Source organism: Limanda limanda, chromosome 12 (assembly GCF_963576545.1).
Source record: "Limanda limanda chromosome 12, fLimLim1.1, whole genome shotgun sequence".
In the NCBI taxonomy this organism is placed as follows: domain Eukaryota; kingdom Metazoa; phylum Chordata; class Actinopteri; order Pleuronectiformes; family Pleuronectidae; genus Limanda; species Limanda limanda.
The window spans coordinates 4,882,596-4,954,684 of NC_083647.1; the positions used below are offsets into that span (position 1 = coordinate 4,882,596).

The 72,089-nt window shown below is 41.3% G+C and overlaps 1 protein-coding gene and 1 long non-coding RNA gene across 3 annotated transcripts; both read left to right on the forward strand.

Annotated features, from left to right (window-relative positions):
* Positions 1 to 37,927: 37,927 nt before the first annotated feature.
* Positions 37,928 to 38,571, forward strand: LOC133016070 (uncharacterized). The gene is made up of 3 exons (XR_009681550.1): positions 37,928 to 38,007; positions 38,127 to 38,220; positions 38,312 to 38,571. It is a non-coding gene; the product is annotated as an uncharacterized LOC133016070 (long non-coding RNA).
* A 13,597-nt stretch (positions 38,572 to 52,168) lies between these two features.
* On the forward strand, positions 52,169 to 55,699 carry LOC133015962 (sterile alpha motif domain-containing protein 3-like). Of its 2 annotated transcripts, none has more exons than XM_061083264.1 (4): positions 52,169 to 53,296; positions 53,466 to 53,624; positions 53,771 to 53,866; positions 54,589 to 55,699. In XM_061083264.1, exons 1-4 carry the CDS (start codon positions 52,322 to 52,324, stop codon positions 54,904 to 54,906), a joined length of 1,548 nt encoding a protein of 515 aa, XP_060939247.1. In that variant the 5' UTR covers positions 52,169 to 52,321; the 3' UTR covers positions 54,907 to 55,699. The 2 variants fall into 2 exon arrangements, with proteins under 2 accessions (XP_060939247.1, XP_060939248.1); XM_061083265.1 differs by having other exon boundaries at positions 54,596 to 55,699.
* Positions 55,700 to 72,089: the final 16,390 nt, after the last annotated feature.

A 72,089-nucleotide genomic window follows, 5' to 3' on the forward strand; every position in this document is an offset into this window, starting at 1 on the left:
GGAGGAACTCCATAGGGACCTACATCAATATAACAGAAGGTTAAAAATTATCAGTCATTTTTATGGAAAACCGGACCACATCCAGACACCCTTCATCCACAGGTCTAATTGGGAACCCACCACGGCTCAATCACACACAGCCACAATAAACCTAGCGTTACTACCGGCCCCCAGGGGACGTTGCAGACAACCTCTCGGGGCCGGAACACAGGGCCTTAGAAGAACTTACCCAAAATCCCAATCATCATTAAACCCGCGGACAAAGGCTCCAAAATAGTCATCATGGATAGACAGCAGTATTTACTGGAGGCAAACAGACAACTCTCAAACACTACACATTATAAACCCATTCCGTCAGATTTACAAACTCAAACTCAACCACTTCTCCGTAGCATTATACAAACTTTATGTGACAATAAAACCATTGACCATAAGTAAAAACTCTACTTATTCAGCCCCGACCAACCACGCCCTCGACAATTTTACCTACTACCAAAAATCCATAAAGAACCCCCATCATGGACCATTCCCTATGAAGTTCCCACCGGCAGACCTATAGTCTCAGATTGTAATAGCACTTCATACCATATCTCAGAATACATAGAACATTTCCTTGGACCCCTTTCCAATAAACATCCCAGCTACATCAAGGACACATACCACTTCATAGACACTATCCGGCCCATGGTTGTTCCAAACCAGTCATACTTATTTACAATAGACAGACAGTTTCATACACAAATATCAATACACAAATCGGTATCAAGGCTATCAAATCCATCTTCAATAACAACCCTGACAACAATAGACCGAACAAAGAAATCATTCAACTTCTTACCATCTGTCTTAACAATAACGATTTTTCTTTCAATAACAAACAATTCCTGCAAATCCACGGAACGGCCATGGGTCAGCGATATGCACCGTCATATGCAAACATTTACATGAGCGAGTGGGAGCGAGAGGCACTAGCCAAGTGCACCCACAAACCTCTTACCTACCTCCGATTTTTAGATGACATATTTGGTATCTGGCAACATGACATCTCCTTATTTTCTGACTTCATAGACACATTGAATTGCCACCACCCGTCCATTAAAGTTAAGTTCATCATAGATCCACTGCAAATACATTTTCTAGATACAACAGTTTTTTTTGACCGGTCAAATAATTCGTCACTCACAATTACTCACCAAGGTTTACTTTAAAACAACAGACACACACGCCCTTCTCCATAAAACAAGTTATCATCCGAAACACACATTCAAAAGGTATCATTAAATCCCAAATCATTCGTTTTTACAGAATATCATCCCTAGCAATAGACCTTCATTCATCCATCTCCATCCTTTTTTGTAGTCTCAGACAAAGGGGCTACTCTAAACGCTTTCTCCGCCAAATCAAAAATAGCACTTTGGCGTCTCTCGCTCCTACTCGCTTCATTCCCCGTATTGCTCCACCCCAGGTCCCGGTCTCGGAGGGCATCCCGCCCACAGGTCCCCTACCGGTATACCCTATCAATTACCCTAAGCCGAATCCCAACCTCAACCCAAATCCTAACCCTAACCAAGATCCCCCCAGGCCTAATCCCAACCCCAACGCCCCCAAGCCTAACCCTAACACCCCCAAACCTAACCCTGATCCAAACCCATATCCTAACCCTAACCAACCCTTCCCCAAGCCTAACCCTATCATTATTTTCAGAGGCCACCATTAACACCACAATGCTCTTGGCTTTATTAGCAGGTTACAATCCAAATATTATCAATCTTGCGTTAATGAATGTTTACAATCAATAGACACAGGTCAAAGGTCGGGGTCACGATGGCCTCACGATCATATCTCATGTCTGCCTGTGTCCAGTTGCAGCTTCTCTAGTTATGTGATCTTTATTCACATTTCACTTGGTTGAATATCGATTTTGGATATCGCCACAACCCACGTTACAGGCTGATAACAGCGTTTCCTCTGATATCATATTAAGAACTTTATTCATGGTTCTAATGCTTATACGTCACTTATAATAACTGACATCAAAAGCTCATAGCCGGATATGAAAACCCCAGGTTAACTGAGCCACCTAGTTAGGTTAAGTGAAGCCAGATGTTGTGAATATTTCGAACCTGCTTCATATTACAGACCTCAGGGGGTAAAATTTGATATCAGTCCATAATTCTAACATTCATGGGTCCTTATGTTTTACCTACTTTTAGATATCTTGAATTGGCTTAAATGACAAACATTTAAAGCCCTGTGACCTAAGTCCTAATTCAATTTAGTGCAAATAAGCTCAGGTTGTGTGTAGGTGTGTGAGCAGCTTAAAATGTGCTGTGCTGCTCTACCACAACCAGGAGTTTATCCCCTGTGCGCTATGTGTCCTTGTAAACCACTGTATGCCAATGACACAGAAAGGTGATTGTGTTGAGGAAGGCAGTGTGTGGGGAGATTATTCCACATCATCCACACTCCTGTAAACGTGTGAATGTTCAGTGTAGGTGTGTCAATGGTTAAGCGAGTGTAATCTCCTGTCTTTCTGTTAAGCCAATTGGATCCAGAAGTATTTATTTATACTTCAGAGTAAAGTTTGAACTCAGGATCACATCATTATATAGAATGGTTCTTTGCAGCAGTATAAAGTCCGGCTCCTCAGCCTGACACTGAGCTGATTTTTTAATTAAACTGTCTATCCCTTTCTCTGTGGTCAGTCTGTAGCATTGAGAGTAAAAATCAGGAGAAAGATACTGAAGTGATTGAATATCATGACATCTTTGTGTAATGACACATCTCAGTCTGATTTGCTTTTGTGCCCGTTGCTCTCTTTGTGAAGTGAGTGTGTGTTTTAAACTGCTTTCTGATTTTAAATTGTTTTCATTTTGTCTCAGTATTGTTATTTAACACCTTAAATCTGCCTCTGTATATGAAAGGCCTTGCCCTGCTCATGTTCAAAAATGCATTCCTAATGATAGTAATTGTCTGCGGTAATAAAATATAAAATCTGATGTTTTTGCAAGAAGATTAATAAACAAATTGTGTTAATAGATGATTTCACTGTGAGCCCTGATAGGAGAGAAAGGAAAAGACGGAAACGACGGTACGTGACAGGATTTCAAATGAGAAGTTCAGCAGTGTCAGTTTTCACAGAGCATGTTGAGAAGCATTTACAAGTTTATTCTTGGACTTTCCACAACAAAACTTCCGGTGTCCCAATCACACCATTGTAATGCCGCATTCTGCCCACGTGGGAATATCTGTCAAAACAATCTGACAGTTAAAAGCAATCAAACTCTTTCAAGGCTGCCAAGAGACAAGGATGGATGTTTTGTGTCGACTACCAATGAGGCTATTCCCACGTCGCTCACATACAATTAATGAGATGCATTTAAAAGGTGTTTTACAGCCAAGCAAACACTGTCGTTCATCATGTTGCTGACAAAAACTGACCAGAGAGATTTTCCTGTAAAAGTCGCACTGTAAAAAAACATGAGCATCCATCCCCAAAGGCCGAGCTCCAGGATTAATTCACCCCTTACAAGCTGACTTGCACATTATCTCTAAGTGGAAAACCTGCTGCTACCGGATTTCCACACGGATTTCATGCAGAGCATTTTCAAAGCTCGTCTGAAATGGAGTCCATCTGAGAGAGGATGATTATCATCACATGGCCGATATGTGGTCCCACTAGAGATGAGTTCATTGTGGGGATCCAGAGATTGCACGAGCACAGTTTCATGTTTCTGTTGCCAGTGTTTAGTTGCCATTTCTCTCTTGTAGTATAACTCTTTTTTCCCAATGTGCTTGTTCTAAATTTGCCTTTTGGTTTAGTACAAAAGATTGACATCCTCCTGGTCCTGGTGGATTTGACCATATTCATGCACCAACTGAGAAAGCTGCGTCAGTGTGTGTCACGTCCCCCAAGCTGTCTAGGGTACGGGACAAATAATTAGAAAATAAAACCGGGCACTAAACAAGGAAGCTATACACTTAGGTTTAACAAGCACACAGTTATTTATTAAACACCGGTCAGTTAACCAACAACACCCTTCCCACACCGGAAGGGGAAAAAAGAACAACACCAACCACCACCAAATACTACAATGCAGCAAACAGCTAACAAGAGTTATATTGGGGGTGAATCAAACTTCTAGTTCAAATTCCAACAACGTCCATACAGCCCGTCCGAACACCACGTCTGCTCCCAACCTGTTGCTTGGCTCACTGGCACAGCTGCTTTCTGCTCAGGGTCTTTATGGCCACACCCTGATGACAGAGTGGCCTCAGCTGTGCCAGTGGAGGTGCCTCTGGAGCACACACCTGGAGGAGACGAGAGAGAGAGAGAGAGAAAGAAAACACGGCACGTAACAGTGTGTCTGTAATAGATGTAAAATAGCTTGGTAAACCACCTTTAGGTCCGTAAAATAAACTATATATAACCTTTTTTCTGCCCATTGGATTCCACTGATATGGTTTGAAGCACAACCTCTGGTGTGTGTAAGTTTGTAGCAATTCTTAGTAATCAAACGCTTATAGATTGGCCTGGGACAAATGTGATCAGTTTTAGATTCCAATGTACTAGAATTTTTACGAGAGGCGGGGGCGGCACGAAATTTGACGGATCGCAATTCTCTGTGCAGTAAAATCCCTGGACAGACCTGTCAATGATCTGAATATATTTAATATATTATCATCTCGGGCTGCAGGGCTCCATCTAATTGGCCAAATATATTAACATACAGAGCGTGAATGCATGGCACATAGTATGTATATTGCATGTTGCTACCGGAATGACGGTACATTTTAGATATATTGCACAGTTATATTGTGTATGTATACCAGTATTTTCTTAAAACAGTAAAGCTGCAGACTCGGAAAAAAATCCAATCGGCTGAGGGAAACCAAACCAAAGAGCTGAGAACTGCTGAGTTAGGTGATATTTTGTAGCTTTGATGATGAGTAAATTACTAGTGCAGTTTTATAGATGTCATCATTAATATTACATCCCAGGTTGATTTGCCACCACTCATTGTCGCCATAGTACCAGCAACTGCCCTTTTCATTACACTGAAAATGCTCCTCTATAGCTGCTTTATCAACGATACAAAAACATGTGTTTACTATGTAGCTACTCATTTCAATTGAATAAATTAATCTGTAAAAATAACAACCAAGATCTCATGTCTTGTTGCACAACACAAAAAATGGTTTTCCAGACATACCTGAAACTACATTATAATATTTCATGAACATGGGAATAACTGTTTGTGTGCTGCTTATTCAAGCTACTTAGGGGGGACTCACAGGTTGTTACCCTCCTTTGAATGTTCAAAGCTAATCCATTGTCAAAATGCTTACAATGATCAGCTATTACACATAATACCACCCAGAGAGAGTAACAAAAAGTTTGGTTTCCTGAAATTCTGGGGGAATCTGCTGGCTCCACATTGACCATAGAAACGATAGCTCCTGTCTTATAAATTGTCCCCCATCAGACAATAGGTACAGATAATCATTAGCTTACTTTAAGTGGTACTGTGAAGTAATAAGTGACAACATGCTAGAAGGCCATAATGGAGAAAAGTCAGAATTTTGTCCTGGCAAGATCTAGGCACATTGGAAAACAATGGTTCCAATGGGGTAAAATTAAAACCATTGATAAAGCTGCTGCTGCTGCTCTGTGAGTTCATACCTACACAGTGCACAGTTTGGTGATGTTTTCCCCAAATGATAAGACAAAAGAGGAGAGCGATATGTGACACTATGTGATCCACTGCATGGTACAGGTCTGCTAGGAATAGTGGGGGTGAGGGTTATGGGTTTGCATGGTGAGTGTTTTCGGGGGAATGTGACGATCCTGTAGTGTAGTACACTCTGTCCCTTTTAATCTCTCAATCATCCATTACATTCATTAGTGATCCCAGGCCCCGTCTGTGTAGGCGCGAGACAGTGTGGGTGGATGTGACAGAATATTCTATCAGAGCTTTGGCTTTACAGTCGGAGCCACTGAAGCCCAAATCAGCCGTGGTTGAAAAAATAAAGTGGGAGGAAAAACAAATTTGCAGTGACTTGTGCAGAAACATCAATAAACAAAACCCAGTGAAGTGCCAGCGCCTCATAATGTGCTTCCATGTTCAATATCTGTGGCAATAAAATGAAGTCATGACTGATGACTGTCAGAGTCATTGTTAAATATGCTATAGCTGAATTATTAGACTTCGGTCACCCGACTGAAGGATGCCAGAGGCTTGGTAATGTTCAGAAAATATCACTTTGGTCTTCGTTATTAAGATTAAAATGTGTATTAAATTAAAACAGTGAGTGGAACTGTACAATGGTACATCACCAGCATGCAATACCCATGTTCTTCTTTTTACTCGATCTTGACAGTTTTGTTTTCCCAGTTAAGTCATATCGATATGCCTTAAAGGGACTCTTACCTTTGTTGCATTTTTACACTTTTTGTGGATAAGGTTAAATTGGTATTAATAAGGTAATGACACTCTAAAATGCAAGACAGACCCACCAGGAGTTAAAGCAAACAATTATTTCACTCTCGTAATTTTTAGTGAAAACTTCAACCAATAGAATTCTTCGGACCGAAGGACCTTATTGGCCGACAGACCTGTCTGTTTGCTGCATGGAAACAGACAGGAAGCCCGTTTGCTTCTTGTGGCGCATTCGGGCTCGCGTCATCAAGGCGCGTCCTCAACTATAGGGTTTGTTTTGATTCCACGGCAGACAGTAGCGAGTAGCGACCGTATCGACTGTAGCGACTGACGATGGCAGACCAAAGTGGTCCACGGCGTACTGAAACAGCCGCTCCCAGGGGGAAAAACAAAAGATACACCACGGATGGGAACGAGGGGGTGGGGCATTGGAGGAAGGCGGGATGATTCGAATGTGCTGTAATTCTCAAATGCAACAAAGGTAAGAGTCCCTTTAACACAAATATATATATATAAATATAAAAAATATAAAAATATAAAAAAATATTAGCAAATCCCCTTTATTTAGGGGATTTGCACAGAGCAGGCTAACATCAAAAAAAAAAATCTTATGTAAGGATGAACTCTACACATTAGTCAGCAATACATTCCCAGCAGCTAACATCTCTGATTAGTTCAGTTAAAAGTTAAATTTATAAGCAATACAAAATATTTAAACTCAGTCAAATACAGTCAGGGCTTGTTCAGGCTGAATTAAGGAATGCTACTGATCTGGTATACAAGGATGAACCACATGTCCCCACTTCCTCCCTTGGTCCACAAACGGAGTAAAATATCCTGTATACAGGCGCTGCCATCTTGTGCCGATGACGTCATGCGGAGTCTGCGCAGTTGCTATCAGGGGGTCGAGCCGTGGTATTGAGGTCCCGCTGACAGCCTATAAATGCTTTACCAATCACGAGTCAATCTCAGCGGTGAGTCAAGAGGTTTCGCCCCACTTTTATATCATCAATTATCCTATTAAAACCCAACTTAAGAGACACGAACAAACCTCAGTGTGACAGAAACCATATTTAAGAAGATTTTATATGATATGTACTTTGTCTCATCTGCTTCCATCTTCAACATGGAGGAGGTGTATGACCGATACTGCAGCAGTCCACCAGGGGGTCATTGAGATGTTTTGGCATAACTTTTTGGGATATGTAACGTGTCCATATATATTCTATGATCTGGTCTGGTCGCTATGTCAGTGCCAGTTCAGGCCACAATTATCGGTCCAAATCAAACTGAGCCTGAACCAAGCCCGACCTGACCCATCCAGCTTTCCGTTTAGTTTTTTTGTCCAAACTGTGAAATAAAAAGTAAAGCCCAGCCCACGTGACTGAACCCAACTCAAGCATTCAAACTCTACTTTGCGAAAGACATCAATATCATTGTACTTCCTGTGTAATTCGTCTACTCTTGTGGGACTGGAACACCCCAAATTAAATAAAAAAATCTCTTCAGTATAGGAAAATTCTCTCTCCCAATATCTACAAAAATACCAGCAAATTCTAGCTTTAAAGCTCTACATCACTGATAAATGGATGGCAAACCATCCCAACCTCCTCAAGAGCGTTTCTGAGAAGTAGTGTTCTGATGCCAAATAGTTTGTTTAAAGTCTTTGGTATACAGCAGGCCCTCCAAATGGTTTTCTTTGCTTTTTACAGACCAGATTGGCACACATCGTTTGGCCTATAGCAGACAACAGTCTGAAGGCACCTCTTTTGTTGAGAAATTGTAACTGTTCCACTATTTGTCTCTTCAGAAACAGTCTCAAAACTGAAATTGCTAACTTAACTATCTCCATTAACAAATCAGAATATTTTTACATTCTTATTTTAATTTTTTTTCGGGAAAAGTTATGTTTCCTCAACCGTATAAACCTGTGTTCCCTCCTTGCTTTGTTTTGTTTGGTTAAATTGCAGTAATACCACTGTGATGGCATGACTAGATATGTTCCATCTCACTCTGTTTCGGATTGGTCTGATATTTGTCGTGCAGGTTAAAAATGGAAAGGAAAATGAAGCACAGATAAGGTTGACAGGAACCGGGCAGAGGGGGACTTTTTTTTTTTTTAAGGTAAACTCACTGAAACAATTTGTCTGATCTAATTTTACACAGATGAGTGGAGAGAACACATCGACTCAGCCTTGTTTCATGCTGCTTCCCTCGCATGTGAGTTTCTGTCATGCTAATTTGTCCCTTTCATCCTTCCGTCTGTGACGACGTCCAGCTGCAAGTCATTTACATCAGCACTGGCATGCTGGGATGTATGTGCTAATAAGTATTCCACAGGGTGCGAATTTTCAAGTAAAAGTATAATAATCAGGAGAAAAAAAATGTCACATTTATGAAAACCAGGGAGAGAGAACTACTTCGAGAAAATTGAAAAATATACTCTGAGGGGGCGATTTATGAAACAGTGTAAGAGCTGCAGGATACCCACTTCCCCACCCTGCAGCTGAAATACATTGAGGGACCAGAATAAGTAAACCATGCTGTTTCAACAAAAGCTAGAACTCTACATTCAAACCAGTCTCAATGTAACTGTCAATCCAAAGTAACACAGCCACAGCAAGAAGGAATTTAAAAAAAGAAAAATGTAAGTGCAATCAATCAATGATTTAAAAAGATGTTCCGTAGTTAGAAGTTAGAAGAGTTTAACAGTTTTTGGGGAAAGATATCTATTTCCTTTTTTTTTTTTTTAGGTAAGAAGCCCAAGATAAGTATTTAGGGGGTTAACGATAAAAGATCATCGGGCTGAAATTTATAAAACACAGCAAATGCAATGATTGCCATTTGGTTTCGTTTTATTAGGGGTGGGGTATTTGTCCGAACCAATTAGCAGCAAGTGACAGCTAACGTAATCACGTCACCATTACCAGGGAAGCTACAGGAGAGGTAGCTAATAGATCGCTAGCATTTTCTATATTGATCAAAGAAAAATGTCAATCAAAGAAGAGTTTTTACAGCTGCATCAATCTCAATTAGTTTGGACCATCACAGCCCTGAAAGTAGGAGTTTCATTTCCCTTTGTTTTTTCAGAATCTGTGAAAACTATTTACACTATAATACGAATTCAAGCTCAACCATTTAAAAATAAAAATACTGTAGTTTGCCTTGTGGCTGACCAGACGATTAAATAATTAAAAGTAGACTAGTAATGCGACTACACATAGTAAACGCTTGTAAAATAGCCTAGTGCATGGTGATAAGGTGTTAAAAGAGGTATAAACAGTGATAACAACAAAATAGTTGTAGACCTCAGTAACAGAAAGGTCAGGCTGCAGCGTCAAAAATTGCACAAAAGGGACTGAAGTCAACCTACCATATAGGTAGGGAAAATATATAGGACACAGCTTGTGACCCAAAGTGTCTATATATCTGTCTTCTGTCCATTAGTTTAACAAACAGAACTAACATGTTCCTTTTTCCACAGCCGGTTGGCTGCTTCTGCTCGGTCACATCTCTGTGATATGTTCATAACATCAAATGAAAACATGCTGCTGACAGATTGTTTTAGATAGGGTTTCTCAGTGGGGAAACAAGAAGAAAAAAGAAAACAGCACAATTCTTTATGTGCTTCTTTAAGGAAATGTGATTAGAAAGAGTTATGTAAAGCTGAATCAATAGGTGAGTCAAGTCATTGTGAAACAACTATGTAATCAGGTTTTCTTTGTATAGGTCTCATGGGTGTCATGTCAATTATGTATTACCTGTCAAGAAACATGTGACACAAAGATGTTCATGACCATGTTTATGATTAAAATAGCTGCTTTTATGTTGTTTACAGAGCTTTTGTGCTTGTTTTTATTTTGGTGTGTATTGAGTCATAAAAGGCACAGAGAGGACAGAAGACCCAGAGGAACAAATTACCCAGAGCTTCTGTCAGTCCAACTAAAACCTAATAATACTCAGAAATAGAAACCGGTAGCTCTGCTTTGGTAAGTGGGTATACGTGCGTGCGCATAGGCACACACACTTTAGTATTAACGATTAAATCTACATTTTTCCCCCAACTTTTCTCAATGTTTGATTGCAAAGAGGTTCGCCTTCTCACTTTTAATGAATGAATGAATGAATACATTTGTTACTTTGTGTTTCATTATTCGTCATAATAGTTCTAAACAGTGGAATATATCAAGACCTTACAGTGTTTACATCAGCTCATGTGGTCCCGCTAAACCTCATCCGGCCTCTATTGTCCTGCTGGTGATTTTAGAGTCAGGCCATGAGTCTCTGTTCATGCAGGCACTCTGAACAAGGCAGAGCTTTATGCCACTGAAGCAGAATTGTCTTGATGAGTTGGGGCAGGTTTAAAATGCTGAACAGCTTGGCTGTGCATGGTGGGTGGCTGATGTGACCTGGACCAAGCTATTGAATGTTAAAAGACTTCTCCACTCATTTAGCATCACACTCCTGTAACAGTGTTGAGACTCATGTTTAAAAGCAAACAAAATCTGAGATATCATGCTTTTGGGTAGCTTCAGTTGATTAAAAACTGATTACATTTTTTACATTTTCACCATAAACTGTTTGGTTGAGTACTTCCATTTAAAAATATTTTCTTCAGACCTTTTCACCTTCCTTTGTATTGCCATTACAACTTTGAAAAACAGTTAGTCACCAAAGCGCAATGAATCATGGGATATGCTGGGCTGGGGGAGGAGCCTTAAAATTGGGACAGTCTAGTCCTGCTGTGATGTAATTGGTTTATAAATGCAGCTTCCAAAGCGTAAGGACCCCAAATTGAGACACAGCTTCTGATGTGTACATTAGGTGGAGTATCTCTCTAACTACAATGTATTGGTGGTGCTCAAGTGGCTACTTTGTGGCTTGGTTGTGTGTCAAAAAAACAAAATACAACACCTAATTATGTTCAAGTTGCCCAAGACACTGGTCCATAGTGGAAAGGGACAAAAAGCTGTACAATACACATAGCAAGAGAGTCAGCATTACAAAAAACATTCAGCTGTTTGAAAAATTGATGGATCAATTTAATGATGGGAGGTAACAGGTTGTTTGTTACACTTCCTTATTTATGAAGGGTTGGAGTAAAACCCCACAACCTCATGGTTAAAGTGCATTGAAAGCATGTCCAAATCCCCTTATGCTAATTTAGCCGCGTAAAATAATGTTGATCACTGTTTTAGGTGTAACACTAACGTACGCAATAAACCAGACTCCCATTCCCTTTAAAGGCCAGGTGTGCTTGCAGCTTGATGCATAGCTATTTAGCCTACAAGTAGGTTCCTAGGTAGTAAGACCGAACACTTCTCTGCAGATGAAGTGGATCTTCTTGTTTGCGGAGTGAGCACATGAACAGAACATCTGTCTTTGTAACAAACAAACCAACTCCTTGTGCACCTGCCTGTGTAGGTGCATATTACTAACTTGATAATGTGTCCTTAAAATATCGGTAATATTATAGCCAGTGAAATACCTGGGCCCCCAATACTTAATATCACTGACTTCAGAACAGGTTTTTGTTGGTCAAAAGTACAATACTTTTCTGCTGCAATAACATCCATCCATGGTAGTGCCAGACCACACCTCATTTTAGTCTCACACACCCACGACCGCTCAGACCGGCACAAGTAAATTTGCCTTTTAAAGAAAGTAAGTGCTCGAATGGAAAATGACAAATGCGTTGGTGTTACGACCCGGCTCAAGGGAAGCAACATAGAGGAGTCAAACAACAACTAATTCATGCAAAAACGACTTTATTGTAATTTAAAGTTAACAACAAGCACATATCAGTGGTGGCTGATATGAATGCTGCTGATCCTGGCTGCACAGAGAGAGAGGGGGAGCTGGAAGCTTCTCAGGCTTTTTAAAGGCCAGTCAGCAGGTACCAGGTAAGGAGGGCAGACGAGGGAAGGTGGAGCTCCAGGTTGGCTGGAAAACATGGCACAGAACAAGTTTACGGACAGAACAGTTGGACTGAAACTAGCTGCTTGGCGCCATGTGTAAAATGGGAACTAAAGGCTAATTCTTTGCGTAAGTAGGTAAAAAGGTTAATATCTGTAGCATCGTTTACAGATGTAATTAAATATACTGGGAAGACTTAACAGTAAAGGAGTAAAAATACGATTTTGCAGTGGTCAGTAACTATCCACTTGCATTGTCCATATTAAATGACTCCCACATTAACTGAGGTTGTCTTGTCAGCTTTTCAGTGGATTTCTGCATCTAAAGATAACAATGTCAGTGGTTCCTTAGTGAAAGACATGATGACAGAGGCAGAATTATGAAGTGTAATGACCTGTGGTAGAACCCACATCTTAGGTAATGTTCATTATCTATCTACAACTAATTATCTATAATGTCTATAATAAACCAATGGAATGTGTGTATTTCAGGGATGGGTGGAGATAGGGCTGTACGCAGTGTAACAGAATACAGCTGATGTTGATAGATTCTAGTGACAGAAATGATTTGTACTGCAACTAGTGAAACATGCAACAAACTCAGATACACAACAAACTAAACTCACAACAATGCTCACACACACACACATACACGCTCATCACTGTCTTGTGATGAATACAAAATGACATTTCAATTTAGCTTTTCCTTGTTGTGATGCTGTGGCACTCGCATACCAAATCAGCTCTTTCCTTCATTTGCAACCTCGTGTCTCGCTCTTCATCTCCCACAAAATGAAGAAATGCAAATAGAGGCAAGTAATCTACCCTCCCTGTTAAAGGTAGATGATTGTAGTGTTTCTGCCACTCATCTGTCTAGTTGTGTGTGTACTGTGTGTGTGTGTTTGATGTAATATTTGAAATATCTGTGTGTATGTAGATGTTTCAAATGCTTCAATTTGTTCAAACAAGAAACTGAAAGGTCAAAATGTATTTGCATTAAAATGTGTAGGTTGACGGTACATGTCCGAACGTCTGTCTGTCCTTTTTCTTCTGTGTGTGCGTGTGTATGTGTGTGTGTGACATGTGAGTATCCATGGCCTGCTGGAAATCAGTCCATGCCCGATATTGGCTCCCTTACCAATCAGTGCCTGTTGTTCGGAGTGAAATGTCAAACCAGTCGGAGCCAACCCTTTAAAGTGAAATGACAGCCAGTCAAAGGCGTTTTGTGTAAAATGGCAGCCAGACGGCTCAGTTGGACCAGAAGCCTTTGAATGAGAAATCATATGTCTTCACAGAGGCATGATTCAATCAGTGGATCAGTCATATCAGTCATAACCAGTCCAATCTGACTCTACACCCTCATTTAAGTTTCCAAATGATCCATTTCCACACTTCATTATCTATTAACTAAGCAATTTCGAATGGCTGAATGAGTGTGAGTCAATGTGAGACATGTACAGTTCATTAGTAAATGACAGAGATAAAAATAACTCATTTCTGACCACTGTAACCAATTCAAACTTTACATGTGTTAACATCGTTTCTCGACTCCAGATGGAGAATCTTTCACAAAACTTGAGCAGTGTCTAAACCGTTCTAAGCCTTTGAAATGGAATATGTTGATGCCCTGGAGCTTATTCAGAATTATTCCTCATCAATAGTGAGTCCTCCTCAAACAGTTCTTCAATATAGTGTCACTTATTGTTGTTTGCTGCTGAGCTTTTTAGAAATAGTCAATGGTGCACGTGAGGTTAGAAATCTTTGCATTCATCCTTCTTGGTTTATGAATAGATAAACCTAATCATTTTCTTTTTTGGATGTAAATGTTTATATGACTTGATGACTTGGAAGACTGTTGGCAACACAATACAGGTATCCAATATAATACAGATGAGGCAGAAGATGCTGCCACCGGTGGCTCCCCACAACAGCCAGAGACGAACCTTACTGATTTAAACTTCTTTTTTTTCATTAAACGGGCACCAACATTTAATGAAATGGAAATAAACTGAAGGTGTCCAGCAGTTTCTTGCTGGTCGTGGCAGCTCAGCTCTGGCGTGTTTCCTCCTGTGTCTCTGTGTCTCTCTTCATGTCTTCTCTTGTGTATCTCCCATGTGATTAGATTTAAGATCACAACTAAATGTAGTGTTTTGAACATGAATCTTGATATTAACAAACAAATATCACTTGGCTAGCCTGGCAAGGACACGGCACTCATGATGATCCTTTTATACCTGTCCAACCGGCTTCTTTACTGTGGCAAAGGATAATCTGTTTTGTACTTTGCACCTTCTCTTCCCTTGGTGGTCCTGACGATGCCTGCGTGGCAACACCAACAGTGTTCCAGAGCATTTCAGCCAGTGCACAGGAAGATTCTGTTCTGTTAGTATCGGGGGCCCAGGAGATCGCTTTCTTTAATCTGCTACACACATAAATGTCTCTTGTTTTTTGTTGTCGGACAAGAACAGGAACATTTCAAATCGTGGATCCAGTACTAAAGCTCAGTTTAGTGTGGCCTTTGCCAGCTGCATGCATCTTTATTCAGTCTCAGCTTCTTTGAGTTATCAGAAGATCCCCAGGGGTTTCCTTGCTGACTGGTGGGAGCTGTGTATGTAGTGGGGCTATGACAGAGAGTGTTGGTTTACTCACATCTAACATAACCCATGTAACCACATTCACTGGCTGCAGGGCCTGGATGAACTATTTTTCTTTTTCACGTTGAGGGAAAGCCGTGCAGCTGTGAAAAGTTACTTGAGTAAACATCTTACATCTCGCTGATGCTTTTGTTAACAGTATGTGCTTGGGTAGTTTCAACAACTTTAGTTTTTGTGGCAAAGAATGTATTCTTGCGGAACTTCTAAAGAAAAACCCCAAACAGTAAATACTCCAGAATCAGAATGTGGGTTAATGCCAAGTAGGTGTACACATACAAGGAATTTGCTTTGGTGTGTTAATGCAAGTATAAAAATAAAAAATGGGAAAATAGGAAACAATATTTAATATAAAAATATAAGTACCAGTGAAATAAGTTGTAAATAAACACTAGAGAATGGATTGTGCAAATTCTGTTCTTGGCCACGGGAAGTTGATCACATTTCTGACCCAAGACAGATGCAAAACTGAAAGAATACAAAGATGAGAGGGTTTTGGTGATAAGAGCCCCTGCTGATGTCTGGTCACAGGTCAATAAAGTTGGCTACGTGGGAAGTTACAGCCATTTTAGATGCATTGTCTGTGACTTTAGCAGGGTCTGGTAAGGTTCAGTTCCATCACTATGTTATGAAGCAGCTCTTTGACATTTGTCACTGCGTGTCCCTCATGCAAGGCTATAGTCAGGAGGATGTGAGAAGATAAAGACCAGTCATCTGCAGGGTGATGGACTCTGTAGCTTGTGAGGTCCATGCTTCACTGGTAAGACCGGGACACTTCAGAGAATCGTTAACCTCTGACTTAACCTCATTGCACTTTTTAGGCACAGATATTTGAAAGAAAAAAGTCCCTGCTGTTATCGAGTATTGCGGCTTCAAGGTGTGAACCATGTTGTAACAAACCTGTAATTTCAACCAGGCCATGTGGACGAAGGTCTTAACAAACAAAATTAGCTATCTATTTTGTGATGTAGTTTGCCTTCTGTGAACGGCTGAGCAGTTTATTCAATATCCTATTCAGGGTCTCCTGGTTTTTCTATTGCTTATCTTTTCAACTGTACATTTAACCCTAGATGGTGTTGAGCAAGATTGGCACTTGTATTGGTTATTCAAATGCATGACACAGTTCTCATACCGATTTAGTCATGTGTGGGTCCACATTTCCTGGTAATTAAAAAAAATCCAATGCATTTGCATACTTAGGTTTCAAACGAATTTGACATTTCACAAGTAACTCATAGATCACAACAGAACAGCCCTCAGCTGAATAAAGATTAAGCAACTGAATTATAAAATAATTTTCAAATTGTGAAAAAAATGTGTGTTTTCCTGCTGCTGTTGAACCCCCAGCTCCTCCAGTCTACATCCCGAACTGTCCTTGAGCAAGACACAGAACCCTCGGTTGCCCCTGACGGCTGGGCTGAAATGGTATGAATGCTGTGTGATAGAATGGAAGACTTTTTGTGTGAATGGTTGTGTGAGAGAGTGAATGAAAATCCCCCATACACCCAAATCTATTTATATAGAACATTTCAAATCAACAAAGTGAAAGGAAAGTGGGGGCTAGTCTTATCTGGGGGGGCAGCTCTTTCAAGGGGCCACAAAAGCAAAGGATCTGTCTCCCCCTCGGTTTCAACCTTGCTTTAGGGACAACAAGAAGTGATTGCACACAAACACACGTCACAGATGGAAACATAACCTCCTTGGTGAAGGTAATGATGCAAATGATTGTGGAAAGCATTTTATAATGATATAGAAAGTCTATTCTGAGCAAATAATTCCCTTAAAAAGGTCTAAATGCTACAAACTGGTGTTTGTAATGACTTGATTTGATCTCTGCATCCCTGGTAACACACTATAGACGTACATTGTTTTATTTCTCATTACATTTGTGCTAATAGTGCGGTACTTAAACACATTATACCTATAACACACACACACAAATGTGTTGAATATGTGATACCAACAATGACAAGACAGGATCTTAAGACTCTGAATTTAGGAGGTTGGTCTATGAACCATAAAACGGACAGTCAGCTGTTGGCATGTGTTACTGAAATAAATAAGGCTGATAAGTACAGTAAATTAGATTCTCTCCTTTTCGTCTTACAAAACGTTCAAAATCTCACCGCCATCTAGTTGTGTCGAAATCGTTTAGCCAGCCGGTCTCTCCCACACTGAGCTACTCAATTAGACGACCAGTCAGCTGTTAAGCCAGTCACTCAGCCAAAAAGGCTCGCTTCAGATAGTCAGCCAACCACACAGCCAGTCAATTACACACTGAAGCACAGGGCCATCGTGTGTGAGCAGGTGTGTGTGGTCATAGTGATGCTTTAGATGCCCTGTTTAATTCAGCATGCACAATAAACTCCATGCTTGAGCGACTGCAAAGCCTTGCTCGTCAGATGAACACATGTGCACAATTTAAAGGCCGTTCATCATGGGCCATTCACGTTTTTTTATGTAAGAGGAAAGGGTCCAAGGTTACGTCGCAGATCTGCTTTGTCTTGTTGGAGTGACTCTGCTGGCAGCCCTGTGTTTTACATGGGGTGTGATGGAGAGCATCGGAAAAAAGGATACTGTCCATTACCTGATATTTTTCATGATAGCATTCAATATAACTACAGCCTTCATGTGGTGTCTGGTGTGACTATGGTATTTCCTCCCATAAAAATGGGGCTATGTACTCAACTAAATCACAGCACTCTAAGGCCCAATCCCATTTCATCCCTTGGCCATACCCTTTAGCCCTTCCCCTTCATTTTGCGCATTCATATGTAGGGGTAGGCTGTCCCAATAACTGTTGGGACACAGGGATAGGGCTCTATACTCCTTTTTTTTCAGACTCTCACTTCATACGGAGGGGGACCCAGAATGCCTTGCGAATCACCAGCAAGCTGGGAGAGGGACCCACAAATATAGTTTTTTCTCCATTAATAAGGTAATGATTGTTATACCTTAGTTTTTTCATTGCATTACAATATATTATGGTCACTTTTTTCACAACAACCTTAAAAAAAATTGCATGGGCACTAGCGTTAGCATGCTAGCGATTTTTTTTTTGCATGATAATCCTGCATTTTTGCATCAACCACTATGACTTGTGACTCCGTTTCAAGAGCAAGATAACCCTTGAAAAAACAAGCGGTTGGGGTACGACCAAGGGATTGGGCCTTACTCTCTTTTTTACCTCATTAAAGCAAATGAATGGTCAACAGAAATGCTAGACTGCTTTTACTTTGGAACAGGTACAGGAAGTGTTGAAAATACTTTTTAAATATTCAACTGATAAAGATTTTTTAAACTGTTGAAATAAAATGTTACTGTCTATTTTGCAGTAGTGTGGACACTCTAACCTGATAACATCGGCGCACGAAATGAAAAGCAAGAAATTCCGTGATCTAATGTGGCGCAGGCATAACAAGAAAGAACTTGTGAACTGACCAGCTGATGCTTTTAAACCACCATGCAGTCTCTTCTCTCTTATACACACAGAAACACAGTACAGGGTGTAACAAGTTGGAATAAGAAGTTGCAGCTATAAAGCTATTCAGCATGTAGAGAACGACGCATGAATTTCACTCAGGCTTAAATGCATTCACCTGACGTGCCAGGTGTTAATTTGCTGATTTTATTGCTAGAATGAAAAGCAGCAGGGCTCTGTGTCCTGGGGTACAGAATGAAACACCAGTGAGTTCTCATTAGTGCAGGCAAGGTCCAAATTGGTATTTTATTAAAAACAAGTTACGGGCCATTCAGCATCATTCCCCTGTGTTGTAATGGGGATGGTACATTTTGTGTCACTGTAGTTATTATTACACTGGCTGTCTGTGGGAAGTCTGAGATGAATTTAAAACAACAGATGCTGTTTCAGCTGCTTTTCCAATCTGAGAACATCATTGAGAGAACCACAAATACCACTGATAGCGCAGTTGAATTAAAACAAAGTGATTATCCTGGTAAAACTTTTGTTTAGATTAAAATGTCTTTCAAGAGAGCCTGGCTAATGAAAAACACAGGTACAACAATGGATAGAAACCACAGAAAAAGACTCAGAGCTGTTAGACAGGCCTTTCCTGAATAAAGACTGCCATTATAATTACAACGACAATGAATTTAACGAAAATGCTAACTTTATGTATTTCAATTACAAAGTTTAGGTAACTCTAATACATAGTTCAATGTAAAGGGTCACATTTAGAGTTCTCTATTATGCTGAGTTGATGTGTTTAAATCAAATAACTTGAATGTGATTTGATCAAATAAAGTTAAACTTATACATTTTACACAATATTGATATCAACATATGTAATAGTGCTAAGAGTTAATTACACTCTAACCCAACAACAGTGTTTTCTACTCGTGATAAAGAACTATAGCTATCAGTACCACCTGCAAAAAATGCTATAATACCTTTGAGATGTTATTTCAAACATATTTAGTACATATCCAAAATAGTAATGGCCCCATTATAGAACCCTGGGGGACAACCTTGACTATATGGAGAAAGGAAGAAGAGTTCTTACAAGAGTTTGGGCTGAATGAGCAAACTCTAGGACAAATCAAGACCTGAACAGTATGTTTTGCTGCCCACTGCTTCAGCAATGCCAATTCACTTTAGAAGCAGCAGTTACAAAGGCTTTTTGTGGAGATAAGATAACAGGTGTTTCGATCATTTTAAAATATAGGACTAGATGGTGACTATACCTTGTACATTTGAAGGTTGTTTACACAATTTAAGTTGCCAACTACCATTAGATGTGAGTTGTTAGCGGCCTCCAGCAGATGTTCGGCACATAACTTCAGTTGCACACGTTAGCATCATCAAGTGTTTTGGCCTTGTAATCAATGATACAGGCCGAACCTAAGGGTACTCTGAGTTTAAAAGTAAATCTGACCTTTAGCCTCAGCGCGTACCATTGTTTCAAAAGGCTTGTTAGGTTGTTCAATTAAAATATTTTTTGAGGAATTCAATGCAACACTAAGTTGACCATTTGCTATTGGTCTCTGATGGAGATTAAGGGTTAGGGTTGGGGTATCTTCTTTTTAGTCAGATTCCAAGCAAACATTATATCCTGAGGTCATGATTATTTTTTCTTTCACCTGACATCGTAACCTTTTTCTTCGTAGTCCCTGCCACTCTCCCCTCTGTGCCCTCCACTCAAGCAGAAACAGCATGAAGATAACAGAAAAATGAATGTTGCCCTTTATTTCAGATATCTGGACTGAGGAGGTGACCTGTGCTGCGACAGGTGTTTGAGACACAGAGAGGTGTGGTACAAAGTGGAAAAGAGCCACTTTAAAATGCGTTTGCACCAGCAATCTGTGACCTACAGGCTGACATTCAAACAGTCTGTACACAAGTGCGGCTCACAGAAAAGAGCAATGTGAAACAGAAAGGTGGGCCAGTAATTGTTTGACCTTTATGTTGGCAGTCAGGTGGAAACAGTGGACAAAGACAAGCTTACCCTGACTGGGGAAAAGTTAAGTCTGACACTATATGGTGGGGTAGTGGCTGAAACCCAAAATCCCTTGTGTGTAGCTCTGATTTTGCCTGGCTCAAAGTGTCAGAGCTTTTTTTAGAGGCTTAACTGTTTAACTGCTTACTATTTATTTCATATATAGTTCAATATGCCTATATCTAGTACAAGCAGAGTTGAGTTTCTCCACATTTTTAAGACTGGTATGAATATTAAATATCATATTATTCAAAAGTGTCAGGGATTCTCACTGTAAATGTAGCTACGATGTTTCATAGGATTTGTATTTTGATTTTCAAAATGCAGTGAATAAGACGGACAGACAAAATGAGCGAAATACATTATATGTTTCTGGTTGAAATTTGGGTTTTCTCTGGGTTTTCCAGCGTCCTCCCTCAATCCAAATACATGTTGATTGGGTTTAGGTGAGTTGGAGACCCTAAATTGACCCTAGAAGTTAATGTGACGGTGAATGGACAGTCTCTGTATGTTGGCCCTGAAATACGTTTAGCGGCCTGTCCATTGGGCAAAGGTCAGAGCACATCCCGCCCCTCGCTGCAACCCTCAAAATATAGTCTGTAATGATAATGAGCTGATATGAATGGATGGATGGATATTTTATGTTTACAAAAAATATCCCACCCAAATGTGACAACCAGAGAATGGGCTCCAAATTGATATTTGTGTGTTGGTCTACGCTTCAAACAAGCTCTTATCTTAAAATACAGTCGGCTGTTGACACTTGTTTTGGCACCTTTGTCCTCCAACCCATTTGCCATAGATTTATTTTAAATTGAATCCAATTTAATCACCTCAGTAATCATGTCACAGTGTGAATCATATCAGGACCCTGCAAATGATGCAGCTCTTGTGCTCCTGTGTCCAAATGTCCTTCATGAATATCATCAAGTGCAACAGGAGCTGAGAGAGGCTGGGCATTATGCTTGATGATTACTGTTGTCGAATACTGTCTAGTATCGGGATGTGGGTTGGTTACAAATGAAGTAGAATGGGTTCAGACTGTTGAACTTGAGTTAATTTCTCAACTCTATTAACCATGTTTATCACCATCAGCGTCATCATCAACACTGTTAAAGCCTGTTACGGTCAGAGTCCATCACTGTCACCATCACCAGAGACTAAATTCCTCTGTTAGCGAGGCAGCTTAACAGTCCACTGACAACGTGGAGGAGTGCGTGGGAGTGAACGGTGCTGATATTGATTTGTGGTCATGCAGTGCTCAGTGTCACTCAGTTCATTTAGATGGAAATGTACGCATGACAATCAGGAATGGAAGACACTGCAGCTATAAAAGTGTTGGTCACATAAAACCCAGATATATCTTTTGAGTAGCCAGCCTGTCAAACAACACTGCTGAAATGTGTGAACAGTCCGAGCTTGTCGGAAAAAAGAAATTAAACAGGCAACACAGGCAATGACGACAAACACTAAATAGTTCCCTTGACTCCAACAGAATTCACTCTTCTGGTGCTTGGTTTTAAAAAAAAAGAGCTTGGTTTTTAAGTGTTTAAATTCTAAAGGAGTTTATATTGTGGCCAAGGGACTGATGTGTTCAAAACCTTGTGGTGTCATTTAAAAAATAAAAAAAAATATCCTCAACCAGATTTAGTTGCTGCTTTCTTTGAAAGAAAGTTGTCGAATATGGAACTTTTTCTTCCATTTTCCTGTTCCACAACACATGGCAATAGATAATTTGATCAGGACTGTGTCTAACAAACAGGATATTTGACTGCAGTCAGTGCTTTGGTGTTTGACTTGAGGAAGACGGAGGGGAACATCAAACAGGGTGTGTCTGTATTTACATATTCAGCATGTTCCCCTTTTCTCACTGTCTTTCATCTGTGAAGCCGGTGCCCTCTCTCTGTTTTTCCCGTCACACCTCCTCCCCCTGTTAGTAAGAATGTAATCAAATTGTTAGCAGTGCTATTAGTGATGCTCAGTACACCAGTCACAGGCAGCCAGGCACATTAGGTATCAAACAAGGGAAAACATGACAGAGGAGAGAATAAAAACCCTCAAATATATTTCTACATTGGCACCCCATAATCATCTATATTATTAAGAAAATGCGTGCCATAACATTTGAAGTTGGTAAGATAGTGGTTTGTTGTGCTTATCACTGTCACCTCACTGCGAGAATGTTCCCGGTTCGAATTCCAGTTTGGCCTGGAGTTTTTACTGATTTATCCGTGTCTGTGTGGGTTTTCTGTGGGTCTGTAGCTTCCTCCTGTTGGGATTTTAAATTTTAGCTTGTCTGTGTGCCTGGGTCTGTGAAGATGGCATTATAACTGAAACTCTAAACAATAAAGATAGGAGGTTGGGGCAGGAGCAGTTTGGGTCAGATATTATACCTTCATACAAATGATTTATAAAAAAAACGTTGCTGCTTGGTGTTAATCATAAATCTTTTACTTGTTCTCATTTCTAACTTTTGATATTAAAGCATAAATCACACAGAGTTCAAGCAGCTGATAAGTTCTTGAGGTCAGACAGAGTGACATTGTTTTGACAAAGCAGGAACACAATAGTCTTTACTCCAATGACAACAACATCGGCCTACATGGCATCAGCTGTGTCAAGGCTGGTCAAGAAATGAACAGTTTGCTTAGCAACTATCAGAGGAGGAGTGAGATTGGGAGCTACTGCTCGTCATATCCTTACTCCAATGCCAAGAGGGGGGACTACGCCTGGGCACTATCGAGGAAGAACCAAGGAAGACTTCCCCTCGTTATTGACCAATCCTGTTCTATCTACTGTTATAAAATATTACAGAAGCCGGATGTTTGATGCGTTTTGATGCGACTCAAGACTTCCCCGGGGCTGCTAGAGTGCCGGGGTAGTGTGTTGGATGCCCATTGTTTTGCTGTAACTTTCAAACCTCATCATTGCTTGTAACTAACCAACTGTGTGTTATTGTTTATATATCACAGAAGCGTCTTTTATTTTATTTTGTAAACATGTTAGATGATTTTATTTTGAAAGGGTTCCGGCAGAGTCGCCCGGTGATGACGTCAGCGTTGCGACGGAAGACGCTATGTTTTTAGCAACCTCCAAAAAAAAGGACAATTTTCTTACGGTGTGTCTGAGTTGTTTTATTTTATTAACGTGTACATGGATAAGGACGATTTAATAAACGACCAAGAACATCAGTAAAGTCTTGACCATCCTTTGGGGGATTGCTACAGTAAGAAAATTCACCTTCACCTGCTGCAACACACTGCCTGTGGAGAGAAAAGACGGGAAAAAGACGGCACGGAGCGGCGTGACGCAGCAACGCTGGTGAAGCTTTAACAACGATGGCTGAGATGGATGACATTAAGGAACAGATGCAGAAACTACGGATCAAAATAGAGGAAAGTCGTGGCTTATTACTTCAAGCTGAGACTGAAGGTTGGTCACTCAAGGAAATAAAGGAGGACATTGAAAGTAAAGAAGAAGAGCTAGCTGAGCTTCAAGTTGAAATGGATGATGCTAATGGATTACCCCGCCGATCAGAGCGTCCTAGTGCACCCACAGAAAAAATGCTCATCTATCAGAAGGAGGAATCAAGTAAAAAGGAAAAAAGACTGCTTAGCCTCTATGAGCAATGGAAAATGCTCATGAGAAAGTCCAAACAAAGCTTGAAGAGCAACATATCGGACGCAGAGTTGGCTACACTGGCAGAAAACATTGAAAAGGGAATGAAGGACATCATCAAAGTGTACAGTGAACTGAGGGTGCATGACACACCAGCCAATGAACTGAGATGTAAGATGGACTCATGTGAAGCCGTGACTAATGACATGTTGAAAGTCATTTATGAACGTTTATCAGAACTAGACGGTGAATTTGATGCAGACTTCCAAAGGCAGCGTCTTCATCAGCTACACGCAAATAACTATGCTTACTCTGTATATGGAAGCGCTTCACTGTCAGGTGCCAGTCTCCGCTCTGAAACTGCTAGCATTGCAGCAAAGAGAGTTGATGCAGCTGCAGAACTAGCTGCAAAGGAAGCTCAATACCAAGTGATGCAAGTTGAATTAAAACAGAAGGATAAAATAAGAACAATGGAAGAGCAATTGAGCATGCAGAGGTCTGAATTGGAGCGTCTACAGGCAGAAAAGGAGATGGAGGCTGCTCGTGCCAGACTGATGATCTACGACAGAGAAATGAGAAGGGAACCAGATGTTCAGCCCTCCCAGCAAAGCAACAGAGCAAGCAGTTACATCCCCTCTGATCACCAGCAGAACCCTCACATTGTTGCACCAGCACCTCAGACTGACGTATCTCAATTGGCCCAAGCAATCCAAGAGAGCACCGCATTAAACAGACTCCCAATGCCGATGCCCACAGTGTTTGATGGAGAACCAATTCTCTATATCGAATGGAGGGCTTCATTCATGTCACTCATCGACCGCAAAGGCATCTCTTCAGCTGATAAACTTCATTTTTTAAAGAAATATGTCACGGGCTCAGCACACAAATGCCTTGAAGGCACCTTTTTCCGCAGTGATGATGAAGCATACGGAGATGCATGGAAAAAGCTAGACCAACGCTATGGCCAGCCATTTCTAGTCCAAAGAGCTTTCAGGGAGAAGCTGTCAAAATGGCCGAAAATAAATTCCAAGGACGCTGAAGGGTTAAGGTCATTCTCAGACTTCTTAAACGCCTGCCTGCAAGCCATGCCACATATAAAGGGTCTAGAAATATTAAATGACTGTGAAGAAAACCAAAAGTTGATACAGAAAGTCCCTGATTGGTTAGCAGCCCGGTGGAATCGTAAGGTCACAGTCAAGCTAATGGAAGGAAAAGATTTTCCTCCCTTTGAAGACTTTGCTAACTTTGTGAACATGGAAGCAGAGATAGCATGCAACCCAGTCACTTCTCTACATGCTCTTCACTCATCTAACACACTCCATGACAGAGAATTCAACAAGGAAATAAGAGGAAAAAAAGCCAAGGTCCTCACTATGCAAACCATCACAAGCAGCAATGAAGCAGGAGCAAACAGCGTAAGATCCAAACCCCCCTGCATGTGTTGCAAAGATGACAAGCATCAGTTGCCAAGCTGCCCAAACTTCACGAAGAAGTCTCTGAAGGAGCGACGATCATATGTGATGGAGTATAAGCTGTGCTTTGGATGTATGAAACCAGGTCACAACGCAAGGGAATGTCGTCACCGGCACACATGTGACGTATGTAAGAGAAAACACCCTACAGGGCACACACAGGTGGAGAGGGGACTGAATGCAGTTTGAACACAGCTCCAAACACGGCTAATGATACCAGAGTGGTAACAGCACTTAATGTCACTAGAGGGAGCCAGTCAGACATCACCTCCATGATCGTCCCAGTGTGGGTGTCCACAGCCAAAAACCCATCTAAGGAGCAGCTTGTGTATGCATTGTTAGACACTCAAAGTGACAGCACCTTCATCGATGAAGAATTAAGCAATGAGTTACAAGCAGATGCCTACCCTGTGAAACTGAAACTGACCACTATGCTTGGAGAAAACACCATTGTGAACAGTCAAAGAGTAATTGGACTGCGTGTAAGAGGCTACAATTCAAGCTCTCACATTGATCTTCCTCCTTCATACAGTAAAAACCACATTCCAGTGAACCGTAATCATATACCAACGCATAACAGCAAAGCAATGGTCTCATCTAGAGGGAATCGTCGATGAAATGCCACCTCTCCTTGATTGTGATATAGGACTTCTGATCGGATACAACTGTCCAAGAACATTAGCGCCCAGACAGGTGTTATCTGGAAATGATAACGAGCCCTATGCCATTCTTACAGATTTAGGTTGGAGCATTGTTGGAGGTTCAACCCCATGCCTGGATGAAACAGAATCCAGCCTGTGTCACAGAGCCAGTGTAAAGGAACTTCCTCCAGTAACACCAATGGATATTGTAAGCATCCTGGAGTCAGACTTTAAGGACACAAAAGGAGAAGACAAGACTGTGTCACAAGAGGATCTCATATTCCTTGAGAAACTGAAAGGAACCATAAGGAAAAATGACAAGGGACATTATGAGATGCCTCTGCCATTCAAGCAACGGCCACACTTACCTTATAACAAAAAGCTTGCTGAAATCCGACTGAGTCATCTAAAACGAAAATTCGACAAGGATGAGAAATACAAGAAAGACTACACAACATACATGAACGAAATCGAGAGGTGATATCGAGGAGATAAACAACGACGGAACTCAAGGTGAGCGATGGTATATTCCCCATCATGGCATTTACCAGCCAAAAAAGCCAACTAAACTGCGTGTTGTGTTTGACTGCTCAGCGAAGTACAATGGCACAAGCCTAAACGAACATCTTCTTCCGGGACCAGATTTGATCAATAATCTAACTGGCATCCTCATAAGATTCAGACAGCACCCCATCGCTCTAATGTGTGACATAGAAAAAATGTTTCATCAGTTTCATGTCCAGGAGGATGACCGCAACTACCTGCGTTTCCTGTGGTGGAGAGATGGAGATGTGAACACAAAACCCCAGGAATACAGGATGAAAGTACATCTGTTTGGTGCAGTTTCATCCCCTGGCTGTGCAAATTACGGGCTTAAATACCTGGCCAAAGAAAACAGCCACTCTCATCCAGTAGGATCCCTGTTTATCACAAAGGATTTTTATGTGGATGATGGGGTCACAAGCACAGACACTATTGAGAAAGCAATCCAGTTGGCAGATGAGGCAAGGGAGATATGCTCCAAAGGTGGTCTCCGCCTTCACAAATTTATGTCAAACAGCCATGTTGTCCTACAAAGCCTCCCTGCATCAGAATGTGCAATAGATACAAAGACCAAAGACCTGAGGTTCACTGACATGCCACAAGAACGAGCGTTAGGGATTCTCTGGAGCATAGAGAAGGATAGCTTCAGATTTAGCAACACCATGAAAGATCAACCAGCAACACGAAGAGGTGTTTTGTCTACTGTGGCCTCCATATATGATCCTCTGGGCTTTCTAGCACCATATGTCCTCACTGGAAAGAAAATCCTCCAGGAAATGTGTCGTCAAGGTACCGGCTGGGATGACCCCCTGCCTGAAGTCCTGAAGCCAAGGTGGGAGAACTGGCAACGTGACTTTGCCAACTTGGTGAACATAAACATAGCTCGATGTTACCTACCTGCTGATTTTGGAGAAGTTATTGAAACGGAGTTACACCACTTCTCAGATGCGAGCACCAGTGGATATGGTCAGTGCACTTATCTTAGGGCCAAGAACCCGAAAGGAGTGATTCACTGTTCTCTAGTTATAGCAAAAGTTCGTGTTTCTCCAACAAAGTTGACCTCCATACCAAGACTTGAGTTAACTGCAGCAGTGGTTTCAGTCACAGTCAGCAATATGCTAAAGGAAGAGTTGTGTTATGCTAATTGCAAGGAGTATTTCTGGACAGACTCAAAGGTGGTTTTGGGGTACATAACGAATGATGCACGTCGCTTTTTACACCTTTGTAGCCAACCGAATCCAGAAAATTCGCAGCACAACGAGCCCAGAGCAATGGGCTTACGTCCCCTCAGAGGAGAATCCAGCAGACATTGCATCCCGAGGAAGCACTGTAAATGAGCTGATCTCATCTAATTGGTTCACTGGCCCCATGTTCCTCTGGGAACCAGAATTACCAACACCAAAGGATATGATGCTGGATCTGTCCATAGGAGATCCAGAAGTCAGAAAGGCACAAACACTGCTGACAAAAACCACAGAAACAAAGAGTCTTGGAGATCATCTTTCCAAGTGTTCTTCATGGTCCAAATGCACCAAGGCTGTGGCCCGCCTTCAACGGCGAGCAAAGAAGGTCAGATCACATGCTCCAGCCTCAGTGAGTGAACAGGAATGTGCTGAACATTTTATACTTCAGAATGTGCAAAGCGAGGCCTATGAGAAGGAAATAAAGCTGTTGAGAAAAGGAAGTGAACTGCCACATCACAACAAGCTGCACCGGCTTGATCTATTTCTTGACACAGATGGGCTTCTCAAGGTGGGAGGAAGACTCTGCCATTCAACTTTCTCTGACTCTTTCAAGCACCCGATCGTCATTCCCAAAGAGCATCATGTGACATCACTAATAATAGCTCACTGCCACGAAAGAGTAAAGCATCAGGGAAAAGGTTTCACCATGAACGACATCAGATCCAGTGGCTATTGGATTCCTGGTATGAGTAGAGCAGTTTCATCATTCCTCCGTCAATGTGTGACTTGTCGCAGACTCAGGAGACCACCAGAGACCCAAAGAATGAGTGACCTACCTGTGGAACGTGTAGAGCCTTCAACGCCCTTCACGTATTGTGGAATGGACTGCTTTGGACCTTTTGTGACCACAGAGGGAAGGAAACATCACAAAAGATATGGTCTGCTTTTTACCTGTTTTTGTTCACGAGCCATTCACATTGAAATGTTAGAGGATCTGTCTACTGATGGCTTTATCAACGGCTTGAGATGCTTCATTGCCGTTCGAGGTGCAGTTCGTCAAATTCGCTGTGACCAAGGCACGAACTTTGTTGGGGCACAGAATGAGTTCAAAGCAGCTTTGAAGGAACTTGATACTCAGCGACTCAGAATGTTTTTGTCAGAAAAGCAGTGTGACTTTGTCATGAATGCCCCCCACTCCAGTCATGCAGGTGGCGTATGGGAACGCCAAATAAGGACAGTCAGGAGTGTTCTGAATGCCACTCTTTTAATCGCCAAAGACAGACTCAACGACGCTTCTCTACGGACCCTATTCTACGAAGCCATAGTCAACAGTCGACCCCTCACTGTGGATAATTTGAACAGTCCTAACAGCCTGGAACCATTGACCCCAAATCATCTTCTTCAAATGAAATCCAGCACAGCACTGCCTCCACCTGGCACATTCCCCAGACAGGACCTGTATGGAGCAAAAATATGGCGTCGTGTGCAGTTCCTGGCAGAGCAGTTCTGGAGTCGCTGGAGACAGGAATATCTTCACAACATCATCACTAGGCAGCGTTGGCACACTCCAAGAAGAAATCTTCAAGTTGGAGATATTGTGATGGACGTTGATGTATTGTTGCCTAGAGGTGAATGGAGACTTGCCAGGGTTTTAGAGACTGTCAGTGGAAAAGATGGGCTTGTGAGGAAGGTGAAAATCTCAGTGGGAGATAAGAATTTGAGCGTTAAGGGTGAACGCTCTGGTGGACTTTCTGTGTTGGAGCGTCCAGTGCAGAAGTTGGTTCTACTGTTGGAATCTACTTGAGCTGTGCTTGCAAGGTGCACTGATGTTGTATGTGTGAAATTGTTCGTTGTTGTTGTTATTTGATACAAAACACTCATAATTTGGTGGGAGTGTAACTAACCAACTGTGTGTTATTGTTTATATATCACAGAAGCGTCTTTTATTTTATTTTGTAAACATGTTAGATGATTTTATTTTGAAAGGGTTCCGGCAGAGTCGCCCGGTGATGACGTCAGCGTTGCGACGGAAGACGCTATGTTTTTAGCAACCTCCAAAAAAAAGGACAATTTTCTTACGGTGTGTCTGAGTTGTTTTATTTTATTAACGTGTACATGGATAAGGACGATTTAATAAACGACCAAGAACATCAGTAAAGTCTTGACCATCCTTTGGGGGATTGCTACATTGCTTCTTAATAAATACTTGAATTAGACCAGACCGGCTCTTCTCATATTTAGGATAAATGAACACGCAACGACACTCCCGGTCCAGAGACATGCAGATTGAGTTAGGTAAACTAGAGATTCTTAATTGACCAAAGGCATGAGTCAGGGAAAAATCAGGAGAATTGGTTACGGAGGTTATCCACAGTCTGCCTGTCAAACAAGCACAACACAGGCGGAGGTTCTCTGCACAGACGCTTTCACAACAGCAACAAATACTCAACATTATTCAGCAGAGGTGAAGCAGCCGGGTGCAGCAGACAGAGGCGCATTAACTCCGCTGCGTAGATCACGTGATTTTGTTTACAGTAGCCCGACACCGTCGTCAGCTCTTATCACCACAAACTCTAAACATTTGTTTTTTGACAGAAGACAGTACTTGACTGTTTTATAGATTTTTTCGACAGACTGTCACAAAATGGAGCCTCATTGGCAAGAGAAAAGGATATGACTATTTAGTGGTCAATTCTTGAAACCACTTGAGCACTTTAGTGTATACAGATACATGCTGAATTTTTATGAACTAGTGAAGTGAAGCTGCTATCTCCACATCCAATTGAACAGCAAGTTGCCAAGAAATGTGTGACAGATTTCTGTGACAGCGTTATCTGTTTTATCTGTTGCTGTCTTGCAAACGCAAAGCGGAAAACCACGGAAGATTTAGAAGAACGAATATGGACCAGATAGAAGAGCACTTGGCAGAAGAGATCCGAAACTATGTCCTCTAGTATAACCTGTCACTAACCGGCGGATTTTTCCGCCAGAAAAAGGCTCTGAGGAGCCGCCGTGGCGATGTAAATAAATCGCTCTTCTTCGTGCAACACACGAAGAAGAGCCGACTTCGACAAAAAACATTACTGCGCCTAGTGTTCTGGCGGGGAATTGCATGGCAACACGCGCAACGGTTGGAGAACCATGAATGACAACGAGTCCTGCGTTACAGCTGCGTGCCTGCGGGCCCCTGACGACGCAGAAGCATGAGCCGGCCTTAAGGCTTACCCTGGTTAAAACTGCATATTCCCCACAGACTGGGCCTCTGTTTCCATCCTTAATTGGAGTTTATTTTGCCACTCCCACTGTTTACGTTCCGCCGTTCCCTAAACTCTATCTCCTCCACAGTCTCCTCCCAAGCCAGTGGATGTTAGCTCCGTACCCTAAGTTATCACCAATTCCGGGAGGTGTTCAGTAAGGACCATGCTCCATCCCTTCCCCCTCACAGACCTTATGACTGCGGGATTGAGCTTCTCCAGAATGTTCCGTATGCTTCCAGCAAACTTTATAATTTATCCAAACCAGAACGAATCGCCATGGAGACGTACATTACTGATTCCGTGGCCTTTGGTCTCATTCGGCCATCGTCATCTCCATTGGGGGCGGGGTTTTTCTTTGTGGAGAAGAAGGACAAGTCACTGCGTCCCTGTATTGAATTTCGGGGGCTCAATGACATTACTGTTAAGAACAAGTACCCCCTCCCTCTCATTGACTCTGCTTTTGGTCCCCTTCATGAGGCCACTATTTTTACTAAGTTGGATCTCCGGAACGCTTACCACTTAGTGAGGATTAGGGAGGGGGACGAGTGGAAGACGGGGTTCAACACTCCCCTGCGTCATTTCGAATACCTGGTGATGCCCTTTGGCCTCAACAATGCCCCTGCTGTTTTTCAAAACCTGATTAATGACGTGTTAAGGGACATGCTTAACTGATTTGTGTTTGTTTATTTAGATGATATTTAGATTTTCTCCCGTAACCACCAGGAGCACGTGCAACATGTTAAGTCAGTGCTCAAGAGACTCCTGGAGAACAGGTTATATGTTGAGGCGGAGAAGTGTGATTTTCATGTATTGTCTGTTAGTTTTTTGGGTTTCCGTGTGGAGAAGGGCCAAATCAAGACCGACCCTGCTAAGGTTAAGGCAGTGGCCGAATGGCCCACTCCTACATCAAGGAAGCAACTTCAGAGGTTTCTCGGGTTTGCCAATTTCTACCGCAGGTTTATCCTGGACTATAGTAGAGTTGCCACACCTCTGACGAAGCTGACTTCGGTTAAGATTCCTTTTGTGTGGTCATCTGCAGCCGAGGGTGCTTTTGCTAGACTTAAGTTGTTGTTTTTATCTGCACCTGTTCCCCTGACCCTGCTTTACAGTTCATTGTGGAGGTGGATTCCTCTGACTCTGGGTAGGGGGCCGTGCTTTCGCAGCGCACCACCACCGACCTTTAGCAGCACCCGTGTGCCTTTTTCTCCCGCCAGCTCTCACCGGCGGAGAGAAATTATGACTTTGGGAACCGAGAGCTGCCGGCCGGTTGTCCTGGCTCTGCAGGAGTGGAGCCACTGGCTTGAGGGATCCACTCATCCGTTCATTGTATGGTCTGATCATAAGAACCTGTCTTATTTCCGTTCTGCTCGTAGGCTCAACTCTTGCCAGGCCCGGTGGGCACTTTTCCTGGGGCGTTTCCAATTCACGCTCACCTACCGGCCGGGATCCTAGAACATCAAAACGGACGCGCTGTCACGTCAGTTTGCTCTCCCTATGGAGGACACGTCTGGAAGCACCATCCTGCCATCCGCCTGCGTGGTTGGAGCAGCTGGGTGGGAGATCGAGGGTGTGGTCCAGGGGGCACAGAGGGACCAGCCGGTTGCACAAGGCTGTCCACCGGACAGGTTGTTTGTTCCCGAGGTGGTTAGATCCCCAGTCCTTCAATGGGGACACGCCTCTCGGATCGCCTGCCATCCTGGTTTTCGTCGGACTCTGGCTCTTCTTCAACAACGGTTCTGGTGGCCTTCCATGGCGGTCGATACCAGGGGATTCATCGCGGCCTGTTCTGTCTGCGCCCGAAGTAAAGCATCACATCAAGCTCCTGCCAGTTTACTGCATCCTCTACCCATCCCTCATCGCCCGTGGTCACATGTGGCGGTGGACTTCATCACTGGCTTACCTCCCTCTGAAGGCAACACGGTGATTCTTACCGCGTGGACAGATTCTCCAAGGCAGCTCACTTCATCCCATTACCCAAGTTACCTTCCGCCTTGGAGACCGCCAACCTTCTGGTCACACACACCTTCCGTTTACATGGCATCCCGGTGGACATCGTCTCGGACAGGGGTTTGCAGTTCTCCGCGACATGGAAGGCGTCGGCCAGCCTTTCATCTGGTTACCATCCTCAGTCCAACGGCCAGACAGAACGGGCAAACCAGGATCTGGGGGCGGCTCTGCGTTGTGTTACAGCCCCACATCCGGCTTCCTGGGCCACACACCTCTCCTGGATTGAATACGCTCACAACTCCCTGGTCAGCTCCGCCACAGGTATGTCTCCTTTCATGGCTACTAATGGGTTCCAACCTCCTCTCTTCCCATCCCAGGAAGCTGACGTGGCAGTGCCATCCGTGGAGGAGCATCTTCAGCGTGCTCGTCGGGTCTGGCGCGAGGCCCTGGCAGCCCTCGTCCGCACAGCGGCTCGCAGTCAGCGAGTGGCTGACCGTCACCGCACCCCTGCTCCTGACTACCAGCCTGGACAGATGGTCTGGTTATCATCCCGGGATCTGCCTCTCCAGACCGAATCCCGGAAATTGACACCAAGGTACATTGGTCCATTCGAGATCGACCGGATCATAAATCCTTGTGCAGTGAGACTGAAACTCCCCCTGTCGTTGAAGATTCATCCCACATTCCAGAGGAGAGACAATGGGTTTCACGTTGCCTTATTTTGGACGCATCTATCCTCGATGATTTTTATGCTCGTTGACAGGCCGGGCCCTGCAGGTGGCGTCCCCTGAGGGGGGGTACTGTGAGGATTGTGTTTTGGGTGTTGTGTCTCCTCCTTCCCTTCTGTTTTCTCCCTGTGGTTGTGTGTGGCAGGGGGCGTGGCTGGCTGCTGGCTCCAGCGGACAAGGCACACCGGATCCCAATTCATCTCATCACCTCTTCCATAAATGCCTGGCCTGTTCACCACTTCAGCGCCAGATTATTCCGTCTACTCTGGTAGCTGTTGCTCTGCTAGACTCTCTACTTTCTTTGCTATTTGGATGTATACTAATCCTTGTGCTCTCCTTCAACCCAGACCTTAGTGTGCCTTACCGCTGGACTCCACATCCTTGTCTCGTCCAGGATCTTCTAGCCAGCCAGCTCTCTGCCATTCCAGCCTGCATCTACCTCTCCTGGAAATAAACTCTGTTAATTACCTACCACATTTCGTTCGTGTCTGCTTTGGGGTCCAAACCTAACTAAAACCTTAACACAAAACAGGCAGCAGCTCTTAGCAGACCTTTTATTAAGACAGGTGTGAGACTAACCAACAATGATTAAACACTAGGAAGGAAAAGGTTATTATTAATCATTTGTGTGAAGGCATAATATCTGGCTCAAACTGCTCATGCTTTCCCCCCCTCCTTTATTGCAAATAGTTCAGTCAGACCCACACATCAGCTCAAATTTTCAATTTTAACAACTGTTGTTAGTATTCTGCCAACTTTCTGTACCTGAACAGACTTCATTGGAACCAAATAGCATCATAATTCCTCTGTATTCAAACATTAATCATCTGTTTTCTCAGTAAGTGTGAGCAGATTTGGGGGGTTTTCAATAACAACACCATATTACATGCATGTAATCACCATGTGTTATCACAATACCTCAGGGTCAATATATAATGAGTTTATCATGACAACCTAAAATGAAAGCGGATTAGTGTAATTCAGTTCAAGCTAATGACAGATAAACGGAGGTTGTGAAAAGAGACTGGATATGATTGCAAGGAGACCATGGGCTGGAGCCCTGTGGGGAGGTGCAGACAGGTTACTCACACTATTGTTCTCGCCACACACACACACACACACACACACACACACACACACACACACACACACACACACACACACACACACACACACACACACACACACACACACACACACACACACACACACACACACACACACACACACACACACACACACACACACACACACACACACACACACAAATTTAAGCTACCAACTGTAATCAGTCCATGTCTGAAGTGACTGCACCACTCACCTGATTTTCATCTGAAGTTTCTCAACTGAAATCACTGCTTTTCTTTATTGCACTTTTAGTTTTTACGCCTCTGCTGCTGACAGCCAGTGGCCTGAAGTAACTGTGTTTTCCAGTTGTCCTTATGTTTTCGAATGCAAATACATTGGTGTCTGTCCTTCCGTCCATCCCATTCTTGTGAACATTATATTTCAAGAATGCGGAAAGGGAGTTTCTTCTAAATTTTCTGCAAGCATTCAGTATGACTCAAGAACGAACTGATTAGAATGTAGTGGGTCAGATCGAGCTCACTGTGGCCTTACAAAATACATTGTTGGTCTTGTGAACGCAGCATCTCAGGAACACCTTGTGGGAAGACACGTATGTCATACAGTTTTTTCCTGTACATAAATAAACTCTGTGAAACGTGCAGGTGCAGAGAGCAGTGGAGTTACATCTCGTGAAATCATCTTTGGATAAAAAGATAAAAGTTCATGGTGGGATACATTTTCTTAATGAAATGGCATATTACAATGATTCCTCTTAGCAATAAACATAAATGTTTTTTCTGTAATTACCATTATAGTTTTAATACTTAGTGGCGGAAGGAGTACTTAGACCTTTTACGTTATTGAAATTAGTAAAATACGACCATGTATTACAACGACATGGTGGAAGGGTGTAGTATGAGTCAGGGAAGAACCCATAACATTTTTTTGTGGTTTCAGATCGAAGGGCAGATCAAGGCTTTCTTTTATTCACTTAAACATTATGGGATAGGGCGGGTTTTTTTAACCTTTTTTTTATCGGTACTGGTATTTACTGTTTGTTATTTGGGTGAAATTTGGTGCAGATCCAAATAAATATCTGGATCTAGATCTGGAATTTAAATGCGTAAGCGGTTTCTGAAAGGGACTCATGGAAGATGTATGCACTCCACTGACCATTCTAGTTCAGGCAATGTGGATTCAGCCCTTATAAAATCTATGACCACTAATTAAGTGAACAAACAATTCAAGGCTATGCACCCTACTATTCCTCCCACAGTCTGAATATGCACGGATGACAACTTTAGCCTTTGAGCACTTTCAGATAATTCCGACACTTGGTCCAAAACATGTCAATATTGAATTGACTGACACTACATGAAAAGAAGCGTTTGTGTCAATCTGTGTCGCAGAGAAGTGTTGGCACATCCTTCGGTTAACGACTTTCACACGTATCTGCAGGCAGCAAAGGAAACGCTCAGGGTTCCTGCAGTTGTCAAGAGCTGTTGAGATTTGACCCCCCCTGCTCCAACTCCTAGAGGACGCTTTAACATGCAAATGACAATGCTCTGAGCTTCACAAATGCAAATCAGTTTCCCTGAGAGCAGATAACACCAATGTGTAAGAGGCACCAACAAACTATCTGGCTGAGTAAACCAGGCTTAAAATAAATATTAAACCTGAAATTTTAAATTGTTCTTAAGTAAGTAAGTGTGCTATAATGAATTATATTGTATACCACGAACAAAGGTCAATGCAGTCAAAAGAAATGAAACAATGCACTTTATTTCAAATTTTTATTGTCATCCAAAACAATCCTAAATCTCAACAACTGTACAGAGTGGCATGATTAGTCACTTTTTCAATTGTGCTGGTTAAATGCACAGAGGAAGTGTAAACCACACCTCTACCAGCAAATAAATGATGCTGGGTATGATCATCTGTGTCCTGTAAGCTCCAAACTTCTACTGGCTTTCCATAAAAATATCTGTCCTCCCAAAATACTGGCATCAAATTCACATGTCAATGGCAAACTAAGCTGTTCCATGAATTATAAATGGTACCTTTTCACCACTACTTTCAAAATTGCTATGAAACATTCATTGATTGAATGATTTATTTTTTCAGTGTAATATTTAATCCCCCATGGACTGCACAGTGACAAAACACAGCAGCTGGCTGTTTGGCTACAACATACATCTCCACTCAGTTTGATTATTATTTTAAATATAAAGGAGACACAATATAGAGCTTAAATTCCTTCATAATTTTAACTTCAATTGTCTAATTGTTGTTATTAAACTTTCTCAGTATTCCATTAAAACAGTCAACACTTTTATCCAAAGCGACTTACAATAAGTGCATTCAACTATAAGGTTACGAACACAGAACAGCGTGAATCATGTGTGTAAATGTACAAACACCACAAAAAATAAACCTGGCCTCAGTCAAATACTTATCCCATATGAAGTAACCGCTGCTCACGTCACCCGCTCGCGTCATCAGCTGATGGACTCGTCCAATCAGAGCCTCGTAAACGCCGTGTAGCAGCGTCGAGTGTCCCGCAGACAGGAAGCGGGTCGTGTTTAGCTTGTCCCGTACGAGTGACTCTGTTTTCGGGGTAAATAACTTGCTGAAGTCGACACGACGCTGTTCCCTGGAGGAGAAGATGAGTGCGTGTGGAAGCAGAGCCGCGGGCCCGGTGTGGACGAGTCGAGGCGGAGAAGACGGATGCACAGTCCCTGAGTTACGGTGAGCTAGAGACGCCATGCTAACCACTAAGCTAACTGGTACATCTGAAAGCATGTCCGCCACTCTTTGGGATAGCGAGAAAGTTGCTAAAATACGAATACAGCATCAAGTGCTGGAGCAGATCTAGTGCATGTGTAAATATGTATGAATTACTTAGATGTAACAGTTTGTTCTCGTTAAGTTTTTTCATCAACGTGACTTTTTTCTGTATGTTTTCACAGCCTCAGCCCCCCCCCCCCCCCCCCCCCACACACACACAAACACACACACAAACAAAGAGGCGTTAGGCGGAGACGCTGAAAGTCCGGATTTAAAGTGCAGAAAATTAAGCCATTGAATGTAAGTAACTGTTTATGAATTGTTTTGGTGTTTTTTTGCTGTGGATCTTCCAACGGTGATGCAGCGCGGCTATTTCCGTTCATTAATAATAAAGTCATGTTACATGTGTTGTTTTCCAGCTGCCTGTCCATGACGTACAAAGACACACTATGAGCCAGTATGATCCGACCAGACCTTACATCAATATTGAGGAGTTGTCGGAGAAGAAAGAGGGTAAGGTTATATTCATTAAATAATTTTCCAGTTACATGTAAAGGTGTATGTTGTCATTGAACTGTGCTAATTTTACTGAATGTGTTTACAGCTGATTGAAGCGGGACAGATGACATGGATCCATCCTTCCACAGCCAGGAGCGCACCGACCTGTGTGCCACACTTCATATAAGACTGGAAGCTACACTGATCTCACAGCTACACACCACAGACGTCTACACACTGGAGAAGATTCAGACAGAGTCCCACAAAGAAGTCATGTCCCAGAGGCTGCAGAGAAACATTTCAAGCCTCATCTGAGTTTTTGTACAATATTTTTGCTGTATGTAAATAAAGCTTTCACTCCACATATACCTTGTTCACATTTGTTCCCTGTACAATATGTTCACCTATAACATCAAGCATCACATGAATGTTTAGTTTTAATTAACTGCAGTGCTTTTGGTAAAGGCTTACTTATAAATAATAATAAATATTAATATATACATTTTTATTATAAATATTGTGTGGGAGGGGCTTACCCCACGTGCGGAATGCTGTGACCCCACGTGTGCACTGCAATGACCCATAAGGTGACCAATAGCAACACTTCTACCAGCCAATCACGAGTGACATTAGTTTCGAGGGTCTGTGGTTTCCTCCAATGGTGAGTAGAGAGAGGTTCTAGCCAGCGGCTGGACTCCGATTCATATGCTAATTAGATCACACGTCGCGATCGGTCCGCGAGGCTCAGCGAGCCCCCCCGCGGCTCTCTCCTTTGTTCTCCAAATCCCCCTTAAGGTTCGCAAACGCCGATAGACCCACCTTGTCTTCACTGGCGAACGCCGAGGTAACATCATGGAAACAGTTGGTTACAGCAGGGGATTAGGCCTGTCCGTAGAGGTTCACTGTGACAATAATACTGCTTTTCGTCTAGTGTGATAACCAATTTCAACCTTTAACATCTCTTCCCCAGTGGTATCAATTGCATCTTTAATGAGGCTGATAATTTCCCCAGTGATGAAGCTGCATCAATACTGGAGACAGCATGTCAACATGCTCCTTCATGTGGAAGTCGTCAAGTCCTGGTGACTTCCTCATCTTCCTGGAAGACCTTTAGGATCTTTTTTTTTCATTTACCAAACCTCGCACTGAGATAGGTGCGAGGTTTGGTAAATGAAAACAAGCTCTATTCCCAAGAGCTGAAGCTTTAAAAAAAGGAGATTAGAGTAGAATGTGTCAGATGTAGCCATTCCCTGGTTTACAGGCGGCATCAAGAACAAGGTTGCTGTACATCAGTTTCAAGAAACTGGTATTTGATATCTGCAGATATGCACCTCGGTAAAAGAACATTCCTTTTCAGTTGCTTATCGATGTGACTGTGCTATGTAGAGCCTGCTCATAACCTTGACAATCAGCAACTGAAACAATACAGCTACGGTTGCTATGGACACGGTAACTGCATTGTTATTCATGTGCTGTTCTGAGAGCTTGTTGGTGAGAAATGAGTATGATTTCTGTATTTTGCCTCTGATAATCTTTTGGATGTCTACTGTGTCTTACTCACACAAACACTCCATAAACACACAGAGCAGCAGGATCCTTCTGGAATGAACAATGTTCATAACCACATATCTAACCTGGTTGGAAAATATCATTAGGTCAAAGGACAAATGTATCATTAAGGTTTCACAGACAGCAGTTCATGAGAGCAAGGTAAAACAGCAGAAACTGAGGACAACAAAGCTACAGACCAAGAGATGTCAAAGATGAGTCTCCAGTGTCTGGGACAAGAGCCAACTTATCAAAATATCCCTCAAGTTTCTTCAATGGACCTTCAAAAAAGAATGAGAGAGCAACTGGGGTCACTGTGAACAAGTGGTTGTTTGGATGACGTGTACAACACACAACAAATACAAAAACGAGAAGAAAAAAAGAATACAAATATCTCAGGCTGAACAGAAATATGAAGGGACTGATAAAACACTGCAATTGCAAGGTTTATATCCCTTTATTTTCCTTCTTAACTCTTCCTAAGTTAAAATGTTAAAATTATGTCTTTTAAAGGTGAATGAGCACTTGTTTTCTTTGCATTCATTGTTTTGACTATTGTCTACAACAAATGTTTTAAATTAAAATATTTTATTATATATTTTATTTTGGATAAATGTTGCCAGCAATTTATACAATTAAAATAAATTTCAATTTTAATCAAAAACAATAAAAACCTGTATAATGCAAAACCTGACAAACTGTCGCAGTGCTTTCTTAATTTTTTCCAGAGCCCTTTGTTATCTTTCTGATTAATGTCTCCACCTGAGTTCTTGGAGAACTTTTCTAGGATTCATGACTGCTCTTGGAATCTGTGTATTTTTGTAGAAGTGCTTGACTTGTAGTCAATGTGAGTGTGTGTTTAAATCTTCCAGCAGCCAGAGATGGGCTTATCTCAAAAACCCAGACTTCCCCTGTTACTGGCTGTCGGGCATAGTGATGTTTTTTCCCCACTTAAAGTTTTTGTGAATTGGTAGAGCACGCACACACACACACACACACACACACACACACCTCTTTTAGTTGTGAGAACACTCATTGATTCTAACCCTCACCCTAAAACCAGGTCTTAGCTCTCAAACAACCCATTGAATTTGTGAGGACCAGACAAAATGTCCTCACAATGATATTGAATCAAAATTGACCCTCATAAAGAGCAACCTTAAATTCACCCCCTGTACAGCCCATGTTGTAACCTATTGGAGAGGGGCCTATCATTCATACCACACTGTTGAGGTACAAAGATGAACTTTGCCTAAAAAACTTCAAGTCCCATGATGCACCAACAGCAGGCCAGTGCAGGCTGCTCATTACGACTTAAGTTGGAACACCTGCGAGTGGAAGGGAACTCTCAGCAAACATCTCAGCAGAGGGAGAGAGGCAGGAGAGAGGATTAAGCTTATGGTACAACCAAAGAAACCACTAGTACTGTAACAAGACTTTTATTTTGATGATTATTCAATATTGGAAGTGGTGCTATCCTCATTAAAGTTAGGATGTCTTGTTTGACGATTGGTAAATAATAATCAGGCAGCATGCATTTAAGTTTGGCTTTTTGTTTAAATGTACTTAGTTGTTTGTTCAATTTATATAGAGGTTTGAATACGGTTTACATTCATTCATTTATGTACACTGTAAAAAACATGTACTTTATTTGTTTGATTGAAGTTGTATACATTTTTTTTGCATATTTGTAATATTTTGTAAATTAAGATTGAGTTGTCCCGTGCTTCCTTTGGGTTCATGTACCAGGCCATTGCAGATTGGGCAAGAGTTGAAGAAAAAACCTAGGAACAAACCGAAAAGGAAATACAGGATCAGGCCCCAAGTAGTAAAAATCTAGGAGTCTACTAAACTGTTAAAGCATAAATGTGTGAACTTTAAAACCAGAAATAGAAGTGTGGTTCAGCACTTCAGACAGGCTGCTGATGAAGAGAATCACTGTTGGCCTATTATTTCTCGAAGAATGTAATGTCTGTGGAGCATCTGTTTTTTTGTTTCTCTTTATATGCATTTTAAAAACACATCAGATTTGGACAGGTTTATAGTATTTATTTTGATATAGTCATAGATATACTTTGTGTGAAATGACCCCACGTAATGAAGCATACTTCAAATTGGCCATGAGAAATGCAAGATATCTTAATATCCGAGAAGACATGATGTTATTACTTATTAAGAAGTATTTCTTCAACTTTTTTCATTTATATGTATAAAGTGTATCATGGCTAATTCATACAGATACCTGTCTGGCTGCATCAGATGCTGAGAGGATGACACTGTTATTATCTGATAAATAATGCATTCCCTCTGTAGCTACTTTTAGTCCTTGAATATGGCACCAGCTGTGGCTGCTCTAAATAAATTCTCAATTCAAACAAACAGTCAAGAAGAAATATGCACCTATACACTGTGAAGACGGTACATATCAAAAGTTTTTCTGTTTGTGCGAATGAATGAATGAATAGTTGTTTTTTATTATCTCTGTCGTTCTCTCTGGGACTGTTCTCCGGAGGTAAAGAGGACGAGATTAAACAGGTAACTCCGCCGCACAGGAAAGGATCCAAAGACTTAAGTGGAAATCCCTGTGACATCCAAAACATTGCATGAAGTGAAACGGTGCGGCTTTGGACCTCTTCTTTGAAACTGATATTTTTATTGCAATAATTTCAATAGTCTAGGTCAAGTCTTTTGGCTGGAACACAGATAAGTCTTTGCCAGTGTTAGGACACACTTTAATTTTTTATTTTGGCTCTGTTCTGTTTAGCTGGGATAAAAAATGATGAGATGCCTATGAGTGAAATCCACAAAACACCACTTGACACTGAGGTGTCCCGCTTACTTATAAGGTATAACCTTACACCTTACCTTACATCTTTATGCCTTAAAATTACATTAAATATCATTTAGTGGACACCTTCATCCAAAGCCACTTACAATAAGTGCATTCAACCATGAGGGTACAAACCCAGAACAACAAGAATCAAGAAAGTATGATGTTCTTCAAGAAAGCCAAACTACAAAGTGCCATAGGTAAGTGCTACTAAAATCACTACTTTTTTTGTTATCATTACTTTGTTTAGACTATGCACCTACTGAAACCAGTGCAGACAATGCTGATGATCATATAAAGTCACATGCTGCAATGATAATTTTCAAATATGACTGTTTACATGTACAGTAGTATCCCGGTTATTATCAGGGCTTTGGACTTTTCCATTTTTGTGTCTAGGGTATCAGGGACAAACAATTAGAAAATAAACCTGGCTAAAAACAAAACCATAGGATGCGTTTTAAATGAAAGAAGTATTTATTAAACAACCATTGGGTTAACAAAACGCCCTTCCCAAAACAGAAGAAACACATAAAACACCGAACAAGGAACAATGTCCACGACTTCAAAAAGGAACTTCGTTAACAACTCCACACCGGAACACTAACACTACCCTTGTCTCGGTTTGAGAAACTCAGTTTTACTAGCTGTTGCATGTAAACATCCACTTTCTGAGTTTCATCCGTTCTCATAAATGGTTCAATTGTGACACAGCCGGTAGAAGGATACTCTACTCATACGGAAATATTGTCTCCATTCAGTGTCACTGAACTCCATCATGACAACCTGATCCCACCAGTCACAGCTGCGTATCTTCATCCAGTGCGCCCTGGTTGAGCACTGTGGAAGTGATAGCACGACACCGGCAAAACTGGAGGACGTGTTCAACATTTGCTGTCACTCTCGACTCCCACTGCTGCCAATAAGGTGGAAAATCAAACTCCACAATGCAGTGTTGGCTTTTAATAGAGTGGCCTCATTTTCAATAGCCACCAAACAGGAATCAAATTTGCTGGTAGGTGGTGTAACCATGGTAATTTTAAACGTCACAGGCGCCTGCGTAAACGGCACACAGTTATACATAACTGGGATACTTGTACATATCTAAAGAGGGATGTGAATTACCAGATTATTCAATGTTCTATATATTATATCCACTAATCAATGGTTGTCCATGAGACTTCATGTGGTTAAACCAATTATCTTTACTTTTAAATAAAGACCAAAAAATACCTATTTTTGCCAACTTGTTTTCTTAGAAAAGTCTATTTTAATTAAATAGAGTGTTGACTAGTAGTGCCACTAATCCCCGTGTAACACTCACAATGACAGAAAAACACCAGAGACAGTTAACTGCAGCCAAGTCTAACTGGAGAAACCTAATTTGGTTTTGTGTTATCAGGATTATTATTCTTTTGCTGCCACATGTTTGCTTTATCACAGCTGTAACTGCTTAACAGCCCAGGAGGAGATGAATACACATAGTATGCTGTTTTTCGGGGTCCTCATATCGATTAGAATGTTATATCTCTGGGACCAATGATGATTTCTGGCAATTAGAAGTTTGGAATTGTTCATCCTCCCAAATGTATATACCCTGATGTCTTGATCAGTATCTGTGTCAGTAGACCGTAATGCAATCTTGTCAAGTGTGTTACATTATTTCCTCAAGATAACATCTATATTGTGCCTGTTGCCGACATAAGGGTGAAGGCTGTGAGCTCAGTCTCAGGGCTGCAGTGAATGTAATCAGAGTGAGTTTATTATCGCATTGATTGTTTTGAACACTCAGTGGTGAAGCGAATCCATAGGAAGAGGTAGAGACACAATTATGTTTAAGATGTGGGTAATGCACATTTCCATTCTTTCCTGAAAATCAATAAACAACTGGGTGTTACACTTAGACAGTATGACGTAGACTTACCTATTAAGGTCTGTGTGTGTGTGCGCTTGTGACATGACCATCATGTGTGACAAATCCACCGGGAAATATAACCCGACTTTGTAGATGCCCTTAGTTCTAAGTACTGCTTTTTAGAGACTTTTTACTTGATGTTTAGATTTTAATGATAAGATCCATCCATCCATCCTATAGATGTACCACTCATCCATTGAGGGTCACAGTGGAAGATGTGGGTAAAGATTACGATCTCAACTGTTAAATAGATAGATGGATCACTTTTCTCATTAACCTATTCAATGATTATTATTTTTCACAGTTGTATTCAATTAAAATCTCTTGCATACAGCACAGGTGCACAGAGACACACACACACACCACTCAGACTGCACTCTTTGTGTGCTAAGTGCCTCGCTGATACTAAAACAGAGTGTGGGAGATCAGAGTCAGAACAGATCAGTGTCTGCTTCATTTTCATTTTTTGTGTTTGTTACTGAAACCTTTGGCCCAAACTGCAATGTGTGTGTGTGTGTGTATGAGAGACGGAGAGAGATCCAACATCGAGTATTATCAGGAGTTTCTGCAATGCGCCTCCACTGCTGAGAGAGAAGAGAGAGAGAGACAAATATAATAGGTCTTTAATTCTTAATTTACACCATTATATTTTTAGTCATTTGCATTCTTGCAAATTAGGTCACAGGCTGGTCCCCACATCAGACACAAACACCTATTGTACCACCTACATTGGACTCAAGTCAAACAGAACAGAGAGAGCTTAGGAATAAGAGCCAGGAAAGTTCAGTCGCTCGCTCAAAACAAACCCCAGACTCAAACACTGCAAGAGCCATTAACCCGCGACGCAACATATGGCAGCTCCATCACTTATTATATAAGCTAGAATGTTTGAGGATTTAAATATCCAGCGTTGTAAACAAGGGGATTCATATGCCGTCAAGCTGTTGGACTATAACAATGTGCAACAGTTTCACTTATTATTTCTTATTATACAAGACAACAAAAAAAAGTCCAATATGCATCACATTCCTTCCCATTCAGACATGTTGCTCTTATTGTTATGAGCTCCTGCACCCTGGTGAGAACAGTTGGCCCTAAATAAAATGCCCATAGTTCAGCTTTGCTCAGAGCTCAGCACGGAGGGTAGGACTTCTATATTGTTTTTATTTTTTCTTCAGAACCCAGTTTCTGAATGCCCTCTAGAAAAGACCAGATTCAAAAAATGTTTTAAACATCCTTCTTTGCATTGAAAAAAAAAGTCGGAGCTTATATGCAGATGGACTTAAACAAGAGCGTTTGCAGTTCGAAAGCAAATGATCCCTGACAGCTTGAGAGAATTAGTGGCATGTGTGTGTGTGTTGATATTCTCCACAGTGTTGACAGTCAACAGAGGGTTTCCTAAATCAGTCTAACGAGATTTTCTCCCATTGGATCGCCCCCCCCCCTGTCTGATTGGAGATGGGGATAATTGTCGCAGCCAAAGAGGAGAGACGACGAGAATACAAATTGCTGCCCGCAGAGAGAAGGGAGCGGGGAGTGATTGCTATCGCTAAAAGAGAGAAAATTACACTGTAAAAAGCCCAACTTCAAAAGCATTGGTCTAACTTATTTTTAAAAGTTGAGTGAGCAAATTTTTTTTTTAAATGTTGGGCAAACCCAAAGTTTCAAGTTTACAAATAAGTAGTGCAGTCAACTGAACATTTTAAGTTGAGGAAACTTCAAATATTGCTTAGCCAGCTCCGGGATGCAACTATAAGTTCAGATTGAATGATATGAATGCATTTATATATGGAATATATCTACTTAGATATGTATATATAAACACACACACACAAACAAACATATATACATATATACATATGTGAACATATATATTTATGTCTTGTATTATTATTATACACATTTACACACACATATAAAATATATATATATATATATATATATATATATATATATATAGCATGTTCAGATTTCTTTATTTAGATGTTCAGCCCCGTAACGCCGGGATCACACCGACGCAGAAGCCACATTACTAAATGTCCCCCTTTGCCCATCCACTGCAGCCACAAGCAGTGATAAAGATAAAAAGAGAGAGTGGGGGCTACGTATTCTCCACATAGGCTTGAGTGGAGAATACGTAATTTACCCTCGACAGCCGACATTTAACGGAGCAAACAGCGGAGAAGTTCTTAAACATGGATGACATTAAATTAATAATTGAAGTGGAGAAGTGCAGTGAAAAAAAAGACTAATGTTGGGACAATGTTGGTTAATGTTGGAGCAAGCGCTGCACGGCGCTTCAGCGTGGCTTCCGCGTCCGGAGGGCGACGTCATGACGTAGTCAGTGTCACTGCGCACTCGTGTTTAGAGAAGCCAGCGCTCTCAGGTAGAGTGGGCTTGTCCGGACAAGTTGGGTGTAGTTGATCAGATGCACGTCCTTCTATCGCAAGTTTCGCCGCCTGTTATCCTCCGACCGGAAGTTTCGCCGCTTGATATCCTCCAACCGCAAGTTTTCTCGCCTGGTGTCCTCCGACCGCAAGTTTTGCCGCTTGATATCCTCCGACAGCAAGTTTTGTCGCCTGGTGTCCTCCGACCGCATGTCCTACGGCTGCGTGTCCTCCTCACTTTCTTCCAGCACTAACTAGGTAAGACTCCCGCCGCTGTTTTACTGGTTATTCTGCGACCCGTTGTCTTTCTAATGCAAAGATTCACAACGTTTGCAAAACTACATGTGTAAGCTATCCATATAATCTACCTGTTAGCTACCCGTGAAAACCACGTGCTGGCTAGCTTTAAGCTACCCGTGAAAGCCACATGTTTGCTAACTTTCAGCTACATGTGCAAACCACGTGCTGCCTAACTTTAAGCTACCCGTGAAAGCCACATGTTTGCTAACTTTAAGCTATCTGTAGACCAACCCCACCCAAACCACCGTGCTACGTTTATAAACTAACAACGTGTTAAGTTGAGTTATCAATAAAATAATGGTAAATTTTGATGATCTTCTCCTTGTGTATACTGGGGTATGTGTCGTCCGTTGGTGTCTTTTCTGTTTGAATCTTAGCATAACAGTGAATTTAACAATTAAGCTTTCATACAGAGCTCGTTCACGTGTTATTTATTTCAAAATAACTACTTATTTCATACATTTCCCACAAATATGGGGAAATGTAACTCAAATAGCCCTACATAGTTCTGTGTTTAATTTATTTCAAAGTACACCTACACTTGCCTCTGTATTTTTCTTCTCTTCATACGAGTTTGGTGTTTTCCTTTGTAACAGGTAAAAATAGCTATAAAAGTCAACAGTTCTTTATTGTTCTATAACTCATAAATGCAACAAAACAGTTTAGTATCAGTGTTAATTTTGGCAGCTATTTTTGATTTAGTCTTAGTCTTTTGACGAAAATGCATATTAGTTTTAGTCTAGTTTTAGTCATTTTTATCCTTCTTAGTTTTAGTCGACGAAAACAAATTACATTTTAGTCTAGTTTTAGTCGACGAAAACAAATTACATTTTAGTCTAGTTTTAGTCGACGAAAACAAATTACATTTTAGTCTAGTTTTAGTCACATTTAATAGCCACATTAAACTCCTTATCTTCCCTTCTCAGGTCCAGGGACCCCCTGTGTTGTGTCTACAACTGCGTACTAGTCTAGCTTGCAGTACTTAGGTTGTCCATTAGATGTCCCTCTTATAGGTCTATAGCAGGGGTCGGCAACCTTTACTATCAAAAGAGCCATTTGGCCCCCTCTTCCCCCAAATAAAATTTGTCTGGAGCCGCAAAACATATTTGATAACAAAGCTGATAAAATTTTATATAAAGTTATACTATACTAATCTGTAGATTATTGCATTTATGAACAACAATAAAGAAAACTGTTGACATTTTATTTATTTTTACCTGTTACAACAAAGGGAAACACCAAATGCTTATGAAGAGGAGAAGAAAATACACAGGCAAGTGTAGACCTACTTTGAAATAAATTAAACGCAGAACTATGTAGGGTTATTTGAGTCATCCCCATATTTGTGGGAAATGTATGAAATAAGAAGTACCCTATTTTGAAATAAATAAAAACATATAGCTGCAGCCTATATATTTTAGTTGGCGAAATGTGAAAACAAAAAGTGCAAGCAGATCAGAGCGGAGGAGGAAACTGAAGCTCGGTAGAAACCAACTGCAGCCTCTGCTCTGATCCAGAAGCTGCAGCGCTGATCTCAGAGCAGCTGAGACCAGAGAAACTCTGTGTTTTCACTGTTTCCATAGTTAAGAAGCAGCCGGGGAGTCAGTGACCGGCCTGCTTCACATGAACAAGCTCTGATCTCACTGTCTCTCTGAGCGAGTGCGCGGGGGCGGAGCCTCGGGACCGGTGCGCTGTCTGGCAGCACACGCACACACACACAGACACACACACTCGCCGCTCCGGGTACTTCATGACGGCCTGATACGATTATGTTTTTAAAAATTGTTGTGACTTAGTCAACCGCCAACATTTTCGTCTCGTTAACGAAAATAAAATAGATTTCGTCATAGTTTTTATTTTCAAAGATCCATTTCGTTACGTCTTCGTCTCGTCTTAGTCATGGGAAAAGGGGCGTTAACGAATTTTTTCGTTATCGTCAACGAAATTAACACTGTTTAGTATAGTATAACTTTATTAGCTTTCTTATCAAATATGTTTCTCAGCTCCAGACAAATTTTATTTGGGCGAAGAGGGGGCAAAATGGTTCTTTTGATGTAAAGGTTGCCTACCTCTGCCTCAGCCAAATTGAGTTTGTTCATTTGGGTGGTGTTAAACTCATAAACTAAATGTGTTTTCTTTGTTTCACAGGATTTGGATGCAGTGTAAGGAGTGCAAGTTCTCGCACCCTAATCAGGATATTCTCCTCAAGCATTACCGACTTTGCCACTACCGGGGACGCTTCTGGCCACTGCCGTGCCTGTACACTGACTGCTGCTGCACTTTCAAAACAAGCGGTGGGTTAAAATGCCACCTTTCAAGAGTACACACAAAGTCCAGAAAAACTGAAGTAGAAGTCACCTTTTTTTGTCAATTGTGTGACTTTAAAGACATCTGTGCCCCAAAGAAATACATAGCCCATCTAAAGACTCATTTGAGGCAGCATGTGACTGTTTATTGTCCTTTCAAAGACTGTGAATTCACAAGTACTGTGCTTTCAACCTTCAGTAGTCATATAAGCAGGAGGCATAAATCCTACAACCTTACTGATTTCCGAGCATCTGTAACATCCTCAACACCTCAACCATCTAATCCATCAGAACAAGAGGAAGAATTTCCACCTGAGATCAATGTTCAACAGCATCCTTCGGAGGCAGAGAGCCGCTCATACGTAGAACCTGCAGAAAGTTCTACAGTTGAACACAAACTTGCATCCTTATTTCTCTACATGCAAACTGTTTTACATATTTCTAAAAGTGCAACTCAGCAAATTATAAGTGGTTTTACTGATGTTGTGTCACTCTCCAAATTTACAGCCAAGCAATCAATCAGAGACGTTCTTAAAACCTTTCCAAGTTGTACTGATGAGTCTGTTGCAGAAGAACTAACAGAGCGCATTTCAGACTTAATATACAACACTAACCCTTATCTTCTGGCAACATCAGAAAAGGGCGTTCTCTCAACAGAATATCGAAGGATTAAATATTATAAAGAACATTTTAAAGTTATTGATCCTGTTGAGTATCTTTACGATAGACAACATCAGAACACTTTTGTGTATGTTTCATTGTTTGAAGTCCTTGAAGTTTTGCTCAACAGACCAGATGTCTTAGAAAAAGTGGTTTTTGACGACGACTGCCTACCCGGACAATATAGATCTTTTCGGAATGGGCACTATTACAAACTGAACAAACTTTTAGGTGGCCAGAGAAACTGCATTTCGCTAGGTCTTTACATAGATGACTTGGAAGTCTGTAATCCACTAGGTACTTCAAGGAAAATACACAAGATAACAGCAGTATACTGGGTGCTCCAAAACTTACCTGCTAAATTCCGTTCAACTCTTCCATCAATACAACTTGCGCTGCTTGGGAAAAGTGTTGACGTGAAAGAATTTGGGTTTGAAAAATTTTTCACTCCACTTCTCAAGGATATAGGCCGTATAGAGCAAGAAGGTGTATTTGTCAAATCCCTTAATTCACATGTAAGGGGAACAGTTCTCTGTGTATGTGCTGACAACCTTGGAGCTCATGGTTTAGCGGGTTTCCAAGAAAGCTTTATAGTGGACAATCTTTGCAGGTTTTGCCTTGTCAACAAAAAGGATATACAGACTAAATCTAGCAGCCACTTTGAGTTGAGAACTGTTGAGCAACACAACTCTACTGTAGCTGAGTTAATGGAGACTGGCGTTAAAAGTGTTCTTGGTGTCAAAGCTGAATGTGTCCTAAGTAAACACCTGTCTTACTTTCATCCTATTACTGGATTCCCACCAGATATTCTCCATGACTTATTTGAAGGAATTGTCCCTTTTGAGTTATCTATTTGTCTGAAAGAACTGATCTCAAGAAGTTACTTTAGTCTTGATATTCTCAACAGCCGCATTAGTAATTTCCCATATAAGGACTCTGACAAAGTAAACAGGCCCCAAAGAATATCCAAGGCCAGCTTTTCAAAGGCAATAATAGGTGGGAATGGGCATGAGAATTGGACTTTGCTGCGGCTACTGCCCTTAATGATTGGTAATCTTGTACCAGAGAATGAAGCCTCTTGGGAGATCTTGATGGACCTGAAAGAGATAGTTGAGTTGATTGCATCAGCATACTTTTCAGATGCCATCTTGGCTTTCCTTGAAAGGAAGATTACTGACCACAGGGAGTTGTTCAGAGAAACCTTTCCGGACCTGAGATTAAGACCAAAACACCACTTTGTGGAGCACTATCCCCACTTGATTCGATGCTTTGGTCCATTAATAGACTTATGGACCATGAGATTTGAGGCCAAGCACAGTTCTTTCAAAAAGATTGTGCATGATGTCCACAACTTCAAAAATATTCTCCTCACACTTGCAAACAAGCACCAGCTAACAATGGCCCATTACCTAGATGGTCCAAGCCTCTTTTCACCTCCCTTGTCAGTGCAAAATATTAAAACAGTTAGCTCATTTAGCTTGGACATCCCACAGAGGAGTGCAGTAAAAAACAAATACCCGCACCTCTCAGTGTTGTCCCTTGCTTCAGATGTACATTTGCATGGAACCCGCTACAGTGAAGGCATGGTTTTGTGTGCAGGGGAATGCAGTGGCTTACCAGAGTTCTTGAAACTTGTTAATATTATTGTTCATTCCCAAAGTAACACGGTTTCCTTCTTGTGCAGGAAGCTTTCTTCGTGGTATATTCAACATCTAAGGTGTTACGAGGTGTCTGAAAATGCTGACCTAGAAATAGTTGAGCCAGAAGACCTGAATGATAACACTCCCCTAACGTCTTATGCTGTCGGGGGAAAGATAATCATCTCCCTGAAGAGGTTCCTCCTTCACTGAAAGCTAGATTTTGGGACCAATTGTAGTTGTGTTTGAAATGCTGGTTCAGATGTACAAAGGAAACACTGTGTTCTAAACAGTTATGTGCAAAAACTACCTTATTTGATATTCTTTATGTGTATTTTGAAATATAAATTGATAAATTATGATATTGGGTTGCCCCAAATGTCAGTTGTTCAAAACAAAAGCAAAGATGTGTATGTATATGGTCCCGGTGAAGTCACTGGAGACACATTCTAAGGTGTTAAAGACATGCTCAGAACTGTCCTGTGTATTTTGTGACCTTGCTATGGCGTTCTTATACGTTTTTTTTTCAGATCATGCTGCTACGTGTTGTCATTTCCCCTGATAACATCAGAAGATTGGATATTTCAGAAGACCTCGAGTCTCTCGAACAATTGAAGGGGATTCTTACAGAAAGACTTCAACTCGAAGGCGACTTTTTAATTCAGTTCGAGGACCCTGACTTTGGAAATGAACTGTGTAATTTGACAGACATTAGAGAGCTTCCTCCAGAAAGAGCTGTATTGAAGATCCTGAAATCCTTCATCCCAACAGAATCACCGGCTTCTACCTCTACCTTTTCTGGACTGGATTCTGATAGCATGTCATCTCCATCCACCAGTGCAGCCCAGGGTTCGTCCGTACAGCTTAGGCGGCGTGAGAGTGCAGAGAACTGGCCATCTCCATTCCCAATTCCAGTCTTTTCATTTGATGTTGCACTGAGGCTTTCTAACGGGGATGCTTTGTTCAAGGAAAGTGGAGTACTTCTCACTGTACCAAGGGAAATGAAAATGGACATCCTGGACAACCTAGCTCAGGCAATGTTTTCCTACAAGGCCTACCCAAAGACTCAAGAAATTGAATCAGTTGCTGCTGCACTTATTGAGAAACACCCATCTCTTGCTGACCCAGGAGTTGGAACTGGATTTCACAGCTGGGCCATGAGCATTAGATATAAGCTTGGCAACTACCGCCAAAAGCTACGGATGGCAGGCTGTAATGAAGTCCGGGTTAACCAAAGAAAAAATGCAGAGGTGACCAGGTGTCTAAAGAAAGCCAGAAGGTGTGAAGTGAACTTTCTTCCAGACAATCCTGAAGGGCAGACTGACGAATCACAAGAGAGGGAAAGGAAATTAATACAGGAGGAAGTTCTGAAAAGACTTCCAAACAAGACCCTGATCGAATCGAAAATGGAAGCTACTTTTTCCCTACGCAGGAAGGGTATTGTGGAGGAAGAACCGCCTATTGCTGATGTGTTGGAGAAGTGGCCAGCATTGTTTTTGGAAGAACAGGTAAGATTTATTTTTTTTATAATGTGTAATGTCCTGAATGCTCTACAAATTCCACCATTCTGCTCAGCTTCCGGATGTAGCAAACCCTTTTAGTTTATAACTACAATGTGGGCACCTTCTGTAATTGGAGTCTGTATTAACACTAATACTGTTATTTCTCCTCTCTTAGATATATGCTGAGTTTTTTAGAATCACTCAAGTGGATCTAAAGAAGACCTTCTTGACATCTTTGGATGCACACGCCTCAAACCTGATAAAGCTTTATAGAACACGTAGCGGGACACAAGGAAAGGACTTAAAGGCCCTCCTTGACAACCTTGATGAACAGGTAATGCAAGTAGGAGATAAATTAAGGTTTTCTGAGAGTGCATTTTCACATTGCAAACAGACATTAACATAAATTGTGAATAGGTGTGGTGTGATTTTATTTTCAGGCCATGGTATATTTTTTTTAACTTTATTTGTGTCTTTCAGACAACCGATGTGCTTGCACAAAGGAAGGCCACAGCTCTACGAGGTCTACCTCTCTATTTGAGGGAGAATCCAGGCAACGTCCTGAAGACATGTCTGGTAAGAATACTTCGGTTTATACCATTGAAGTTTTTTTCTTCCATTTTTTTTAATAGCTGGGCCAATATAAATATACAAGGGGCCAGTACATCTCTGATTAGGGAGCAAAAACATTCATTTGATAGTAATATGCAATAAAACAACTTATTTATATTCCCTTTAATGTAATATAAGTAATTATCCCTAATTAAGGCTGAAATCTTTAACAATAAAAGTAAAAACCCATTATCAAGAGGTAATCTATGAGGGTTGACCTAAAAAAAAACTTAAATCAGTAAATTTTGCTGCAAGTCTTTGTGTTTGGATTGTGGCCGATTTTATATGCACTGTCAGGGTGAGATATTGTCCATCCTTTTTGGATTGTTAACACTTATGGAATCAAAGGATTATCCCACACCTTTTAAACTGCACACCAGCAGAATTTTATGAGCACCTTTAGAAAAAAATGCCAGATTTCGCACAAATTATCCCTTCACATGGATTAACTGATGACATCTGGGTGGTCAAAATTAATCTGGTGGCCTTACAAAATGTATTTTTTAATGTATCTTAAATTTGTCGTTAGGAAATTTCTTCATATTTTGAACAGTGGTCACTTGCACTCAAAGTTTAACTCATAAAGGCGCATGTCACTTTACTCATGGGCAGGGGCATATAATTTATTTATAAATGTGGTGATGAAAACATTAAAAATTTAAGTAATGTCTGTTTGTTTTCTCTAGGATACAGACTCGGAGGAAACGTCCGTTGCAGGTGTTCAACTTGGCATAGTCACCATTGTTGAAGATGATGTTGGGAGAGCTCACTCAATGCCCAGAACAGTCAACATTGCCCTTGTCATCGAGGAAAAGGTCGTTGTGGATAACATCTCTGACATCAGTACAGCCATTGTACTTCTCTTTGGATGCATCTACAACCTCAACCTGGACTACCCCAAAGGATTGAAGTACACTTTTGAGGCCCTTCAAAAGATTTTTATGAACCTTGGCACAGAGTGTTCTGCCCGTGTTCAGGCTCTGAAAAACAACTTGTTAAAGTAGCCCAATACCATGACACAAGTTCTTAAGTTCAGTGATAACTACACAAGTTTGTGTAGTTTGTGTATTTTTTTATAAACCTCTGCACAGATTGCTCTGCCTGTGTTCAGGCGCTGAAAAAAAACTTGTTAAAGAAGCCTGCCACCATGAACACTTGCGCACATAGACATGTCACTTTATTCCTCAAAATATGTTTTTAAGTTCAGTAGTAGCCACACAAATCACATGTTCCCATTTGAAGTTAGTGTTTACTAACTGCTGGATTTGTTTATCTCTGCAACTAAACACGTTTGTGTCTTGTTACACGTTTTTATGGATGCGCTTTCTATAGACATGTCACTTTATTCCTCAAAATGTTTTTAAGTTCAGTAGTAGCTACACAAGTTTGTGTAGTGTTGCTACGAATCCCATGTTCCCATTGGAAGTTAGTGTTTACTAAGTGCTGGATTTGGTTATCTACATCTCCTAACATGTTTGTGTCTTGTTACATATTTTTTTTATGGATGCACTTTCTTCACTGCTGGGTTTGGCCAGTGGTTTCCTCAAGTATCTGACTAACACATGTTTTGTGATTCATAGTGTCATCATACTGTTTTCTATATTATAGCTAAAGTATTGAGAGCTGGTTCTGCACTTTGTTATGTGTTTACATATCTATCTTTGAAAATAATTGTATAATGATACCAAGTTCACTTAAGTATCGCTGCTGCTGCAATTTCAATGTTGCCTTTTTTGTAGTTATTGGATGTATATAATGTTAACCCCTGTGTTCTTAATAAACAGATTATTTATAGAATTTTGCTGTTATTATTGAATTTCCACAACAGTATGAATAGAGTAAACTTGAGTTAGCTCAACTCATGGGCAGCAAAGTTGAGTTAACTAAGCATTTCAAGTTTAAGCTTAAGTTCTCTCGACTGAAACTATCCAGTTCTGTTGATGTATGTTTTCAAATCATTAGCATGCATATAATCTAGTATTCCTAACTTGTAGATTTGAGTAGCTCTGAATGGAGATGTTAAGTTAGTCTAACAGAACATCACCATTCAAAGCTACTCTATATAACATTTTGAGTGAACTTAATTATTTAATTTGACACAACTCACAAGCCCTTAAGTTAGGTCAACTCAAAAAAGCGTTGCAGCTGGTTGCTTTACTTTTTTAAGTTGAGTCAACTTTTCTTTTTTTACAGTGTACCATCTTAAGCAGAACTGATTGGGGCCTTGCTGAACGGAAGGTTTCACTTCAATAATAAAATCACATCAGCACTTAGACTTTTGTGCCTCTGAAATCACATCATCAGAGTCTATACAGTCTATTTATGGAAATCACTCGCCACAAACAAACCCAGGGAAATGAGTCTTAAAGGCGTTGTAATTGTACAGTTTTACTTTTCCTACGACTGAAGGCTCAAGAAGCTTTTCTCAGAAAACACTGCCTCTGAGGCAGTTTTGATGTGCACTTTGCCTGTGATTCCCAGTCGTCGGAGTAAGGTTCCTCTGAGATATTCATTCATATTCACACATGCAATGCAAGGGTACTTACTGGTGCTTCAAGCAGAATGTTGAAATCAGTCAAATGCAGTCCCTGCCCCCAAGGATACCTCTTCTTGTGTTTTTCCAGGAAAAGGGTTTTCTGTGCAACAATGAAATACGACAACTCTTAGGAGTTTTACTAATGAATTTCTTTTTTAATTTTCACTGGACTCTGTCTTAGTTACTTTCAAAAATGAGTATGCTGTATTGTTGGACAAAGTATATCTTTAGAAGTCGAAACCCATCGGATCACATGAGCATCTTATCAAATTCAAGTCTCAAGTCTGGTCTACAGTTCAAACTATTCATTATCTTATCTGTAGATATTTTAATAGTCACTCATTTTTATTCATTTCAAACCACAATGGCACCCAGTAGAGCGCAGACGACCACATCAGCCAAATAGTCCCCTTGAATTCAATCAATCTACACCAAACTCCTAGATCCAACCCCCTGATCGGGATCAGTTCCAAAAGTGAATGGGTTCCTTCCCGACCCATACCACACCTTCCACCAAGTTGTACAAATGACACTTGTTTGGTGACTTTGGTCGATGCTGAAATATCTCATCACCCATTGGATTGATTGCTGGAAAGTTTGTCCAGACATTTAATGTCCCTGGAAATTGTTTCCAACTGACACTGCTGATCCTGTGACCTTGTAACGTGGCCCCATCAGTAACATTCAAAGGTCAAAGTTTTTAATTATCCAGTGAAATATCCCAACATCTACAAGATGGGCTGCCACAATGTTTTGTTCAGACTTCAATGGTTTCTAGAAAATAAACAAGACAAGACAGCAGAGCCTACATAACTGAGGAAACCTCTTCTGAAACGTCTGCTTGTTACTCTTCTGCATCACAAACACTCAGTTTCTGAAGCTTATTTAAAAGCTCTGGCCATGACAGTAGAATTTGGTATGGACATCGATGGGGATTAAATCACAAATTTCATCATGATGTAATATTATACTGATTCTTTGGACTATGATGTGATAAAAGCTGAAATAACAAAGTCCGTCTCAATAGGATTTCCATTTGATTAGATTCATGGGGCCGCAAATATGTGACATCATATACCTTTAAAACACAGTAGATTACGTTTATTTTAACTCAAAGCAGTTGGAATATGATTTATGTATTTAATTTATTTATTTAGTTTAATTTATAAACTGATTAACTGAAAATGTTTGTTATCCGGCCAATGATTCTACAATTATTTATAATTGAAATAAACGTAAAAACACATTTAGCTTTCACATCACATTCTATGTAACAAATCCTTATACATTAAAGGGGGACAATTGTATTTTGATCACAGTCCCTATATTTATAAATAAGGGTGTGTAAATGGATGGTTCATAGAAAAACAAATAGAAACAGTCCAGTAGGTCGTCTCTGCTGTTAGTCAAAACTCAGCAGCAGTGCCTACAATTTAATCTGTCTCATATTGTTGAGAGAAAGAAAATACTTTGAACTGTCGCAGTTTCCCCATAATGTGTAAAATTTCACTCATATTTAGAGACTCAATTATTTGAACTTTAAGTAGTAAGTTTGAACTTATTAAAAAGCAACCACAAGTTGAAGCTCCACATGCTGTCCGTGCACATGTCAAATACTTTTGACGACTATTCATTGCGTGTGATTATCAATAGCTTGATGGCAGCTCATTGTCTTGTGTCGTAGCTTCCTGGGGATCAGTCAAATACGTCCATCAGTGTCTCAAAAAGACGGCGATATTGATCAATGTTTAGACTTTGAATCAATGATTTTGGATCACTGATCTCTGATGTCAATGTATCAATCTATAACGATGGATCGTCGTGCCCCTAGTGCTCATTACCATTAATGACATACCAAACTAAGATGAACATGAAAAACATTGCATCAACATTGTCAATGTGAACACATTGCTGATCACATATGTACTGACAGTGACATTCAGATACAACTTCGCAGAGCTGCTAGCATGACTGGACAACGTCAACCATCGGTGGTACACTCAGCCAGCTGAGCAGCAAGAGGATGAACAGACACCAGTGACCTACGACTCGATGTCATGACAGGCTTTTGTTCTTTTTGAGCTTGTACCTACAGCCCCTTTTCCACTGGTCAAACAACCAGCTAACATTGTGGCTTTTGCAGCGGGAATGGATCCAATCAGCATTCACTCCTGGATAAAATGATTTTGCAGTAGACTTGTTCTTACTGGCTCCAGCTCTGATGGAGAGTGATGGAAACACAACACCCAGCGGAACGCGATTATTTATATTTCCCCTTTATTTCCGCTGTCAAGTCGCTGACGCTGCACGTTCTCTGCACAATGTTATGAAGCATGAGGAACTCTAGGCATTGGCTCGTAAATAGCCATGAAGGGTTGTGTACATATTGTTTTTTGAAAACATGCGTTGTTTCATGCAAAATACTAAACTGTCAAGTCAATAAGATGAGACAGTTTCTTAAATGTTAGTGACGTCGAACATGACTCACCTGGAAAAAACATAATCATACAGAAGGCAAACTTTCTTTCTCTACTGGAAATGGGAAAAACTGTCAATCGCCTTATTCAACCGGGCTTACAAGAATTTTTCAAATCTGCATTTACCTGTAAATTTTGACATAAAGATATAAGTTAGCAGTGACAGAGCCAAAAGGCAGAATGTTGTCATGTTACAGAGGAACAGACAGAAACAATGTTGACTCAATGCAGTTTTATGAAAGCCAACAGCTTTACTGGGGTTTTTATGTGCGTATCAAGTGGTGCTGCAGCATTGAAGCACACAGCCCACAGGAGTGTGTATGGCTGTGGTCATGGTCTCTGCTTTTTTGAAATTCAAACATGTTCCAAAGCCAGTGGGAAAAATGTCATCATGCCTCCCTGTGAAGTAACGCTACGTGTCTGTCTACGATGTCGATGACTGCCCCATTATCTTCATAACCCCCACCTCCCCCCTGGACACAACATGCCCAAAAGCTTTATGGATGATGGTGAATCAAAAAGAACGAGCCTCCCGGGGACGGAGATGTAGCTATGAATTTGTGTTCCAACATACGCCATCACCATGCAGGGCCTGTCAGAGCCCAGGACCCGTCTGAATATTTATGCCCCAGCACAGAGCCTCCCTGAGGGGCTAACCGGCGTGGAGGAGAGCACCCGTACCGGAGGTCACCTGTGTGTCATCTGCTTGTGCGTAGGCGTGTGTGAGGGGGAGAGATAGCTCTATAAGTCATGCCACACGGTCCCTGTTAATATTGATAAGGGAATGTGAAAGAGAGGTGATGTGGGCTGAATGCTGAGATACAGTCATGTACAGCTTGCTCACAGTCTTAGCTACATTTTTAAAAAGGAAATTTGATTTATGTGTGTTTATTTCCTCATCCTAACATTATTCCAACACACAGGTCTCAGCGTGGGAGCGGAGAATTAGCCGAAGGATACCCATGTATCACCGACTCCACCACTCATTGTGACAGAACAGGACAATATCACATAAATACCCATATACACACACACACGCACACAGCAGTCCTTTACTTTACTGTAATGCAAAAGTGCATAGACAGACATTCGTTAGGTACACAATAATTTGGCTTTGTTAATATGGAGCTAAAAGGAGATGCGCTTTGAGACAGGAAGCAGGGACCTGGCTATTGGACATTGAGGGTTATTAGCTAAACGTTGTCAGTTGAGAACCCAAATTTGAGGATTTGTGAGTATATTTTGTAGCAAGTCCTCTACAGCACTCACCTGCCATTTGGCCTGAGGCAGAAAGATTGGAAACTTTTAACCATCATCCATGATTCCTCAAAGATTTCACTCCAATTCGTGTTCCCCCTTTAGGGCAAACACTGTTCCAGCAGATCAAAATGTTTCCCATGAATCATAAACTGAAAAACATCAGACCACAGATTTGTGCAGTGTGTGCGTGTTCAGTTATTCTATCCCTTGCTTCCTATTGTCCTGGTTTCTGCCTCATTGCCTTCACAACTGCTATTGATTTATGGCAACAAATTGTTTCCTTCAGCCTGAATGGATACTTAAACAGCATCCCCGTGTGTGTGTTTATAACGCTCTTTTTTTCCTGACTTGTTCTGTAGTCCTATCTTAGTAATTGTTTTTTCTTCATAGAAGAAGCCTTTGATATCGGAAGACAGAAATAAAGAGAAAAACATTGGAACCTTTGATAAGATGGAGAAATGAAAGATGGAAGACTAGACAGAGGGTCGGAGATGAATTGAAAGATGAACACGAGAAGAAAGATGCAATCATAACCTTGTCCCGCTCTACTGTGCATGAAGTAACTTACTCCATGGTTTTTGATCATTGTGCTGGTGAAGAGCTGCCATGCTGGGTTAGCAGTTTGTCTTTGCTCCCAATGTTTTTTGGGTAGGTAAGCTTAGAGGCTGAAATAACACATATGGAAAAGTATGGAAAAGCCAAGGCGTCAGTCCCCTTGAGCTGATTATTCATCAGTGATGTACGGCCAGTGGAACAGAGGTCAGCTTGTGTTGCCTCATAGCAAGAAGTTTCCTGTCCAAAAACTTTCAGATGGTTTGATTAATTAGAGACCCTGAAATTGTCCTTGTGAATCAGAGAGTGCATTGTTGTGTATCTGAATGTGTTGCCCTGTGACACTCTGGTGACCTGTCCAGGGCGGATGGAGGGTGACGATTCTCTACCATTGTTGGTTGGTTGGTTGACTGGCTCACTGTCACACTGTCATGGTTCACTGCGATACTTAAGTGCAACATTATCATTAATGTTATTGCTCCAAACTCCCAATTGCCTTCTGGCTGTAGGTCAATACTTAACAGAGCGAACATTTCACTGAATGTGAAAGAGAAATATCACTTGGTCTTACTTAGCTCAGACACGAAAGTAAGAAAGATGAACACGTTCACTAAGCTCAAATAATAATAATTCTAATTTTTATCTTAGCATTCATCCATTTATTTATCCATTTACTTTTACTCTTATTTATTCATCCTTTAAGGGTCAGTGGGCGCTAAGCCCAGCTGACATTGGACGAGAGGCTCATAAAAAACATGGTATGTTGGAATCAGAAACAGAAACAGGCTGTTTACTCAATATCTAAATAACGTGCTTCTCCAGTGATATTCTTCCAGGCACGGTGGTACACACTCTAAAATCCCTCAGAAAAGCTTTCCCATTAAAAACAATTACAGAAAAATAGAAGTTGTGTAACCTTTTACCTTTGTCAAAATGTCACACCGTGAGCACAGAGAGCATGAGTCATTGCTGCACTTTTTTTCCTTGGCTTGGAGTAAAATTTCCATATCGCGCTGCCATGATTTGCCACAGGGGGCCCGTTAATTGAAATCTTCACTCAAGCCACTGAGTGCCCCTCTTGCAGCCTGCTCCTGAGATCTGCTCTTTACATGAACGCCATTCCTCTTCAGGTGACTCACAGGATCATCTTAGTTTCCATAATTACATTCGATCTGCGGCGGCAGCAGCAGTGGTGGTGGGGTGGGTCTCATGCGCCCATGTGGGAGCACACAGTTTGCTCTCATGCCCATGAGACAGGTGCACAGGGAGTGAAAGACAGAACTGCATGACGCTCGAAAAACAAGGCGCACAGCTACACCTGAAACTATGAAGTGTTCTACCTGCCGGTGAGGGAAACTTTACGGAAGCTTTGATGGCCCAGCGACACAGCAGGAATTCTCCTGGTGCTGCCGCCGCAGAGAGAGCGAGCAAGTTAGTAAAGGAGAGGAATAGAGAGAAAGCAAGGTAAAGTTACAATGAAGCGACGAAGCAAAGCACTTTTTCTATTAAAATGAATTAATTTGCTTGCATATTTAAGGACTCAACACAATCTTTTACTAGCTTTTATGGAGCCTCTAAATTTCTCAATGTTCTCTTATACTTTAACTACTCTTAAAAAAAAAACAGGATTAAGCCCTGCTTAATACACATTGATGAGAGCTACTTACTGCAACAAAGCCAATTAGAGAGGCTCGCAAAGTTTTGATTATTCCATAGTAAACTTCCTGATATCAGATAAATCCTCCAACTTCTAAGCTGTTTGTCAACTGCTTATTGTGGGTGGAAGAAAGTCCCAGTCACTGATTGTATAATAAGCTGCTGCCAAGGCAAATCAGACAATGATTGTAGAATATACAGTTGGCGCACAAATTGAATGAAAGCTGCAAATGTGGTGTCTGGAAGGTCTTCCCACATGCGGGGATGAGATTTGATTTGCATTTAGAGGTTGTCTGGAATAAATACAATAACTGTCAAGTTAAACACAGAGTGCATTGAAAGAAGCTTCACAGTAAGATGTAGGTTGTTTTTTAAGATCTGTGGAAATGGAGCTGACTTGGAGGCAGATTCTCACATTTACATACACCTTTCTATTGAGTATATAATGTGCAATGGGTATGAGAGGTTCAAATGAAACGGCTCTCAGCAAACACATATTTGAACCCAGATGCTTTTAAGGGAGATGTAAATAGAACAGGGGGCGTCTCATCCTAGCTCAACCCATTAAAACACTGAAGGTTGAACCACTTGAGCCATTTTCAGACTTAAACTCCAGAAAATTGGAGTTCGCCTTTCACTACAGCAGGAGACTCTCTGTGCAGACCTGTTCAGAACAACAGAAATATCTTCAGAGCATTCAGGTGAAGAGTGGCGCATTTTACAGGAGCATAAAGTAACACTGTTCTTGGCTCTTTTAATCTCAAAAGCTCTCAAATGTCATGGTCTTGCTAAGTGGCCGGAGAACAATTGTCCACAGCCTTTCACTCTGACATTTTCGTTCTCACATACAGCCCCAACGTATAATTTCAAGACATTATTCAGAGTTCATTGCATGTCTGAAAACAGCTTTACTGTATTCAGCCACTAAGGGGGCAGAAATATTCTCTCCTCACCTCTGTTCACTCTGACTGGATAGTTATTCAGGTATGTAAATATTCCCTTTACATCTTACATCATCCCCCCCACGCAACCCTTCATTTTCTCGTCTCTTGCTCCCTCAGCCCCTCTTAGTCAGTGTGGCGTATACCTCTTGTGTGTCTCATTCTAGGTCGCATTGGGGGGTGTCGCTGTAATAAGCTCATCTGGAATGATACCTGAGACAGAGCCCCTCGGAGCAGAGTCTCCTTCCGCCTGGTCACCATTGCATCCTCCCACACTAGCCAATCAGACACATCCTCACCTCAACCCCGTATTTTTCCTCAACTTCTTTTATATCAATGTCCCTTCAAACCCTTTAATTCAAATAGTGTTGGGGCATGGTCCTGACTAGTGCAGAGCAAGAAAATGTGGAAGGAAATCTGAAAAAAATAACATAATAAAATGTCCTTGAAGTCAGAGGAACCATCTGACATGTCAGTTGTCTGTCACTCTGGTTGACCCAGGATGTTAACACCACCATTCACTACGTTTACATGATGGCATAAACCCGATTTCGGCTGAAGCCCGGTTTCTCTATCCATGGGGGGTTAACTGCTCTATCTCAGGGTACATGGCACTGAGAAATCCGACTCTTGTCCGAAAGCATTTCATACCCCGCTACGATAGGTGGCGCTGTTTTCATTACAGCTAGTGGTGATACAGCCATTTCCGCTTGACCTCGTCACCACTACCAACTTCAACTCAGCATGCGAGAAAGATGACGAACGGAGAGCAAGGTGAAGCTACGTCCCTCTACATGATGTTGTGCATGTTTACTCTAGGAGTACTGCGAATGCGAACGGCGCATTTGATTAGAATGGTAATGGCGAGAAGACGCTGCCGGCGAAGGGCCATGGAGAATTTTGTACAGATGCACATGAGGTTGTTGCAGTCTACCACTGTACCGCAAAGGTGTAAACGGAGACTCTGGATGAAGAGCAGAAACAAAGTCTTCTGGGAGAGAGATGTGTTGACCTTATTTGACGACGAGGACTGGAAAGCGAACTTTCGCATGACTCGCAGATCATTCCACAAGTTGTGTGGGATTATGGAAGGAGTCATGAAGCCCAAGGAGGTGACTGTTCGTGCACCAATACCGCTCGAAATGAGGGTCGCCATCGTTCTGTACAAGCTGACCAGCTGTGCCGAATACAGAGTTGTGGCCAACCAGTTCGGCGTCCACAAAGCGACGGTTAGGAAGATGGTGTACCAGTTCTGTACAGGAATGGTTACGTCTGTCTTGGGACACTTCATCAAGCTGCCGACGACAGAAGCCATCAACATAGGGAACCGATTCGAACAGAAGTTCAACATCCCCCAGATCATCGGGTGCATCGATGGAACCCACATTCCAGTTTTACCTCCAAGTGATGGCTACAAAGACTTTGTGAATCGCAAAGGATGGCCCTCGTATGTCCAAGGCGTAGTGGACGACATGTATCGGTAAGTTTGGGCCAAATACATTTAGTTGTCTGCACTGTGCAACGTGAATGTATACTAACTGATATGTTTATCTTTAAGCTTCTGGAGCATCAGCTGTAAGATGCCTGGGTGTTCTCATGACGCTAACGTGGTGAGGCAATCGACGTTGTTCAGCCAGGCACACCTGTTACCTAAAGTAAGTCCAACTGTACTCTCATGACATATTAATGTCTAGATAAAATCAATAAATGATTTAAGCAACTGAAATTATTCATGCAGGAACTAGTGGGGCTACCACCAAGCTATTGATATTTCTAGTATGTTAAAAGCTTAAAGTGGTATGATGGTTTGTAAAAGACGGGCACCCCCACATAGACATACATGTGAGAATTGTTGATGATTCAGTCTAGACTAGAGTTTCGCCCTTTGTATGAGTATGCTGGGCCATTTAGTAAACGATGGAAATGGGCCATTTAGTGAACGAGTCCAAAAGTAGTATGCAGTTTTGTAAAGGACGGGCGCTCTTACATATGCATACATGTGTGAATAGCTAAATGTTGGTGATCCAGTTTAGAGTTCCGCCCTTTGTGTAAATATGCTGGGCCATTTAGTAAACAATGGGAATGTGCCATTTAGTGAACGAGTCCAACCCTGGTAACCATCTTGTTTCTCCTCCCAGGAACCAAGAGAAATCAATGGCGTCTCCATCGGCCACTTCCTGTTGGGAGACCCAGCGTATCCTCTCATGGACTGGATCATGAAAGGGTACATCCATTCCCCAAACATCACCCCTGAGCAGGAGTCCTTCAATCTGTACTTAAGCTCTGCAAGGACCAAGGTAGAGATTGCGTTTGGGAGACTGAAGTCACGCTGGAGAGTTTTGATGAAGCGAAGTGACTTCCACTATTCATTCACCCCTAAAGGTAGATTGCTACCTGTTGTGCGTTGCACAATTTCTGTGAAAATGAGAAGGAAGTTGTGAATCCCAACTGGTCAGTGGAAGCGGAAACACTTGCAAACCTGCCACAGCCAGGTGTCCTTGCCAACAATCACGCAGACAACACAAATGGACAGAGGATCAGAGGCGCCCTCACAGATTACCTGAGTGCAAACTTCCCCCTGCGCCGACCATACCTTTTAGATGTCTTGGTATTCAATACATTATTGCCAGTTTTTTTATAGTTTGTAAATACAATTCTTTTACAGTTCATGTTTGTTTCATCCCACAAATAAAGAAACACTCACTCACAGAAGTTTTGATTAAGTGTTTTATTTATCAAGTCTCAAGAATTTTGCTGCACTGAAGCAATTTGGTGTATGCGACAATAAACACTTTGACTTGACTATTTATAAGAAGTACTAAATAGGTAAAACAAGGTTTAAAAAAGGTATACATATACATTGAGGTAGAGTTATGAAATTGTGCTGTATGAACGGTAAGGTGCAAATAAGAAAGGCGATGTATATGGACAGTGCATATGGAAAATATAAGAAAACCCATGGTAATAATATAACATCTATTGAGAGAATGGGGAGAACAATAAATGTAGTTTAAAGCGAGGTATGTACAGGTCGAGTCCAAGGTGCAAAAGGCGGTGTAGATGGACAGTGCATATATGGAAAATATTAAATAGGTAAAACAAGGTAAAAAGCACACAAGAAAAAAAAAGGTATAAAAGGCACACAAGAAAACCAAAACTATAAATATAAAAAGGTATAAAAGTCCAAGGTGCAAAGTGCAAAAATGACACAATGACACTAGTCCAGCTGATGGTAGTGGGAGGTGGATGGGTAGCCATAAAAGTCTTGCGGTGGTTGTGGATGAGGATGTTGCGGTTGATGGTGTGGTGGCTGATGATGCAGGGTTTGATGGTGTTGTGGTTGTTGTGGTGCGTTTGGCCGAGATTGGAAAGCTTCAAATCTCTGCATCATCCTCTCCATCATAGCGTCAGTGCTCTGGAGGCTGCTGCCAATCAAGCGCTCCTCCCGGGCCTCACTTCTGGCAGCGTCCTCCTTACATGCCTGTGCCATGAGTCTCATCTCCTGTAGCAGATCAGTTTCCCTCAATCGCCTTGACTGCTGCTGGGTCCTTGTCCCTTAAGAAAGAAAAGACAGGTATAAAGTTAGTTGTATCCCTACCGGTTTGGCATGTGGTGGTAACCATCTTGACATCAGCTGTTTGTTATACTACACAGGATGAGTGGATACATCACATGAAGATTCTTTGTGATGCCCATATGTTGATGCAGTTTTACTATTGCAGCACTTACCAGGTAGATCTGTCGTATTTGTACGTAGTGGCGTACTTGATCGAGGTGGAGTGGAAATGGTAGATGTCTCCCTAGGTGAGGAGGATCCAGGAAAGCCCACCAGCAGCGAGGTCTCAGTCTCCTCAGCGTCCATTGTAGCATCTATAAGATGGTACAGCACAAAACGTTCATGATCAAAGTTAACTTTATGGCATGTACACTTTATGTAATGCACACTATTACCCTTGCAACTAGCTTTCATCCTAAATTGAAATGTAAGTCAGGGAGAAGGTCTACTACACGTAAACACATTTCCTCAAACAATAGCCCAGCTAGCGTGTGGCATCGATGTCATTTTATGAATGTACCTTTTTTACATCGGCGGTTTAATTACGCAAGTTAGGGGAAGGTAAACGTGTTTTAACACATATTTAGCACTGCTAGCACGTTTCTCAAAGACAACGGCCCAGCTAGCAAGTGGCACCCATGTTAGCTTTGAAAGTTAGGTTTGGCAAGTGGGACCCAGGTTAACCTTATGTTTTCTGACTGTAACGTGTTTTCACCGTCGTAATTCCTTGCAAGTTAGGGGGAAGATCTACTGGTGTGATGCAACTAAAATTAACTTATCCATGGTGGTTTGCAATTGGACGCCCGAATCGACGCCGTTGTCCTCGACTCGGGATAGCGGTAGGCTCCCAAGAAGCTCATCCAAGACATCGAAAAACTGGCACGTAGTGCGACCACGGCCACTTGCCCCGTTGTCCCGTTTCGCCTGGAAGTACAGCTTCCTTATGTGCTTCCAGCGAATCCTGATGTGCTCCACGGTCCTCGGGAAGCCTCCCTCTGTCATTTTCGTGGCCACCTTTTTAAACAGCTCTCCATTCCTCGTCTTCCTCCCATCCATGTACTTGATGATGTTCATGTCCTTCAAAAGGTTTAGCATGAACAGCGTCTCATCGTCGGTCCAGTAATGCGAGACTCTGGTGTTGGATCTTGCGGTGTTCTCCATATTCTTGTTTGTTTGTTTGTTTGTGCCGGCCAGCACCGGGCAGCGACATTTTATCTACCTGTCGACTTCCGGGTCACGGCCAGGGGGGGGGGGGGGGGGTGAGGATCTCAAGCATGCGCAAAGACGTCATCTCCAGTTGTTGTCTAGCTTCCAGAGTTACATGAGCGCATTGTGCGATATACAGCCAAATCCGATCTACTTATCTGGGGGTGGTTATCCGACTTCAGTCGGACACAAGAAATCTAGATTTGTGGAGTTACATGAAATGGATATTCGATTGAAACCCGACAACGCCAGAAATCGGGTTTCAATCGGACACATGTAACCGCAGTGACTGATCAGCCCTTTAGTAAACGAGACAATTGAGGGCTTTGGTGAGCTTGTTAAGGAGAACGTTCGGCCCTGCTGCTCCTCCTCTGGTTCGGCCTGACAGGCGATGCCTCGATGCCATCAACTCACCGGCTCCGTCTCTTTATGAAAGCAGACAGAGTTCATTAAAAGTCGAGTTAAGAGTTAATTGAAAGTCACCGAGCACTGGCGGCCTGATATCATAGCTGCTCAAAGTGAGAGTGTGTGTGTACGTGTGTTACTGTCTGAGAGTGTAAAGGCTTAGAGGAGAAACTGAATGAGTGAGACTGACATTGTAAAGCAGAGAGAGAGAGAGAGAGAGAGAGAGAGAGAAAGTGTGGGACTCAGCACATACAAAAAAAATGTCACACCTAATTAAATCCTATCGTCTCATTTCTCAATGTCTCCGTCACTCGACTTCTCTATTTGGATTCAGCTGATTGATAAGTAAAAAAAAAGTTAAAATCTACATGTGAGTAATTGTCACAAAATAGAAAAATGAGTCTTGTCGCACCACAGTATTAATGATGGTCATGATTCTTCCTCCTTGTTGAACTTTGGAGAAAAAGATTGGACTCAATCTCTACGTGTTGAACTGTGTGTTGGACTTTGATTTATATATTGGGATTTGTGTATATGTCTCTGTGGGCACTTGGAGTCCTTTGTTTCCTGTTTTGAAGCTAATTTCTTTGAGTTAATTTATTTACTTCCTGTCTTTGTCCTTCTCCCCACCCTTGTGATTGTCACCAGTTCAATTATCTCTGCCTCCTCTGAAAGTTCTTTTACCGATTTTTATGGATTTACCCTATGTTATTAATCTGTTCAGTTTGTTTCATTTCCTGTAACTTATTTGCCTGATTATTTTAGGATTAACTCCTTTTCATTTACCTCCTGCTTTTTGTGTGTCTGCATTTTAGTACTGCTTACCAAAACCTCATTACTACCAATTTCACCTAAAAGTTCACTAACGTTAGTGAAGATAAAAAAAAACTTCAAACTAGTGTTGAACAGTGTACTTATACCAGGTGGGCATCGCGATACCTTGTTAACAATCATACAATACCAGTAAGGGCTGAGTATGTGAACTGTGAACATAAAAGCACAACTCTGAACACAGTGCCCAATTTACATAACAGTGGACGGTTTATTCAAAGTAACACAGGAAGTGACAAGTAATATGAAACAGGGAATGCAGGAAGTATCAATACTTTAACATGACAGCTTTTTAAGGCTAAGAGCTTTACTCCTGTGTTTGCAACAGTGACCTTTTAAAATTAAAAATACCTGGAATCTATATTATTCACAATCTAATTTGGCTCCTACCAGTTTTATTTCTTGATACAATTAATACATGTTTTCTATTTTTTGGTTTAATACAATACATTTTATAAAAGGTAAATTAATTATCTAACATCCAGAACTTAAGCTGCTCCAAACGATATTTTTAGTTTCCCTTTTTATTGCTCTGTTTGTATGTCTCATGATTCCTGGTTTGATTCACTCTTGTATCCATCTGCAGCAGGCAGGTGTTTTCAGACAGAGAGCTCAGAAAAGTCAACATTGGTTTTACATTTCACATTTCACAGGTAGACACAAAAGCAACTTCAGATGAATGCTAATATTGCTATAATAAATCTCACTAAGAGTCTCAACAAGCCACTTTTACTCTATTATTTATAAAACATGATTAAACATCAGTCTAGTCTTAACAGCTCTTTGGCCACTTTAAGGCTGTGAAACAAACTGAAAACACCATCCTTTTGTGTTATTGTAGTTGTAGTAATCCAATTCAAAAACATGCACTGCAAAATAATGGCGAAATTAAAAGAAATTATATAATTTGCCAGGGAAATGTGGGTTTAAATGTGATATTCAGTTTGTTGGAGTAAAGATGCAAAACTAAGTCACGTTCCCTCCCTTGCCAGCAGTAACAAATCCATAAGTTTGCCTCAAGTCACTTTCTTGTCTCTTCTTTTCCCTTAAGTAACATTTATTGTTTCACTGAAACAATTTTTCCTGGCTGGTCCCTTTGGGCAATGTCAGTATCGTTCTCTTCATGCAGCTTTGACTTAAATCTCCTGACACACTCACATCCTTTGCAGCAGCCTGTCTTACCTTTTGGGAGCATGAGAAATTTGACAACATAACTCTCATCATCCCCTTGACATTCTGGATGAGACTGAAGGTCTCAAACACTCGTGCCATTGAAACGTCTCGACTGAGCCTACTTTTATGTGCAGGGGAGAGAAAAACAGAACTTCATGGAGACGCAAAGCCTAAGGGTAATCACAAATACAAAGTTTGTTACTTAGAGCATTTTGTTGTGGTGGTTTTGCACTGCATGATGACAAAGTTGAACTTTTTCCACATTTATAAGCTGAACAAATTTTATGTTTTGTTTATAAACCATAGTGGCAACGAGACTAGGGTTATTTAAAAAAGGTACTGACAGAAATATGTTTGTACAACCGAGTACTCATCAAAAGATGCCAAATTTCATACGTGATAAAACATTGGTCCTCAATCACAAACAGTGCGTACGCACAAATCTGTGCTTGAACTGTGCGTATGAACATTTGACGCACAAATCTGGGATTCAACAATATGTTCTTACTTCTCAGAGTACAATCAAATTTAAAGCTTCCTCAGACCATGCGTATGCACAAATGATTGAGGCCCGACTGTTGTATAAAATGTAAACACACACCTTTGACTAAATGCATAGGATATTTAAACTCCATTTATTTAAATAAAAATAGAAGATAGACAGCAATAATTAAATGTACTGATGCATTGACCGAATGTGTTAAATAACTTTGAAATTTAGGCCCTTTCTTCCTCATCTCTATAAAAACCTATTACATTCATATTGAAGTTTCTGGATAAATGGGGCGTCGCTACTTCTGCAACAATGAAGTTTAATCACCCTGTTGAATCATCATAATCTGCAGGAAGAATCAAACAAACACAAAGTAAACATCAGTCCTGTACGTGTCCTAATAACTTATGATCAGTGATGCTGTTAATTGTTAAATTGTTAAGTGAGCGCAGGTCAGAGGGGAAACATATTCCGACAGGAGACTCGGTTCAAGACCACCGGACCTTTAATATCCTGATCCTGAAGCAGCGGTGTTATAATTATTCACATTGCAATGAATCTAAGAATCGAGAAATGTCCTCCAGTGCTAACCACTGTGCAGGAGACGTGGAGGCAGGGAGAGTAGAAGACTAAGTCTAATCTGCTGACCTCATATTTAGGTTTTTTATTCAAACAGTATATTTGTTTGACTGGGAAGCTATCAAACTATTAAAAAAAAAATTGGTTTATCTCTGCATCCCTCTGAAATGGCTGTACATTGTTGATGTGTGTTATGTCCCCTTTTCATAAACAGAGACAAACACAGGAAAACCAAAATAATTGACGGAGTCAAAAGGTGTAAGTGAAAATAGTGTTTATTCACAAGTTTGTTGTCAAACAAAGGGAAGGTTTTACAAATGTGGAGGAGGTGAGGACAAGGTGGTTGGTGTCAGAGAAATTGAAATAAATATAACAAAATACGACATGATCTATTGTCTATTCTTATAATAAAACAACCAAAATGCCAAACTAACCCATCTAAAGAAGCAGCTCTCCACAATACACAGGTAACACCAGCCAATAAACCTAATGAGTCTAAACAAGTTACTCTATGTGGGCAAA

What these genes read in the sequence shown, in the direction of transcription:
- LOC133015962 (XM_061083264.1), top strand. Translation starts at nt 52,322, where the DNA reads ATGCTGCTACGTGTTGTCATTTCCCCTGATAACATCAGAAGATTGGAT. An exon ending in CATTGTTTTTGGAAGAACAG is followed by an intron (nt 53,297 to 53,465) that starts GTAAGATTTATT and finishes CTCCTCTCTTAG; the next exon opens with ATATATGCTGAGTTTTTTAG. An exon ending in ACGTCCTGAAGACATGTCTG is followed by an intron (nt 53,867 to 54,588) that starts GTAAGAATACTT and finishes TGTTTTCTCTAG; the next exon opens with GATACAGACTCGGAGGAAAC.